Source organism: Podarcis bocagei (genome assembly GCF_964188305.1).
Source record: "Podarcis bocagei genome assembly, chromosome: 4".
Taxonomy (NCBI): Eukaryota; Metazoa; Chordata; class Lepidosauria; order Squamata; family Lacertidae; genus Podarcis; species Podarcis bocagei.
In genome coordinates, this window is record NC_138128.1 from 89,469,386 (window position 1) to 89,532,432 (window position 63,047).

Below are 63,047 nucleotides of genomic sequence, written 5' to 3' on the forward strand. Positions count from 1 at the left end.
AGAAATACATCTTGAGTCCTCTTTGATTTGATGGAAGACTGTATTCCAACACAATGGTAGAAGAAAAAATATAAAGAATAAATGAAAATGGCAAGGACAGATACATTTTCCTGCCTATTCTCTTCACCCCACCTCGACTAACCTTTTTAAAAACAAGAAACCTGTGTGATTCATTTTATTTTGTTCCATGAAAACATCAAGTTCTCCTTTAAACAAGCAATAACTTTTTGGTTGAATTGACACAGCTCTCAAATGTGCACACATCCTCCCAATGGCACCTCTCATTTTTTGATTCCCAGTACCCTGCACTTCTCTGCCAGCGCCTTCTTTCTGCCACTGCTACCAAGGTCTAATGCAGTTGTGTCAAATGATGAATTAATTGCAGGGGCTGCTGCTAAGAGAAGGGAGTGGTTTCTCTTGGGTGTTTTCTACTGCAGTGTGTCTGGCCAAGGAATTGCAATCATTTAATTAGCAGCAGGCTCTGCTTGCCTTCAGAAGTGAGACACGGCAAGGGGGGTGGGGCATGGATTTGTACAGAAATAACCTTGGCAAGTCCTCACGGACTGTATTTAGTATGGCTCACAAAGGAAGAAGGGGATTTCAGTACTGGGTTGATATACTCCTTTATCATGAACACAAGAGGAAGCTCTGGTTACAGGAAGCAAATAAAAAAATGGGATGGTTACGTACCTGTTCCCTACAGCTTGTTTGTCCTGTCAGCATTACCCAAATCTGTTCCACCCATTACCAGGCTGACTCAATAGTTGATGGGCAGGGAATCCTGTTCTAAGCCACATTTGCATGTTTATGCATTTTAAATATTGCCTGCCTTTAGCATAGGGAATGTAGCAAGGGTGGAGAATGTGTGGCCCTCCAGATGGTGTGGGACTACAACTCCCATCGACCCCAGTCAGCATAGCACAAATCCAGCCACATCTGGAGGGACACCCCTAGAATATACCATGGTGCAAACAGAAATCAGTCTTGCTCTGTTGCCAAGAAGGACCCAGATGTCATTGTCTGAACAGTGCCAGAGCCAGATATGAAGTGAACCAACCCAGACCCTGCAATCATCATCAGAGGTGCTTTTTCGCATGCCCCCTCCATGAGAGGAAGGTGGCAACATGAGAAGTGGCCTTTTTTGCAGTGGCTCCCTGCTTTCTGGAATGCTCTCCCCAGGGAGGCACACCTAGCACCCTCATTATATATGTGGCCTTTTACAAGTGGGTGTGATAATTTTTAATGCATTCCCCCCACTTGGCTTTAATGTATTTAGGGATGGGTGGGTGGGTGTGTTTGTGTGTGTCTGGTTTTAAGTCGCTTTGGATTGCCCCAAGCAGGATAAAGCAACTAACAAATTAAATAAATAAATAAAAACCCTCAGGGTTATCCCAAGTCAGTTGATTCTTATTTATTGTGCATATGGGGTACCATATTGGCTACACTTTTGAAAGCAAATAAATCTTGAATCAGAAAAAGCATGGCGGGGAGTGGGGGTGGGGAGGAGAGAGATGGGATATATACCGTAAGACACGGGTGTCAAACACAAGGCCCGTGGGCCGAATCCGGCCCGCCAGACCTCGTCATGTGGCCCGTGTAGCCGACGACGACCGCCAGCCTTCAGCTTTTATTCTCGCTCTTCTTTTTTTTTGACACAAGAAAGCCGCCTCTTCAGCGCATGCGCGGCAGCCTACAAGCCAGAGAACGTCTGCCCTCTAGCGGCGCTGGCCGTTCTACACAGGAAACCTCCACTTTAAAGAGTGGACACATAGTCCTACAGATACAACCGGCCCTTTGAGGGTGACCAAACTGCTGATGCGGCCCCCGATGAATTTGAGTTTGACACCCCTGCCGTAAGACATGAGAGAGCCCTGTCAACCAATTAATGGAAATTTTCTACTAGATCTGGCAGGGTTGTAGGAGAGTGGTGAAATTTTGCAAGATTTTGTAAACCAGATGTTATCTTTAGAAAAGTCTCAGACTGGACCTTCTTCAGTGTACAATCAGTGGTGAGATGTACAAGGGATCTGGTTTACATGGCTAAAAGACCTTTTGGCTGATTGTAGGAGTCACTTTTGAGACCAAGGAAGGTGTGCCATGGCTTAATAAACTGAAATAGTTTTATGAAACATGGGAAGTAGTTAACAGTAGCTAAGTTGATTGCCTTTCAGACACTGGCAGCTAAGTTTCAAAGTGTAACTCGGGTCGGGAAACCCAGAACAATGTATTCCTATTAAATCTGTATGTACTCCAGTTTTGTGTCTTTGTGCTTAATAGTGTTCCCCTGTTTGAACTTGGGTAGAACAATCCTAAGGTCTGTGGTGAAGGAATCACTTCCTTCTAAGCCCTGCCAATCATATGGGTGACTGTGGGAAGGTGTGGGAACAGCTTTTCCGAGTTTTTCTCCCATTTGTTGTTTTAATTTTTTTCCATCCCATTGACAGCTCCCGGGTTGGTATAGGATTGTTGTTGTTTTTGCCTCTTTTGGATGTGTGTCAGTAGAAGGAAGGGGCCTCCTCTGATCTGCTGCCAACATACCAGTCTCTGCAGCCATTTCATGTGCATCTGTTGGCAGACCTGTTTCTACACCCACAGAGAGAGGTCCTCAACATCCTACGGTCCTCAGTCACTCTCCCAGGGAGCAAAGTTCTGCTCCCTTAACCATTTACTGTCATGTATAGTTGACTATTACTATTATTGCATATATGATAAGGTTGTAAATTTTAAAATACAGTGGTGCCCCGCAAGACGAATGCCTCGCAAGACGGAAAACCCGCTAGACGAAAGGGTTTTCCGTTTTTGAGCTGCTTCGCAAGACAATTTTCCCTATGGGCTTGCTTTGCAAGACGAAAACGTCTTGCAAGTGTTCCGATTTTTTTTCTGCTTTCCCCCCCTTTTTCTAAGCCGCTAATAGCCTTTTAGCCGCTAATCCGCTAAGCCTTTAATAGCCGCTAATAGCCTTTTAGCCGCTAATCCGCTAAGCCTTTAATAGCCGCTAAGCCTTTAATAGCCGCTAAGCCTTTAATAGCCGCTAAGCGGGTTGCTTCGCAAGACGAAAAAACCGCTAGACGAAGAGGCTCGCGGAACGGATTAATTTCGTCTTGCGAGGCACCACTGTATTTTAAGGAGGGAGAGCCTCAAAATAAGGCCCAAATAATTTACAATGCAATATGCCCAACATGTGTTCCTCAAGAGCACAAAGACCAGTAATAAAAAGGACAAAAATAAGAATACTGAACGTTAAAATAACCTTACACATTCCACCAACCACATAAACAAATGATGTATATCAGGGATGTTGGACAGGTCCATCGTAATCTACTGGTAGATCCCCTGGAGGTTTTGGTAGATCGCTGGCTCCCTTTCCTCAGCATTGGTAAATTAGAACCCTGTCCCACCCCCTCGTCTCATTGTTGCACAATCTGCAAAACGGAAGACGTAGTTTACTCAGTGAGGCTGTTTGCTTTCCCAGATCTGTTGGTGAGTGGCTGTTCCTTTTCCTCCCCGTAATAGTCTCTTGGGAGTTGGCCACCCCTGGGGTATATCATCCACACTATTGAAAATAGGAAATATCCAGAAGAGAGAAGAATTCCAAATATAATCTAGTCTAAATTCTTTGGTTAAAATAAAAACGTTAAACAAAAGAATGCCTTAATAAAAAAAAATGTAACTGTTTATCAGAACGTAAGTCACTTGCAAGGTCAGATAACTGAATTTAGCATTCTGCAGATTTAGTTTCAAATAAAGGAAAGGTCTATGGAACATGACAAAGAACAAATGTAGCAGTTAGCAAAAACTGAAGTCGTATACTCACAAGTCTTTCATCACCACCGCCTAAAATGCAATTAGATTCTTTTTATCTAACTAAAAAAACCCCCACAATCTCTCAAAGTAATCTTTGTTGTTATTAGTCAGTGACCCTTCAGAAGGCAGCATGCTGAAAAGTGTTGGGCGCAATACAGCATAAAATTGTTTCACTTCAAGCATATTTTGAGGCTTTACCTTCCCTTCAGTCCCCAGCAAACACAGCACCCTTAAATGCAATACTTTTAGTAACCGAAGTTAAAAGTTTTATGAGAAAAAGTAGAGAAGTGTTAAATCAGGGAGCAGGGAGAGGTTTTTGCCCCTCACAAGTGAATGGAATCCAGGAACGGATTCTAAGAACTGCCAAATTCTATGGACCAAATGGAGAGAACTCGATCCATTCTCACTCCCCTTAAAGCACTCCTGCTTCTCAACTTTTTCCTATCCACCACTGAAAATCAGGGTCAGAGTTAGACTGGGAAGTTCCCATAAGGAAGTTCTCTAGTTGTGAGGCAGATGTTCTGGTGGTGGCACACAGATGGCACTATGAAAAAGACTCTGAGCTTTATCTTTGTGTGATCCTACAATAATTTAACACTCACAATACTTCCCACCACCACCACTCATGTCATACTGGGAACTCTTGGCTGCAAGGGTCACGCTTAAGGGATGCTGCTGTTTAGCAGTTTGGAGGCCAAAGTTCAAAAAGAAAGTTTGCTCTATAACAGCAGACAAGATTTCACAAAAGATTTTATTTCACTGACGACTCAAATTTGATGCTATTGAAGAACATTTCGAGCAAAAGTTCATCTGGTCAAATAACTGCTGTAGCTTCTCTTGGTATCCAAGGAAACTTTAGGTCTTCATCTTATCTCAACAGAAGTTTTATTCCAAAAAAACAGTATGAAATGCAGGAAAACATTTCCCATCCATTTCAAAGGGAATGACCAACAAGCGGTGAGTTTCTTCAAATTCCAGTCCTGGTGTTCACAGATACTTGGGGAAGCAATTCTCTTTAATAATTGTATGTGATATTTGGAAACCTTTTCAGTAATTTGTTGATTTGTTTTGAACCAAGTTTCCCCGACTGGCCCTGAGATTCTTGTCGAAGATTTTGCTTGCGTTCTGCCTGAAAAGAACAGAAACAATTTCCTATATTTATTAAACTGACGCACAAATCCCAGCAATATTCCCAATGTTGCAAGCATCAACCTCTGGACAATTAGAGAGAGCTGCATTCAGAAGCCAGTGGTAACTCAAGTTATTTGAAACAGTGAAATGATAAATATTACAGTCAAGGAAGAGGAGCTGGACTTTTACTATCAATTCCTAGGAATAGGAGGACAATATATCCTTAAGACGTTATTAGAATGTACTTGGTCACAATTTGCGTCTAGTCAGTTTCCTGTTGATATGAGTGGCTTGTGCAGCAACAAGGGAGGATCATATTTTTCTAAGAATAAGTGTAACTCACAAAACAGAAGTCTTGGCAAAGTAACTATAGAGTATGTGTATTATATCAAAACACTTGTGATTTGAAGCAATATAATTGAGTGTAGTCCTTGAACCCTAAGAAAAACACTGGCAGGTACACTTTCTATTTTGTGGTCCATGGTTCCCGGGCATCCTCTTCCTTCTTGAAGCTTGTTTCCATTGGCACATGCTCTCACGGTTACTTGCAATTTATGGTTTAATGACACAGTGGGGTGCACTCAAAAGTCACCCCTGCACAATGGGAATGATTATTACATGCAAGATGGAAACAGAACTTAATCTGTCTCATTACACGTTTTAACAAGGTTGGGATACAGGTCCACTATTATAAGCCTGCAGCCAAATATTCCACAAAGTAAAAAATGCCCTTGTGTAGGTGGTGGCCTACTTCTGAAAACTGCATCATTGCTTCATAGCAAAGGCAGGAATAAGAGTCCTTTACAGTGGTACCTCTGGTTAAGAATTTAATTAGTTCCAGAGGTCCGTTCTCAACCTGAAACTGTTCTTAGCCTGAGGTGCCACTTTAGCTAATGGGGCCTCCCACTGCACCACCATCATACAGTTTCTGTTCTCATCCTGAAGCAAAGTTCTTAACCTGAGGTACTACTTCTGGGTTAGCGGAGTCTGTAACCCGAAGCGTTTGTAACCCACAGTGTTTGTAACCCGAGGTATCACTGTACTCCCTGTTTAATTTAAGGGAAGGCAATTCTTGCCCTGATATACAGCTATAACCACATTTAAAAACAACTTGTCTTGAATATATATTTTTTTAAATGACTGTGACTCAGGTGTTGTAGAAAAAATCAAGAAGAACGGGTCAATTTCCTGAATATTGTTTACATGAATTTATATTGGTATAGCAGTGATAGCTTTAAGTCTCTCTCTCTCTCTCTTTTACAGTCATACAAAATGGCACAATCCCATGCTTATCAACTCAGGAATATACCCAAACAAATTGAAAAGTACTAACCCCAGGAACTGTGTACAGGATTCTAAATTTACATGCTTAGCCTTTATTTTACTGGTTGGATTGGTTGAGAAGTCAAATACTTGATCAATCTCATTTTCAGGCATGGAGTGCACAGCAGAAGCACCCCAGATATCATAAAGTTATAAACTGGGGAACACACTGATATTTGTTTATAAAAAGAACTCTCATGGGATTTTTAAATTTCTAAAGCTTACCTGAAACAAGCATTTCTTGCTGTTGTCCATTAACACACAAGGCCATATTCCTCTGCTATACAGTGGAGGTTTCTCTCCTTCCAAATTGGATTGTACATAGTATATCTTGTTTAACATATCTATACCCTGATTTTCCTCATTAAAAGCTAACAAAACCAGGCCATCACTTAAATTTAAAATATAAGTTATTACAAAAAAACACACCATTGAGAACAACAGTAAATGCACCAGCTATTTGCAATTTCTATAACCGATTTTTCCAGCAACCTGAAACTCAAAACTGTCCACGATAAGTCAAGAACCAAAGAAATATAAAACAGAAAAAGTTGCTAATAAAAACAGCTGCTCTTTTTCATGTATTTTTAATGTTTGGTTGTTTCTGTTTCAATTATATATTTTCTTATTGTTTTAGACATTTTTGCTATGAACTACTCTGAAATTTGTGTTTAAAAAGCCGGATGAGAACTTAAAAAATAGTAATAAACAAACAGATATGAAACCACGGATGTCATAGGAAATAGATGTTTCAACAATTGCAGAAGCAATTCCATCTGCCACACACCGGTATTTTAAAAATATGCAGCCACACAATAGCATATCACCTGATGTAACCAACGCCTTAACCTCATTAGTTTTGTAGCGATTTCATTAGTTTCAATGACACCTGGTATGTGATGGACCTATAATCTCCATGCATGGGTCCTAATGGCAAGTTCACATATTCAATCTACTCGCATCATTAACCAGCACACCATATCTTTTTAAAGCTGTATTATCTGGGTTGCACCTTCGCATTATACTGTCTTGGGCAAATATGCTTACCATTTGCTAAACCACCACTGTTGCCAGTTTCACACATTCAGGTTAACATTCAGCAGTAAGCCATTACAACGTAATGACCTGCCTCTCAGGATAATACAAACACAATGATGGAGATTTGTTGTAATAATAATAATAATAATAATAATAATAATAATAATAATAATAATAATAATTTATTATTTGTACCCCGCCCATCTGGCTGGGTTTCCCCAGCCACTCTGGGCAGCTTCCATAGAAACCAAAAATACACTAAAATATCACAGATTAAAAACTTCCCTGAACAGGGCTGCCTTAAGATGTCTTCTAAATGTCAGGTAGTTATTTATCGCTTTGACACCTGATGGGAGGGCGTTCCACAGGGCGGGTGCCACCACCGAGAAGGCCCTCTGCCTGGTTCCCTGTAGCTTTGCTTCTCGCAATGAGGGAACTGCCAGAAGGCCCTCGGTGGTATTACATGCTCAAATTATGTATGGAAACTAATTTCCTGCAGCTTGATTAGAGGATAAATTGGGACATAATTACTTCTGCCTTTGCAGCGCAGTTGAAGAATGTCTGGATCTCTTGGGCGCACGTTACATCACTGAACTCATTCTGCTTCCAACAGGCCATCATTAATGACATCTCTGTGATGCATGTTGCCTCTGGAAAAGAAAGGAAACTCCCATTACTCAGGAGCATTTTATAACAGTGACAACTCTATTGCATGAATACCATATGAAACACTGAAGACGGTAAAAGTAAGCAGATTCTTCACACTGTTTTCTATTGTGTCCTTAATCCAAGAAAACACACGCCTCCATTGGAATTGGGAATTTCACTTCTAGTTACTAATTGAATACAGTCAAACCTCAGATACTGAATGCCTCTGTTTTGGAACATTTTGGCTCCCCAAAGCCAAAAACCCAGAAGTAAACTTTTCAAAAGTTTTTCGGAAGCTGAGCATCCAACGCAGCTTCCGCTGAGTGCAGGAAGCTCCTAAAACCAACTAGAAGTTGCTCCTCGGTTGTCGAACATTTCAGAAGCCAAATGGGCTTCCAGAACGGATTATATTCAACAACCGAGGTTTGACTGTACTTTTCATATGTAAGGAAGCCACAAGGATGAGGGCAATGGTTTTATCAGTCTGCCTGCCTCTTCTCAAAGCTTCATATGCTGTCAGCGGCTCAATTCAGACATCATGCTAGATCACGGGTAAGGAAGTTTGAGGAAAGTTTGGTGTGATATTTTGACTGGACAAAAATATGGTTAGCTAATGAGCCAGCAACCAGAATTTAAAAACATTGTTCACAAATCTAATATTTGTGCTAACTATGGTTTGGCATAACCTCTGAATTAATAAACCATAGTTATGACTGTTGTTCCACCAAAGACACTGCAACTAAAATAAGATGGGTGACCAAAGAGAGAAAATAGACAAGCATCTAAACCTCAATTTACCTATCATTTGCTTGGAAGCCCATACTATGATTTGGGTTTTAGTGTATGGTTAGTGGAAACCATGGTCTGGCATAACAACTGAACTAAGCCACCATAGTAGCACTGTTCTTTTCTGCACAGGAAACCACAAAGGAAAGGCAAATTCTGAGTTCAAAATGAATTAAATTTTAATGTAAGCATGCTTAGGTTTCATAATGTAACTCAATTAATGTATTCTGTTTAGATAAGGACTCGGTGTTTGCACTTCTCATGAATTTTGAATTTCTTTTTCCAGAAGGAACTGTGTGAAGGAAAATGCACGTATAAATGGTGAACAGCAAGGGAGGGAATACAACACAAGGACATTTGAAATGAACAAGTTACAAACTCTAGAACACTTAACAGCAGAAGTTTTGGCAAACACTGTATTTTAAACCAAGGCCATATGAAATCTTTGAAAGGCTAACAAAATGTAATATAACGTAAGTTTTTAAGGATTAGGTTTCACTTTTTGTAATTAAAAGGCAAGGTTCTTAGAAGCCTGTACCAGTTCTTGGATTGCCTATGAATTTTTATGCAGACTGAATTGAAGAAAATACAGTCCTGATCACAAAGTAACAACCCCTTTTTCCCCTGCCAACTAGAAAGAATATTTCCTACATACAACACATGGTTTTCTCCCTTACTTTACTTTTATAAATACTGAGGGAACAATTAGCATGTTTTACAGTGTTCCAGTTGTGGAATTTATTCCCTCTGGCCATTTGCCACAGACAAAGTCTGGTAGCCTTCAGGGCACTATGAAGCAAAATGATTCAACCAAACGTTCATATTCAGCTGAATGTGGGCAAACACACACACACACCCCACCCCATAAATTTGCATGCATGTGTGACAATGACCAAGGAGGCGATAAAAGTATTCCTGCAAATTAGCAGCCAGTTTCAGTTAACGACATATGAGCATCAAACATGTTTTCTGTGTGAATGAAGAACTTTAAGCTGCAGTCTTATGAAACTTACTTGGGAATAACTCCCGTAGAATTCAGTAGAGCTTGATTATACATACATAGATACATAGGATAGCAAAGGCTCTGTTCATAAAAGAAACAGATCACTAAGCAATTTGCGTCAGGTTGCATATGTAGAACTTAACACACCAAGAGTTCTGTTTTCAAAAGCGCAGCAATGATAACGCCAATCCAAATAAAGCATGCACACAGCATAGAAGCATGTTAGAAAAACATTAATCACGATGATCACTTCCTCCTTGCCTGTGAAACACCCCCTCCCAAATAGCTGATTTGTACAATTCCTGCATTTCTATCAGTTTAGGGATGTTAACAAGAACATCCCTCACCTGTGGACAAGGTTGCATCTGACAGCTGCCCTCACATGTGCTCTGCACATACTATTCTTTCTGTGGGGATCCTGGACCAATCAGCACTCCTCCAAAAAACCCCCACGGTGTTCATTTGAAACTCCCTTTTTACATGCATCAATCCAACAGCAGGTATGAGGAATGGTTTATATATGAAAAAATGTATTTATGCATGTGGTTCCTCACCCAGCTAGGGACAGACCTTAGCTGATTCATGACGAGTGTCTTTGTTTAAATATTGGTGTGTATATCTGTGTGCAAGCTGCAGTGTGGTTCTGCTGTGGAAACTATCAAAAACATGTCCTTGCAACACTGATTGTTCCACGTCAGGTCCACATTAGCGTTCTGGTTAACAGCCAGGCACACTGACCCATTGCACCACAGACTTGCATAGCAAAAGTATTCACAAACAACAAATAAAACTTCAAAAAGTACACAACCAAACCAAACAATTTCCACATAATCATAAGACCAAAAATAAAGATACCAGAAATTAATATCAATAACAGCAACAACTTCACAGCCCACCCCCCAAAAAGCCCTAACCAATACCCCAGCGCAAGTGTCACCTTCAGGGACGTTATCATTTCATTTATTATGTTATACAGTTCATGGGGTTTTTTAATATTGCAAAACGACCCTGTGATTCTCAGGTAAAGGGAAATTTTATAAATAATATAAAACAAGTGTTTCATTTGAGAGAGAGGGAGGCTTTTCCTCTGTCTGCTTTCTCCATGGCCCGAGCAGTTTTATAAACTTTCCTCATGTTGCCCTTCTGTTGCTTGCTTTTTCTCTAAGCTGAGAAGCCCCAGAAGCTGCAACCCTTTCCTTCACATAGTGTGGGTGTGGTTCGCAGTGCTTTGAGATTCACTTTAGCTAAAAGTGTCACAGAAATACAGTGACTCAAATCAAATCAGTGTATGGGTGCTGCTGTGAAGTTTAGCACCAGTCACATTGCTACTCCTAGCGGCACAACAATAAAACTGTTAGCACATTTGCAAAGCTAAGCAGGGTCTGGTATGGTTTCAAATTGGACTGGGAATCGCATGCAGCGCCAGATTTATGTAGGCAGTTTCCCCTCACAGGATGTCAAGCTAGATGACCCTCAGGGTCCCTACTGCTCTACAAATAAAGGATATAATTCTATGAAATATTATCCCTCCCTCCTAGGGGAAAAGGGGCTTCACAATCCTAATACCAGCTCATTTGGCACTGCAGAGAGTGAGCCTCTTCAATCTCAGGTTTGTATATTTGAGTCTTACTTTGGGCAAAAGATTTCTGCATTGCAAGGGGGTTGAACTAGATGACCCATGATGTCCCTCCCAACTCTACAATTACACGATATGATTCTATGAAATAGTCTCCTTCCCTCCTTCCCAGAGCAGCAAGGGCTTCACAAACCTAACAACCCCTAGCTCTGTCTTTAGAACATACGTTTGTGCGATACATCCGAGAACAGTGGGATTGAAATGCAGCCCCCAAAAAATTGATATGACAAAGAAATAAACGTCAGTACTGCAAAGTCGGTAGAGCCTAAGGCTCTTAATCTCAAGGGTTGTGGGTTCAAGCCCCAGGTTGGGGCAAAAGTTCTAGATGACCTATGGGAACCCTTCCAACTCCCTACGACTCTAGGCTTCATATCCAGAGCAGCAGATACCTTGGAATTAACGGACATTGCTGAACCAGGTTGGTGTAGCCACAGCGGTCCGCTGCGCATGGAGTGGAGCGGGGTGCAGTCTGAGTTGGGAGTCTATGGTTGCCACCTATGTTCTGGCAAAATACAGGGCAGGGCTGGGTGAGAAGTGACTTCAGAGCAATCCATTACAATCTGTTGCAGCCTAATAGGATGGCCCCTTTGACATTTGTCTCTCTCTCACACACACACACACTCATGAATTTGCAAATCTGTCTGCACTTGGCTACCCAGAGCTCAAATACGTGACCTTTCTTTTTCTTTTTCTTAAATTTTATTTATGCTTTTCAGGTTTATACATTTCACTAATTTTTCAATCATCTTAACATTTCAAAACTTGACTCCTTAAATTTATTTTTAATATCTCCTGCATATCCAAATTAACTTAATTTGCTCATTTATTCATCTACTTTAAATATACAGTGGTATTTCGGGTTACATACGCTTCAGGTTACAGACTCTGCTAATCCAGAAATAGTGCTTCAGGTTAAGCACTTTGCTTCAGGATGAGAACAGAAATCGTGCTCCAGCGGCGCAGCAGCAGCAGGAGGCCCCATTAGCTAAAGTGGTGCTTCAGGCTAAGAACAGTTTCAGGTTAAGTATGGACCTCCGGAACGAATTCAGTACTTAACCTGAGGTATACTGTATACTCTTATACAACTGCAGGTTATTACAATAATCCTCTTTACAATTTATCTGGTAAATATTCAATGAAATACATGACCTTTCACACACCCTTTCAAACACGTGTTTGTAAACCGTGTCCAGGGGTCCTTTACCTTTTTTTACCTATTCGGAGAGGGTCCCTAACTTAGCAGAAAGAGAGAGAAGACCTGAAATACAGGACAAAACTGTAGTATCAATACAGGACGTAGGATTTTACATTGGAATAGGAGACAGAAGAGGGGACAACCCTAGCTGGGACTGTGGAGGAAACCCACCTCCGAGGCCCAGGCGCCGGTTGGAGACCTGGTTGGCCAGCACCAGGGGCTGGTAAGGCCTCACCCGGGGCTGCTTGCCCCGCAGCTTCTTCAGCTCGGCTAGCCGAGCCACCCAAGCCGCGTAACCCGACGAAGGAGTCGCCGCCGCCATCTTTGCGCTTTTGCGACAGCCAAGGGCCGGCCGGAAAGCAGGCCTCGCCGCGTGACTGTCTCGCGAGGCTGTAGAGATAGGAAAAGTAGAATCGTGATCTCTCTTACGGGGGTGGGGGAAACGGGGGACTCTCGGGTTACTTACCGCTTTCGCTCTCTCTCTCTGAGATTGAACATGAGAACTCGCGCTAGAAATACAGAAAGACAGCGGGGTAAGGTAACTTACCTCGGGACTTAAGTCTTGTGGGGGAAATGCGATCCGTTATACACACACACACACACACACACACATGTATATATTATACACACACACACACACACACATACATATACATATATAATATTTTAATATTATATATATTAATTATATATAAAATTAAAAATACTGTGGTTGTGGTGGGAATAACTTTAATTTTAAATATTAAATAAAATATTTAAAATAAAATTAAAAACAGTATATATACAATTAATATATATACTATTTTTAATTTTATTTTTAATATTTTAATATTAAAATATTGTTTTTTATTTTATATCTCTGTATATGTTTGCATGTGTATGTATCATTTGAAAACATTTTTAATAGATGAAATCCCAGTATGTCAGTATGGTCACCCATCATTCCGTCTCTTTTCCCTCACTGTTCAAGTTGTGAGTGTCGTTAGCTCGGCCAGGAAGAGCTTGAGACTCTTCATCTCAGGGGTGCGGGTTCCAGCCCAACGTTGGGTCAAAAGATTCTTGTATTGCAGAGGGTTGGACTAGATGACCGTCGTCATATTCCACTCCGATAGCCTCCCAAGCTCTCAATGACAATGCAATGCATTGGACATCCAATTTGGACTCCAATTATCTGCAAGCATACAGGTAGCTCAAGGACAAAAGGAGAGGCTGCGGGATCAGGCCAGTGGCCACTATGCAAGTGCAAATCCTATGTAAGTGCAAATCAAAAGCGCACTAATTCCTGTTCCCCATCAGACCAGTCCCAACATTTTCCCTTTGTTATTCTCCCTTAGCCTGCTTGCAGATTAACCTGTCATTTTTAGGTAAGAAAGCAACTTCTGGCATGGTGCAGGATAGGGATCGATGGTATGTGCAGCTCTGAAATGCCCATTTCTCCTAAGCTATGCCTATAGTGCTTGGAACTACAAAAGCAAGAATAGTGACATGCTTAGCATGCCTGCTGTAGTCAGAATAAATATCTGCAGACCCACCCTTTTCTCTGCAGTGTCCTTGTGCCTCATGGTGCAAGATATGAGATAGTGTCTGGGTCAAGCCGTAAGTATGGTCTATCTTGGCTCAGCAATTGCATCACTAAAAGGATTTCCTGTCTGATGAATTCCGTCTGATCAGTGGAGGTCTTTGCACAGCTTCAGGAAACGCGCCCCCCCCCCCATTTGATTAATCTACTTCCGCAAGCGGTGCCTGGGGTCCAATTAGACTCAGTTATTCCCGCCAAAGGAACTTGCTGAAATTAAAAGGATAGCCAGTCATTTAAAGGAGTGGCTGTTGAGAGGGAACAGCAAGGGAGTTCTCAAATACAGTGTGGGAGGGGACTGGCTAATACATAAGCTGTGAGACTGAAAGGGATGCCCATTGGAATCAGGTAGCTAACAGGGACCTAGAAAGCAGTGGGTCATTTGTTCAGTAGTTGTCACTTCTAAGTCCGCTTACAGCTGCTATTTGTCATAGAAAAACACTGGGCATGTAATTTGCAACGAGAAAACGTAATTCGAAAATGAAATCAAGGACATTAAAGCCATGCAATTTCAATAAGCATGTCGCCACTTACAATACACATCAGTCAGCGATGCTACTCATAATGCACGCACTCTGCGCACTGGCTTCACCGGTGAGACTGTCCTTCAGGCCGCAAGAGGAGAAATGAAAAATGCATTGTCTGGCTCCCTGTGACTTGCTTGGAGCAGAGAGGCTGGAAGTGGAGAATGAACGGCTACTTCACTGTCCGGTAAAGAACAAGGTATAGAAAGCAACCTGCTCTTTTATGCTGGAAGACCAAGCACAACTACTCACTTGCCTGGGGTGGCAGATTGCCTTACTCATCTAAAAGATTTCCCAGTACAGTGGTACCTCAGGTTACATATGCTTCAGGTTACATACACTTCAGGTTACAGACTCCGCTAACCCAGAAATAGTGCCGGCGGCGTGGCAGCAGCAGGAGGTCCCATTAGCTAAAGTGGTGCTTCAGGTTAAGAACAGTTTCAGGTTAAGTATGGACCTCCGGAACGAATTAAGTACTTAACCTGAGGTACCACTGTAACTGCTAGAGAATAGGAAGAGAATTTTAGGAGAATTCAACTACTGCTGGCGCTGATAAAATCTAAACACATCCCGTCACCCACTGTTCAAAATCGAATTCATTCTCACAAATAGTTCTCACTCACATGTTTCTTAACAGCCTTTCTACATCAGAACCGAACCGTTCAAGGTGGCTCACAAAGCAAATTAGTGTTTGGGTAATCCTCATGGGGAAAAGGTGTATAGATTGAGCCTTCACAGGGAGAAATATCGCACCCTGTGTTTAAAACACAACATTACAACATTACAACTTTTAGAAACTCATATATGTACATTACGTACACCCAGTTCTCTTGGGAAAAGTATAATTGAGCCAAAATTGAGGTGAGGTGCCCCAAAATAATCACAATGCAATACTTTCCCTTTCCTTAGTACCCTTCCACTCTGTTGTCACCACATCAACTGGACCAACCCAGAACAGACCTATTGAAATGAATGGACCTAACTTAGTAATATTCATTTATTTCAATGGGCTGAGTAAAACTTAATCGAATACCAGCCACGGCCTGCAAGCATACCAACAAATGCTTTTTTTGTTCTTTGTTTCCATAGTGCATCATAACAATTGTTTTCATAACAAAAATGCATTTTTACAACTTCTTTTATTTTGTAGGCAAAGCAAGTGAATGTAAAATGTTTTTTTCTTCTACACCTTTTACTATAATTCCAGGCAGCCTGGGGTCACAATAGCAGAGAGTGAGAAGTATTATTCCAATCCTGAGGGTGAAACCCACTGTTCTAAGATTATGTTAGCCAGGATTTCTTCCTGAACAAGAGATCGATGCAACTTCAAATACATTTTTAGGCCAGCTATACTGATAGCTTAACAAGGTGGTATCTGTCATTCTCCGGGAACAAATGAGTAGCCGTTCTCATAAGCGTAATGCTGGCAAAATAAAGTTTATAAATTCACATTAAGCTACAGATACTTATTATTTAAACCCAACACAATATCTCCCTTTATTACAGTGGCCTGCTTCCAGGTTAGAAACATAAAGGACCTTTTTGAAAGCTAAAATCTGTGCAAATACCAGTCCTGTGCCAGAGCTAAGTCTTCTGAAGCAACAATGGTTTTATTAGAGCAGTTCCCATTGCTTCAATCCCTTTATAAACCATTCTCTCCTCACCTCAATCTGCCACCCTCATTTGTTGATTCTTGAGCTTTTTCATGCCCCTCCATTCATTATTACCGTCTAAATAGTAATGGTAAAGGGACCCCTGACCATTAGGTCCAGTTGTGACCGACTCTGGGGTTGCGGCACTCATCTTGCTTTATTGGCCGAGGGAGCCGGCGTACAGCTTCCGGGTCGTGGCCAGCATGACTAAGCGACTTCTGGCGAACCAGAGCAGCGCACGGAAACACCGTTTACTTTCCCGCCAGAGCGGTACCTATTTATCTACTTGCACTTTGAAGTGCTTTCGAACTGCTAGGTTGGCAGTAGCAGGGACCAAGCAACGGGAGCTCACCCCGTCGCGGGGATTCGAACCGCCGACCTTCTGATCGGCAAGGCTCTGTGGTTTAACCCACAGCGCCACCCGCATCCCACCATCTAAATACAGAAGACCAAAATATTTGCCTCTAAAGAGAAGCATAAATAGCTTGTAGAATTGTATGTGTGCAACATTTTTGCATGCTACCTGCTACAAACTTTAGATTCGTAGATCTCGGCTTAAAACAGGCCAACTGTTTCTATGGCACGTTCGAGGGTTATGGAAACTGAGCTTATGTTCCGTGCATAGCTACCCAACCTTTATAACTATCCTGAGACTCTGCAGATGTGGTTGCATACCCATCTCTCATCAACATTGAGCATGGCCAATAGTCTGGGATTGTGGCAACAGAAGTCCAACAGACGGAGAATAAAATGTTAGCCAACTCTGCTTTATGGCTTCCACACAAGTTTCCACCCTGTCGTCTCTTTTTAGCCATGCATCTTCTCTTGAACTTCCTGGGGACAGGGAGAAGCAAGCGAACCGTACTGGATCTCAAGTAACACGATAAAAGAATAAAGATTACAGACCCTCCCCTATTTTCCAGGGACAGTCCCAGATTTACAGAAGCCGTGCCAGTTTCTGATTCGATCCCGGAATGTCCCACTTTTCCTATTTCCATTGGAGAAATGTTGGAGGTCATGGAGTTATCCGACTCCCAAACCATCAGCCCTGTATAGGGAAGATTTTTAATGTTTTATTATGTTTCTTTCATATCCGATCTGAAGAGAAACCAGAGTATTTAAAAAATAATAATGTTGGAAGCTGCCCAGATAAAATTATTATTGTGGAATAGGCAGTGGCGTAGCGTGGGTTGTCAGCACCCGGGGTAAGGCAAGTAATTTGCGCCCCCTAACCCGTGGATTTGCGCCCCCTAACCCTAACCCCCCAGATGTTGCGCCCGGTGCGGCCGGCCCCCCCTGCAACCCCACGCTACGCCACTGGGAATAGGACATCTTTGTTTTCATCAGAGAAACGTTGGAGGGTATGAGATTATGGCTTGTATCCAATGCATCCCATCAGTGTAAATTAGGGGTCAGCAAACTTTTTCAACAGGGGGCCAGTCCACTGTCCCTCAGGCCTTGGGGGGGCAGACTATATTTTTTTTTGGGGGGGGGGGAAATAAATGAACAAATTCCTATGCCCCACAAATAACCCAGAGATGCATTTTAAATAAAAGCACATTCTATTCATGTAAAAACACGCTGATTCCCGGACCATTCACGGGCTGGATTTAGAAGGTGATTGGGCCTTAGTTTGCCTACCCATGGTGTAAATATTCCTGTTTGTGCATGTTGACTCCCTTCCTTTCTTCCCTTGCATGAACTCTGTGCCCTCCCCAAATCTGTTCCGGAGGGTTGCGTGAGGCCCCCCAAGAACAGATCAGGGGGAGAGAAGTCCTGTTGTGTAGACTTAAATCCTTACACGGGCAGATGCCTACTTAGTGCTGCATTTAATACAAGCAACAGTTTGCATGCCTCTTATTGAATGGTTGACTTTGTACACAGAATGAGTTTGTTGGTAAAGAACAGACCTTATCAGAACTAGTGTTGTGACAGCTCTTGACACACATAAAACTGGACTTGCGAATTGTGCAAAAAGAAATGCACCTTTGTGAACAGGAATAAAATGTTTCCCAGGAGGAAAATACACTTTAGAAATAAATTATTTACAGTTATCATTGTTCCTAACTCCATTCAATTTCCCATAGCAAGGAAATGCGTCATTGTCAGCCTAATGAAACAATCACTGTAGGAATTGTAGTCCCTACAAAGTATGGGAAGTGTAGTCCCTACAAATTATGGGAAGATGCAGTATCATAAAGTGCACTGTTCAAAACATTAAACTGTATTTTAGTCCACAGAGATGTAGTTATTTGTGTACTGTTCAACTGATAGGCGATGTGAATTCATGTTATAATGTCAACTATTTGTTGTATAAAATGAAATACATAAAAATAACAAAAAGACTCTACAAATTAATGTTCAATATTTATGAGTGCAACCATTCATGACTCTTAATGTTAAGCCCTGCTGACCACGTTCAAAGTAATTTAAGAAACACACGTTTTCTGAAATGACTTTACAGCAGCAGAAATGCTACTTTTCTTTGCTCGAGAGCTGAGGTTTGCTCCATATAAAGCAGTAGCAAATGAAACAGTGCCAAAATCTTATCTGAATTGGTCTTTCCTTGATGCCATTAAAAAATGTAGTCTCCAGAGTGAGAATACTATATGAATATTATTTTCAACTTGTCCCAGAACAACAGCTCTGGCACTGGTAAATCTTTGCATACTCTACTTGCTATTCATAACACTAAAAGAGCCTTGAATTTGTGTATTTAATCCCAAAATCTCCCCTGGTGTGGTTCATTCATTACTGACTGGGAAGGCTTCATCCTGATCAAAGCTCTGCCAGTAATCCTACAGCCACACTTACCTTTCCCTGTTAATATTGAGAAGCATCCAGTTTGGTTTAACTCTCTGCTGCCACCAGCTGTTCAGAATTTCATCAGGTCTATGTGCCTCTTTTTAAAAACAAAACAAAATTGAATATCCATGCCCGCAAATTTTTTAAAAAGGAAGTAAGCAATCTGTTCGGTATATCTGATTTGGCAGGGGGTTGACAGTAGAGGGGAAAATATTTAAAAAGATAAACAGATATTACAACACATAAAAAGTTAAGACATAATAAACTCCAGGATGTCTTTTGGCGTTTTATAGCTAGAGATGTGGTTTTGTAGTTAGGGTTTGCATGAACAACTTGTGGTTTCAAGCATTATTTCTTTAAGTGTAAAGCTTTAATCGTTTCTGCAGTGGTCCTGGGTTGCTTACTGTTGGAAATAGGACAATTAATTCAGCCAACATCTCACTAGTTTAACAAATTACTTTTGTTGTGCCTGCAAGTTATTTTTCTGCAGTCATGGAAACCTGCTTGAAAACAAGTTATGTATTCAGCCAGGCATTTTTCTAAGAAGCAAGATCCCATGCTACAAACACTAAACAGTGGTACCTCGTGTTACATACGCTTCAGGTTACAGACGCTTCAGGTTACAGACTCCGCTAACCCAGAAATAGTACCTCAGGTTAAGAACTTTGCTTCAGGATGAGAACAGAAATTGTGTGGTGGCGGCGCGGCGGCAGCAGGAGGCCCCATTAGCTAAAGTGGTGCTTCAGGTTAAGAATGGACCTCCAGAACGAATTAAGTACTTAACCTGAGGTACCACTGTATTGACAAACAGGAACTTGGTTTCTTTACAAGCAAAATGGCAAGGAATTGAAAGGCCTCAACAGGTAGAAACATCAGAGCATCTTAAAAGTGTTTTGGGCATTTGTCTATGGGCTATTATTTGTAATAACCAAGGGGGGGCGTCATGCATGTGTGACATCACATGTGCAACACACAACATTGTATGACCGTCACAAATGCTGTGTGACCCAGGGCAACATCCAGACAGGCCACATGGCATCTTCAAAGGCTGTAGAGATAGGAGGGAGGGAAGGAGTGGGCAGGTGAGGAAGGGCTCCGCCTCTTCTGCCCCCTGGAGATTGGGGGGACTCGGCCACATCCCAACAGACTTTTTTTGGGGGGGCTGAAGATGCCTCATCCCTATAGAGGAGGCACCTATGCCTTATATCCCCGTCACTGAAGGCTGAGATGACTTCTGTGGCAAGTAGCATGTACTATCAGCCAGTATTGGCTGCTAAGAAGCCAAACGACCCATTTCCAAGGTCTTCTTGTTAAGCCTTCTAATAAAAATTTCAGAAGCAGATTTCCTGAAAGACCAACTGCCCATGTATATGCCTTTAACATCACTTAAATAAGGGGGAACTACTCATGGGACGGCACCATACATAAAATCACAGGACAGTGATATGGATTTCTCCCTGCCATATAAGAATCATGGAAGAAACCACCAGCTGTTTCAGATGTCTTCTGACAATTTATATTTTTGTCAGGCTGACACCTGCAAGACTGGACTGCGCTGTACGTGCCTGACAATTCTGAATTCCTATTTTAACTACTTTTACGTGTTTTTATATTGCTGTTTTACAGGTTTGAGGGAAGAAAATTTGCACCAAACTACCCAGATCCTCAAATAATGAGGTTGCAATTCTAACCCCACATATCTGGGACTCTGCAAATAAGCCTCATTTAATTCAACGGGGTATATGGTTAGGCTTGCATTGTAAATTGCTGTGAATGAGCAGTTTTAAAAATATGGTTGGCGGGCGGAGGAAGGAATTGGTGAAATGAGGGAGGTGGAGGTGGTTGTTGCTTTTCAACCACGGAAAGTTCTCTTCAAATACATTGCTAGCTTGCACAATCAGAGTCTGCCCTTCTTGGCAAAGCAGGAGATCTGCTCCTTGACACCCACCAACACACAGGCAGGCAGGAACAAGGATGATGACAACCTCCACTCACACAAAAATGTCTAGCAACTTTAGTTTAATAGCCAGAGGCAGGCAAGCAACACAAAAAATTCAAGGTCCCCCCCATCCCTTATTTTTTATGTATGCATGAGACCATAAAGGTAAAAGGTAAAGGGACCCCTGACCATTAGGTCCAGTCGTGACTGACTCTGGGGTTTCGGCGCTCATCTCGCTTTATTGGCCGAGGGAGCCGGCGTACAGCTTCCGGGTCATGTGGCCAGCATGACTAAACCACTTCTGGCAAAACCAGAGCAGCGAACGGAAACACCGTTTACTTTCCCGCCAGAGCGGTACCTATTTATCTACTTGCACTTTGTGCTTTCGAACTGCTAGGTTGGCAGGAGCAGGGACCGAGCAACGGGAGCTCACCCCATTGCGGGGATTTGAACCGCCGACCTTCAGATCAGCAAGGCCTAGGCTCTGTGGTTTAACCTACAGCGCCACCCATGTCCCATAGCATGAGACCATACCCAGTATTTATTTCCTAAGCAGCTTTGTGAATGAGCAGGAATTTGAAGCTAGGTCTCCCCAGCTGTAGTCCTATACTAACCCTTATACTGCAGTCTTACTCACTGTTTGAGGGCGTAGGTGGGAGTGAATCAATGGGAATATTAGTGCCGTAAATGAAATACTGCTTCTCAACATAAAATGTTGTAGCAACCTGCTACCTTTTAAGCCATACCTTCCTTCCTTGCTATGTTGCATCCTTGGGAGCGAGTTCCATTGGATCCAGAATGTCCTTATTCTGAGCAGACCTACACAGGATCATATGCAACTTCTTCCTCTTACTCTCAAACACAGGCAGCTCCCCCAATGCAACTAACCTTGAGGCTGAAGCAGGCCTGCTGAGATGATGCTTGAAGACTTAACTTTTAAGGCACACCAGCAGCAGAACTAAATAGTGAAGAAAAGCAAGTAGCAAAAAAGGCAACAGGATAATGATCGCGGTTGTGGACAGAAAACCAGGATGAATTGCTAACTCTCCAAACAAACAAATCAGGAATGGATTCCACTGTAGAAGTATTTTGATGCTCCTGTGATTGCTTCTGGACTTGGAAACAATGGCAGCAACAGCCAATATGCAACAATTATTAACAGTAGCGGCAGCAATATCAGTGATTTAAGAGAAATAAACCTCATTTCTATTTGAGCAACTACATAAGAATTATGCAATAGCACACTGACCAAAATGGGCTACGAAGAAAGTGCATGAAATAGGAAGCTATGGGGGAACATCTTTTCAAGATGGTGTTTTCATTTTATGAGAAGGCCATGTATGCTAATATGTTTCACTGCATTCCTAGCAGGAAGTGAAGGTCATAGTATTGAAAGCTGAAATGTGTTTAATCCAGAAAGCAAAACATTATAAGCACCTTACGGAATTCTTTCAGATATCGTTGCAAATAACAGTTTTATTTGCCATGACGGAACTTGATTGAGTCACCTGCACACCAGCTCTCTCTCCCATCCCCAAAATACAGGGCTTGGAAAAAAATAATCAGTATTTATTTACTAACAATGACATAAAATACATCTTCATATATTTTTATTTCTTTACAAATTAAAAGATGCATTGAAAAAAGTGAAGAAAGATTTATGATCGTATATTTTCTTTTATATTAATTCTAGAAATTAGTATTCTGGAAGTCCGGTTGCGGAGTCTTGGGGAGCAAATCTCTTCACTGGTTTAAAAGATTTCTAATTTTTTTGGTTGGAGACAGTATGTATGTTTGGCAGGAGGAGGGGGGTAGGGTTAGCCACACTTGCAAATGTGTTTAAGACTGCTGAGAAACTCACTGAGGTGTGGCCAGTTAACAGTTTTTGGGATACTCCCCTTCACTGTGTGATGAAAGGGAAGACAAACTAGCTGCAGTAGAAGGAAAAATATTTACAAACACACACGCATACACACACTATAGTTCAAGGGACTAGAAACCACACTCCTGGATTATTTAATCTGTCATGTATATAAGGTTTCAACTTCAATTTTCAATGGCAGATGGAATAAATGCTTTACTTATATTCAGTCTTAATCCATCATTTGTCTAAGCGATCTACCTCCCTGCTTTTCCTTTTTTCACGTTTCGGTGCTGCCGGTTCCCCAAGTACATTCTGGGCACTGCAAGAATTCCTAAGTGTAGCATTAGAAACAAAAGGTTAGTGTCTTTTTAAAAACGAATGAGCCCTTTGACTCCTAGAGTCTCAAACTCATCATCTTTCTGTCTAATACAAAGCAGAATACTTTCTGCTCAGCCTTGGAGGGGTCAACCATAAGTCTGCTTGATTTGTTGTAACAAGACCACAAGCAGGCATGCCACAGATATCCTACACCGATGGACTAGTAAGAACTGCCCAGATGTAGCCATTTAAGTACTGCATGACCAAAATTATTCAGAGCTACTAAAGGTTTGAATTTCAGAATACATTAGTGGCATGATTTGAACCTTACGTTATGAATATGAGCAACTCCTTCTGAATTGGTGATACAGGACCTCTCAGTGCTTCTTGGATACAATTCAAACATAGACTGTCTCTCCAAGCAAACTCATGTTGTGTATAAACACAACTTTTTCAAAGCGATAAGAAAGGGAAAGCACGGCCATCTCCTTTGAAAAGGATATTCCAGACAAAACCCTACCGCGTGAATGGAAAGAGGCAACAGACCACCAAAGCAAGAGGACACTGGCAGAAAAAGAAAGAAAGAAAGAAAGAAAGAAAGAAAGAAAGAAAGAAAGAAAGAAAGAAAGAAAGAAAGAAAGAAAGAAAGAAAGATGCTGTTTTTCTCAAGGGGTGGTGGAGGCGACACCTGTTTATACCAACCCCGAATAATTTCACTTTCCCCAAAACAGCACCTGCTCATTATCACTCACTTATTCCAAGGCATATCCACACAGCAAAGCAACTACAGTGAAGGCATGCCTACCCTGCTATTTTCCCTAACAGCTCAGGTGTTTCCTAGAAGATGGCACTGCATAACTTGCTTACAGTATATTGCTCTCTCCACTTATAAGCGAAGGTGTAAAAACCCCTAGCTTGGCTGCTTTATCAATCTCCTACTCTTTGGTTGAACAGGGCCTGCCACCTTCCACTCCCCCCCCAAGCCCGCCCGCCCCCCCCCAAAAAAAACTGGCTCCTTTTCATACAGTGTATCACATGCACAAACTTAACACCCACTGTGTGGTTCTGAAGAGCAATCACCTTTTCACCTGATGCTTAATCTTGTATAGTGAAACTCAAATAACATTTGTTATAACAGAACTGGGGGGCTGGGAGGCAGGAGGTACAGATACCTGCCAAGCACAAGAAGAGGGGCACAGGTCCAAGGCCTGGAATCAAATCACATTCCCACACCCACCCCTATAGCTGATGTTTCGTCTGTCCATGCCTCACTTCTTCAAAGGGTTTTGGGAGATGCTGAAACTGTTTATGCACAGTGTATTAAAAATTATGGAATTGTACAGCTTTCTGTATTGTCCTTCTCGAAGGAGCTGGGCCCATTCATCAGGCGGTTAGTGAACATAGAAGTGTCAGTGCTGGAATCCAGCGCATCTCCAGCTCTAGCTCAGCAACTGGCGGATCTCCTTGTGCATGTGACAGAGGAAGTCCACATATGAAGCGCCCCCATTCATGCTCTTATCTTCCACCAAAAAGTGTTTGAACAGCATATCCAGTTTGTCTTCCTGCTTGACAACCATGAGCTACAAAGCAAAAGGAAAATGTTAGTAAGATGTTATCTGACATCAAGAATCACAAAACAGAGAAACCAGTAGGGGAGCACTTCAATCTCCCAGGACATTCTATACAAGATCTCAAAGTAGCTGTTTTACTACAAAGGAATTTCAGAAATAGACTGGAAAGAGAAGCTGCTGAATTGCAACTCATTACCAAACTTAAAACCATGGAGAGACCTGGTCTGAACAAAGACATTGGATTCTTATCTCATTATACATGACTAAGCCATTTCTCACCTTCTCACCCCTTGCCTTTTCCTGTAAGACCTATTACAGTCGTTAAGAGTCGTCAACAGGCTCATCTCAGCTATCTGCCAATCTCCCATTCCCACCACCCTTCTGAGTAATACCCCTCCCCACCTTCTCACTATATAGAAGGATCTGGCAACTTCTGTTTCAGTGTATCTGAAGAAGTGTGCATGCACATGAAAGCTCATACCAAGAACTAACTTAGTTGGTCTTTAAGGTGCTACTGGAAGGAATTTTTTTAGTAAGATGTTAGAGAGTGGTGCCTTTGGTGCAAAGTACTGATGGAACCTTGGAAGTTCTAGCATTGGCTAGCTATGGTTTGTACAACCAAATACGTTTCCAACACAATATAATAAAGCCCCGTTCTAATCTGCATAGGGAAAACACTGTTAGAACCCACTGTGAGGTTCTAGAAACTGCAAGTACTATGGTATTGTGTTATTTACGCCCCCCCCCTTTATTCAAACATAAGTTTCATATACATTATTTGATGTGCAGAGATTACAGACGGCAACGATTAAAAATACCCCAATCACAAGCAAGCATCAATTACCTTCATATAGCGTGATCTTTGAGACTGGAACATATCAATGACGGACCGTACTCTCTTCGAAAAGGGATTGTCCAAAACTGGCAGCACGCACTGCAACACAGAGTTAAAATATATCACAGATGATCTAGAACCACTTCAAAACATCCATTCGCACATGGGCCAGCGGAGTTATTTACTAGTCACAAATATGTCATAATCAATAGAGGTACTAAACAGCTAGCTTGGATCTCCTCAAAACTAGCAAGAAGGAACATTCCCAGTTCAGCACATACACACACACACAAAATGATGAATGCATCACAAAAACCACCTTGACCCACATGTAGAAGAGCTACCCAATCTTGCCGAAACTCCTTTCACAGCACTGCTCACTCTTACCCATGATTTGGGAAATGCCACAGCTCAGTGGCAAAGCACCTGCACTACACGTAGAAGCTCCCAAATTCAACCCCTGGCATCTCAAGGTAGGGCTGGGAATGCTCCCAGTCTGAATCCTGGAGAACTACAGCTGGTCAGTGTCAACAATACTGAGCTACATGGACCAATGGTTTAGGTGTGGAATTGTAAGTAACTGATCTGTTCCATCTACTGTGTTAAGGAGTCAGAAGACAAATCAGAGAGTTGGGACCCTTACACAGGGCTGGTCCCATTATTCAGAATCTTGCCAGATCTTTTTGGGGGGAATCCTGCAAGCAGAAAGTTAGGCAGCACCCTAAGAATGAGGAGAAATATTCTTGTTTTCCAGCATGACCCCACTTACCATATTGCTGCTGATTTGGCCAAAAGATGCCACTCCAAAGAGGTTCTGGATCAGCCCTTGCTGAACATTTGCTCCTACCCACAAAAAGATGTTCAGCCCATTTTCTAGCAGATATATGTCACCCTTGGAAAGCCGCTCTTCAGAGTTTCTGATTGCTGGTGGTAAGGAGTCACTGTTGGGATCTATCTTGGTCTGTAGATATAGAACTGGAGTCACTGCGCTGCAGGACATTTGCAAGTTCACAACAGTACGGACAGTTTTGCAAATGACCACTGAATCACACAGACTGGGAGACAATGTGGCAATCATTGCAAAACTCTCAGAATCCCATCCTTTGTTTAAAAAGACATGTTCAGGAGGAGGGCTGTAATTCAGCAGTACAGTACATGCTTTGAAAGCAAATGGGAACAGATTCAACCCCCAACCTCTCCAAGTTGGGCTAGAAAAGACTTCTGTCTGAAATCTTGGGCAGCTGCTGTCCGTGACTGGACCAAGCCGATTTGCTTCATGTGTTAGGTTTATATCCCACCCCATTACATGGGACCTTGGGGGCAAGTCACAACCATTTCAAACACAGTAACAACAAAACTGACCACACTTCACAAAATATAGCAGGTAGAATGGCAATGTAACTCAGTGCACAAAGAGCTCCCAGGCGCATAATGGCCCACTCAGAAAGCGTGGTGGAAGAGGTGAACCACACGCATCTACAACAGAATGAGGAGGAAATAAAGATCTACACTGGGAACAAGGGAATCAAACCAACCTTACCCACCGGTTGAATCAAAAGTTGTCACAGGAGGAAAAGGGGCCTGATTTGAATCATGCTAAGCAGTTGCAGAGCTCAGGAGACTCAGCATACGCCATTTCCTCTCTAGGGGTAGGAGGAGACCAGCAGTGCCTAGGGAAATCCCTAGAGTGGCTGGGGAAATCTAGAGTGGCTGGGGAAATTCTTACGAACACCCTGTAAAAAGTTCTTTTGTGAATACAACGACCTGGGCCAGGGGGTGGACAGAGAGAGATTATTATACGCACCCTTCCTAGAGTCTTGCTGGTTCAAGCCTCTGTGTGTATTCTTATTAATCAGAGTTCAATCCTTCCTTTACTTTGGGAACGCCTCAATGGGTGGGAAAGAATATTCCATAGCTGGGGTGCTATTGCTGAGAAGTTCTCTGGTGAGCCTCAGATCTCCTAATCTCATGCAACAATGGCACTGCCAGAACAGCCTTCCCAGCTAACTTCAAACCTGGCCAAAATGATATGGGGAAGAGGTGCTGCCCCTTCAGACACCTGCCCTAAGATGTTAGTAACCTTTACATTGGCAGACCTGGTTGAGAATACGACCCAATTTCCCTGTATCAAGGGGATGCAAACAGGGCTCGACAATTCTTGGCTGGTGTTGGTACACAACCAAAAGTTGTGATCTCCAGGATGCTGACCTTCCCCTTATCAGTGGACTTGCACTGCCTTCCTTACATCCCACGGCAGTTCCAGGTTTACAGCTGGAAAGTGTGGCAGAGGGATATCGCACAGGAATCACGGCTCCTTGTTCAGACACTTGTGCCCAATTTCCCAAGGCTACTAACAGGCTGAGCTCAAGGGTAGCACTGTGCATGGAGTCTCCTGATACTCTTGCAGTACCAGGGAGAACAATACTTTTTATTTCCTTATATTGCAGGCAGCATGTCTTGACATAAACACAACTGTATGTGTCAGAGCTCCAACAGAAGAAATGTTACAATTTTCTAAGTTACAAGTACTCTCAACTTAGACAAAGCAGCCTCACCCAAACATCTTAATTCCCCCTTATTCCATGAGTTGTATGTTTAAGCAATTACAAGTTTTCTATGTGCAGAAATGCTTACCAGTGGCAGGAGTCTGGGGTAAAAGAAAACATTTGTATCTGCCACATCCATGGAGGTGATTAGCTGGCGGATGTAGGATCGGTCATCAGTGGTGACTTCTGCCCCAGGCTGAAGGACGTCACTTTTCAAAACACAGTTCAGATACACAGGGAGCAGCTTCATGCATTCAGGAAGAATCAGCTGAAAGTGGTAAGAGACGAAATTTGAGAAAATCACTCGTTAGGGAAAGGGGTGGCAGAGAGAAAGAGAACTTACGAGCATTTTAACTTTGTAAAAATTGAAGAGAATCATTGCTAACATTGGCATAGATGCAAAACAGGTATGTCCAGGGGTAAAATCCTAAAATAAGGGATCCTCAACAACTTCAATCCTATAAAAAAACTCAACTAATATGGTTGACCCTTATGGCCCTTCACTTCATCAAATTTGGCCCTCTTTGAAAAAAGTTTGGACACCACTGATGTAAAAGAAACAAAACCGTCAGTCTTTAACAAAGATCAGGGTAACTACTTCAGGAGATTCTTTAATTTCTACTGCTGTATTTCAGACTAAAACTGCAACCTATCGTAAATATCAGAAGAGACCTGAAAACAACTTCCTTGAACACTGCTTAGTACATACTGCATATTCTGTAGCATGTGGCTTGCTTATAGGCAGGGGCCTTTGAAGTAAACTGCCGTAAAAGCAATTGCTTCTACAACCACTTGCAGCTCAAGGCATATTATGGTCTGGATTGCGTATGTTGATCGGAGATAGTGAATGGATTTGCCCCTGTGTTGGGGTTTACATGGCCTTTCAGGTTCTTTTCACCTGCAATACTATGGTGAAGTATCTTCACTATCACTGTGCTATAGTAAGATTAAAGTTATTGCAAGAAAATAACTCAGGTTCATTTCTCAGTTTCATAAAGTTCATGAAATGCAGGAAGGCTGGAGCCACTACCCTATTTCACAAAGCAGCTATCTGGAACACAGTTCTAAGGAGTGAGCTAGAAGGTTCATTTCCATGTTAGCATCGTTATTAGACAGACCACTTCTGGCTGCTCTCCCAGCCTCCCAATTCAGGATTAGTACCCCACAACCAAGAAGTTACCTGTCCGGCAGAAGAAGGGCTAGCACAGTTTTTCCGGTAGCATGCCAGTATCTGCGCACACTGATTGATCAGCGTATCTCTCACTGTCTTGACTGGGTTGTTCAGAACTCCACGATATGCTTTAGGAAAAGAACAACATCTTGCTTAGAAAGTCCTATGCAAACTGATGTAAAAAAGATTTAAATAAGTCGCCTGGAAAACCACCAACAAGGTATCTTGCTCTGCTGTGGTAATATGAGGCTGCTTTGGACTGAGTCAGTCCATGGCTCCACCTAGTTAAGTGCTGTCCACTGGCTGGAAGTGTCTCCCCAAAGCCTAAGACAGACCCCTTCCCAGCTCTGCTATCAAGAGAGCTTTTAACTGGGGGTGTCAGGGACTGGACCTGCATGCAAATTACATGCTTCCCCACTATAGATCCTCGTGTTAGAGAAATGGGGGGGGGGGAGAGAGTAATTTTAATTGCTTTGTCTTGATAAAGAGAGATCAGTTGTTACTAAACACACTTTCACCATGGACATCAGTGATTTTAGCACTTATTGCTTAGCAGTTCTATTATTATTTTATTTATTTAGAAGAAGAAGAAGAAGAAGAGTTTGGATTTGATATCCCGCTTTATCACTACCCGAAGGAGTCTCAAAGCGGCTAACATTCTCCTTTCCCTTCCTCCCCCACAACGAACACTCTGTGAGGTGAGTGGGGCTGAGAGACTTCAGAGAAGTGTGACTAGCCCAAGGTCACCCAGCAGCTGCATGTGGAGGAGCGGAGACGCGAACCCGGTTCCCCAGATTACGAGACTACCGCTCTTAACCACTACACCACACTGGCTCTCACCCCACCTTTCCCCCTGACAGGACTTAAGGTGGCTTACGGATAAAAAAATTAGCCTCTCCTGAGAACATAAAGAAGGCCCTGCTGGATCAGACCAGTGGCCCAGCATCTTGTTCTATGGGAAGTCCACAAGCAGGACCCAAGTAAAAGAACATTTTCTCCTCTTGTGCTTTCCAGCAACTGGAATTCAGAAGCATACTTCTGGGCACACGTATATTAAGTTCTATACCCCAGAATCTGTTTATTTGTATAGTAATGCAGCCAACCTGCACATTCTAAATGGATCATTCTTAAACAGGAAAATTAACTTTATAGATATGATGACATTTTAAAAGATGAAGGTCTTCCTGCAAAGGATGTTTCTCCCTGTCCAAATATGAAAGATATGGATGATAGTGGGAGCCATGCATGCTGTGTTTCTCGGATCAGGCTTTTTTACTTGATATCTGATTACTTCATTAAGCCCTCTTGCTTTCAATAAAAATTATGGCCGATACATTCCATGTGTTTATTTTGGCAGCCTCTCTTAAAGGTGAGTCCATGGTTTCAGGCCACACAATGATGTAACGTAGTGCTAAATCACACGCATGCTGGCAAACCGAGGGGATAAATTTGTCATAGGCTGAAATAGCTGGGAGAAAACATAAGCAAGGTTTTTTTTTATCATTAGCCATGGTCTTAAGACACTGTGAGAACAAGCTTAGTCAAAGCAGGTTAGTCTATTGCCAAGTCCTGGTTAGGATACTCTTATATGTAGATCTACCACCCACTGTGCAAACTGTCTTTCACTACATAAAAAATTGTCCAGTAGCACCTTAGAGACCAACTAAGTTTGTTCTTGGTATAAGCTTTCATGTGCATGCATACTTCTTCAGATACACTGAAACAGAAGTCAGCAGACCCTTATATATAGTTGGAGGGTGGGGTGGGGTTTTTCTCAGGAGGGTAGTAGGAGATGGGTGATTGACTCAATGAGTATGGTAAACCTGCTGATGACTGTTAACGACGGCAATTAGTCCTACAGGAAAAAGCAAGGGATAGTATGCAGATTAGCAGCATATGTAATAAGACAGGGATCCAATATCTCTATTAAGACCAGGCCTGTCCATAGTTTTCATATCTGGTCTTAATAGAAATATTGGATTCCTTGCTTTTTCCAGTGTATCTGAAGAAGAATATTTTGACTTTGTCTTTAACTACATTCGCTTGGAAGGCAGCACACGCCCATTTACATTAAACTATATTCACAGTACAAGAAGAATGTTCCCTCCCAAAGCTTCTTGTGAATAGCTGTCTTCTCCAGGAAACTGTTACAGGTCAACCCCTTACCAAATTTGGCCAAGAAGTTGATAAGTGTGTCCGTCTCACAGTTCCTATAAAGATCAGCCAGCTGAGTGCAGCAGTTCAAGGAGAGGTTGTGAATACGCAGTCGCCTCTGTCCTGCACAGCTTGTATACAATATAGCACACTACATGAGAGAGAAATTACAAGCAGAACCGTTAGCATGTGAAAGAAAGTTCGGCACCACTACGTGGGCTTCCAACAAATCTGACACAACTGCCGTGCTTAAATGGCTGAAGGCCTAAACAGCACTGAATATTTTGGGGCTAAACAAGAATTGGAATAAGGGAGGGAAAACACGACCCATTATCGCCCATCTTGCATGCATCACCTGAAGAAGTGCTCCACTTTCTTCACTAAGTTTATCATCATGTTTGAACTCCACGGTGATTGTTTTGTCACAGTCTAGGCCGGCTAATTCCACATCTGTGGTGTTGCTCATGTAAAAAGCTCCAAAGAAATCTGTTGCACGAATACCTGGGAGGCAAGAGAACACGTGGTAAGAAATCCTTTAGAGTCCATCATTCCAGAAAGCTACCACTGAGCAAAAGGGATTGATACTGGCAGTATAGGGCATCCTAACTTTCTCAGGTTCGAGCGCTAGACCCCTGCACACTCCTAAAATCCAGACAGCATCTTCATAAGTACGTACCAGTGCTTGTGCGGACCCTCATCACAGCATCGAAGCCCACTTCTTTCTGAACATCTCTGCGCAAATCGTTCAAGAAGCGTTCCTGATCCGTTTCCACCTAGCATGCAGAGACAGACAGCAGGTGTCACACAAGAAGTATAGAAGTGCCCCAGGGATATTAAAAGTGCTACTAGCCTTCAGTCCTAGGATCATCTTGCTAGACTCTCTCCAGGAACAAACCCTATCCCATTAAATTAACACACAAAATATGCAAGCACACCTCCAGTTTTAAAGAAACCCATTATCTGTAAGCTATACAACGATCCATTGGCTCCCCAGTTCATTTCTGGGCTCAATTTAAAGTGCTGGTTTTAACTTTAAAAGCCCTTAGGACCTTGGGACCAGGTTACATGAAAAATGGTCTTCTGTCATGCATATATACCTAAACCTGAAGCTTCTCTTAAGAGGTGCTGTTTTGTGTCCGTTGCTGCCCTCCCCACAAAAATGAGGCAAGGTGGGTGGCTACTACAGAGAGAGAACTGGTGTCAGAAATCCAGTCATGGGAGAGGCCTTCCGGAGCGGCTCACCTGGTGCCATCTTTATGGCATTTTGGCACAACGGGAAGGCTGCTTGTTTCAAACAAACTAAAAATTCTGGGCCGTCATTCTGTAAGCTATGCTTTCTTTTGTACTATTAAGGTGGAAATTAAACCCATCTTTAGTGTATGCTGATTGGAGGAATTCACCTGAAAGCCAAGACACTCTTCTGAAAGAGAATCACTGCAAGAAACCATTGCTCTTTCTGTACGTTTTTCATCTATCCGTGACAAAATGTCAACTGTACATTTCATCATGTACAAATGATAAGTCAAATTGGACTACGGAGCCAACAGGTTTCAGAGAAATCATGAAGCAGGGCAGCGTCGCTAGTAAGTAACAACAAGAGAACTGATCTTCATGTAACTGGAAATGGCTTGCAGACTCCTAAAAAACCCAAACTGGTCCAATAAAAAAGTTAATCCAGCTTTTTATCTTCTCTCCTCTGAGATCAGCAGGGCAACTACTGTCTACTTAAATCATCTATATGGAGCAGGCATCAAATCAAAAATAGATCATACCTGGAAAAATGTGTACTTATAAAGGGAGCCACCTGTTTGATGAGGAACAACCCCCAAGGTAGCCACATCCAAATACTGATTTGGGAAAAGGAAGAGATCCACACAGCAGCCTTGTGCTACACATTCCTTGGCTAAGTTGTTATAGAAGTTTGTCTGAGGCTGAAAGAGAGTCTAGGGAGGCAAAGGGGGGGGGGAAGAGGAGCAGAGAGACAAGAAATAAGATTAATAATTGACAATTTCTGATGCAGCAGGTTTACGGTCTGCTCTCTATTCCTGATCATGTGACAAAAAAGAAGCAAAAAAACCAACCACAGGGCACAATACGTGATGTCTTGCAGTACATCGGGGACATTAAAACCTTCTACCTTCAGTGATGACAATGTTGGAACACTCCACACAAGGCCAGCTTTGCAAGACTCCTGATGAATTTTCAACCAGTTTTTAGCAAAGTTTCTTAATGTAAAATATTTTTACAGCATGCTTTAAGCCAAAGATTTACCAAGTGATTTACAACTTAGCAAATATAATAAATCACAATTTTGAAACCTAAAAAAACCTACTACCCACAATTTAAGAGCACAAAATATCACTAAAATCAGAACTAGATAAACAAGTAACTCAAGTAACCTGCAAAAGGAAGTAAGGTCCTCTACAGAGTTTTTTGATCCAGCGTCTCAGGTTTTCCAAGGCTTACACTACAGCGATACCTCGGTTTTCGAATGTAATCCGTTCCGGAAGACCATTCGAGTTCCGAAACATTCGAAAACTGAAAACGAAAGCCTCAACACGGAAGTCGCGTGGCATGTTCGACTTCCAAGGCGCGTTTGAAAACCGAAGCATTTACCTCCAGGTTTACGGCATTCAAAAACCAAAGTGTTTGTCAACGGAGACGTTCAAAAACCAAGATACCACTGTACTGCTATATATATATATATATATAGAGTAACTTTTTATTCAAAATTAAAACAAAACATATTATCCAGAAACATATCATCCTTATCCCCCCCCCCCATTTTTCCTCCCTCCCCCCACAGCACCAGACTGCTATATTCTAATACAGGGGTCAGCACTAATTTACTGCACCTCAGGTCGGTGTCTCCAGCGCCGATCATGCGGTGGGCGGGAGGAGTGCGTGCCTATATGCATGCGCACATGCTATTTTCGGCCCACTTCCGGGTTGGAGGAGCACCGGAAATAGCTTGTGCGCATGTGCACAGGCCTCCTCCAACCCGGATGTGCACAGGAAATAACACTTGCGCATGCGCACAACCTATTTCCAGTGCTCCTCCAATCCGGAAGTGGGCCGCTGCACAGCAAAGCGCCGGTAAGAGCGGGCAGCAGCAGTGGGGGTTGCTGTAGGCCAGATAAACGAGTCCCTTGGGCCTTACTCAGCCCACGGGCCTTAGTTTGGGAACCCCTGTTCTAATAACTGCAGGTTATTCTTTGTTGTATGACTAATTACTGTCATTTCTAGGATGCTACAAGAGTAGAAAAGAGGAAAGTTTAGGTGGGGAACTACTGGAAGGAGCTTTAAAAAAAATTAATCCTGACTGGCACGTCCTTTAAGAAACGAGCTACAGAAACCATTTTAGAATAAAACAACACACTTTGCAAATAGCTTTGTTCTGAACTAGCAAGCTCAGCTCCTCTGCTCAGAATGGGAGCTAGCACATCTTCCTGTTTAAAAAAAGGAAGGCTCTTTCAACAACTCTCTTTCCAAGTGCTGTTCAGAGTACCTCAAGAGGCAGAGTGAATATTCATAGTTAAATGTTAAATTTGGTTCTAAGAATTCTGCTAAAATGCTGTACATATATAGGATTCTTTTTTCTTCTTGTCTGACAGCTGAAAAAAGTGACAACACATGCTTTCATACTAACTACTGCCTCTCTTAGGAATCACCACATTTAAAAACGATCATTTCATTTTTTTGCTGCAAGTTACAGCAGGGGGGTTACAACTAATGAAGAGATCTATGCAGCTTTCTGAACCGGCATGTCCCTCAACGACCACGTTGCTGAGAATTTCAGGTGATTTCCAGGAGAGAAAATAAGGCATGGTGTGCTTGTGTGAAATGTGCATCCTGTAAACGGGAAAGTATAATGGAAGAAAAGCAGGCAGAGGAGTTAACAAGGAAATATTTTTCCTTAAATGAACCCACTGGTGAAGAAAAGCCAAATGCAACCCACAGAACACAAGTCCCGCTACCTTTTCTTTATCAGTGTTTATCAGTTTCTTGTCATCTCTGTTCTTCAGCTTCCCTGGGGCCTCGGCAATAGGCAGTGATGTATGAAATATAAAGAGCTTGCCAGCACACTCTGCTGCCTGCAAGTAAGTATACAAAAGCCATTAAGTAAGACACAAATATAACTGAGGGACTCTGGGTTCAGCGACCCTGGGTCTGCCTTCAGCAACCATGTTCTCCAAACATACGTTGTTGTAAGATACTGAGTGCTGTCTGCTATAAAAAGCAATTTGGTTCCCCTACAAGTAGAACTAAGGCCTAAAATACTTGACATGGCCTGTCATCCAAGATAGTGCTCTGTGCAGTCTCCTTACTCTCAATATGCTGCTATATGTATTCACATAAAGACTACTATGATTTCATCTTGGAGCCCCAGATGTTTGGCAAGGGAACAAAGAAACTAGAGCAAATGCTAGTAGCCACAAGCTCATTACTGAAGCCCACCATATCTGCCCAGAAGCCTGACTGCTACCCCTGAAAGCAGAAGACCAAAGTTTTTCAATTACAAAATTTGGAAGGGAATAGTGGCCGTATGAATGGGGCAGGGGGCCACACTTGGCAGCCCTCAGCTTAAAAACCAGCTATACATATACGGCTTATACGCTTGTCAGATTAACTTAGCAGGTTTGCCAAAACTTCAGCATACCATTCAAACAGTCTGAGACTGCAAGAACAAACTTTCAAAAGGGAAAACATAGCACCAGGTTTCTGACTGCCCATCTACAGTTCCTATAAATGCGCTCTCAGATCATTTAACTCCTTGAAAAAGAAAAGCACCCACCAAGAACCCCGTGGAAGCTCAAATACAAACAGATGTATTATGTTAAAGGTTTTTGTGGACTAGAGCTCACTTACAGGTAGGTAGCCGTGTTGGTCTGCCATAGTCAAAATAAAAAAAATTCTTCCAGTAGCACCTTAAAGACCAACTAAGTTAGTTCTTGGTATGAGCTTTCGTGTGCATGCACACGAAGAAGTGTGCATGCACACGAAAGCTCATACCAAGAACTAACTTAGTTGGTCTTTAAGGTGCTACTGGAAGAAATTTTTTTATATAGAGCTCACTTGTGATGTATGAAGCGTTGGCAGATTTTTATATGTGCTTGCAAAATGGGTATGGGGGATGTAGGCATCAGGACCAAAAGGCCATGAAGATGTACAGAGCTGTGATACTTCTATGTCAGGCTCAAAAATCGTTCTTATCTTTGGAGACATACAATCCACAAAAGCTTACTGAGAAGTCTCATGGCTGTGTTTGCTACCACTGGTAATGAACAATTTTTAAACAGTTCACTAGCAATGTATGGTAAGTGTGCAGTGATAGATCAAATTCTTGCTTTCAACGCGCTCCTGAAACCCAACTCCGTCTCCACTTTGCAAGATCCTCTGTGCTCACGGAACAGAATACCTCTTTGCTTTTCCCCGTTTTTACCAGTTAGACTATCCTATAAGTTGCAAGGCAAGCTGTAGTTAAAAAGCCACTTTTAATTGTAAATTAGTTACATTTCCATAAATGCTTCATACATTTATGACCTCTCAACGCTTCAGCAACTTTACGAGGTGCTGGGAAAGAGGTTCCAATACAAAATGAAGAGATGTTAGAAGTCAGTTTAGAATGCTGAACAAACCTTCAGAGCCTCCATGCCAGCCTGAATTACTGGGGCAAACACAGTTTCTGTTTCTCTTGTATCAGCAAACATTTCTGGTATCTGATCCAGCAAGCTGCAAATCAAGGAAGTGCAAGTCAAGAGACATGTAAAATTCACTAGGTCAATTCCAGTCAGTGGAAACTGATACTTTGCAGATTAAAGATATGGCGTGTTTGTTTGGCCATTTTAACAGCTTCTGGGAAAAGGTGCTTGCTTCCTTTCCCTGCATATGGAACAGCAGGTTTTGGGTCATGTACTCGCCTTCTTTTTCCAATTGCCTGACCTTTTTTCAGGGGAGGCTCCTTTTACAGGCAAAGTGGGACATATTGTTGTCTGGCAGCCCAGGACTTCCAAACACACTCCTCAGGCTTGTGCTCTGGAGAGGTCACTTTTGGTGAAGCAAACACAGCAAACTGCTGAGATGTTCACTATTTATTTGCAAGGCAGAGGAGGAGGACCTCACAGGGAGTCACTGCCAAGGCTCTGCCCTTGTGACCTCCTGGACTCCACCCAGGAGCCCCACCTAGGTGCCACCAACATCCACTGTACTTTTTCTATATCTGTAAAGGAACGCAGTGCAAGCTCTCACAACAGAGGGTAAACCAGCCCACCACAAGAGATGCTCCCTTTCTCTACCTCATCCTCAAAAACCACAATTATTTTTATGGGTTTTGGTACTTAATACATCATTTTCTTTAAGCTTATGTGCGGGCAAAAGAACCTTAGAAATATGTGTTCCACGATAGCTACTGTATGTAACAGGACATACAAACCATTGATTGATCTGTACCAGCTCCTACTTACCTAGTGAAAACTGTGCGGGATTCGTTAACATTCACCAGGAAACCATCGAGCAGAGGGACAAACATATCTGCTACATCTGACACCACCATCATTTGTGGCTGCCCCAGGGAGCTCTTCACATTATAGAAGTGCAGAACTTTGTTGTAGGTGACAAAGCCCACACGGATGGCTGATTCTTCCATGTTTCCTTCTCTGTTTTTTCCCCAAAAAGGAAAATAAGGGGGAGAATAAATTAAATACGCCATGAAAACACACATGCAAAGTAAAGCAGTGTAAGCTCAAATAATAGTGGCACCATGTAATTCTGCTCCAGATTCTACAAGCAGCATTCAACTGAAAATTCCTAGCAGATAAAGAAAATATACAAATAAATAAAACAAACCATACAATTGTCAAATGCTTCCACATTGTGAGTATTTTATTGAGAGGCAAATCACTAAACATTTTCTAAATAAATAAATGGGCAACGCAGTAATGGTTCCACACAATGAGAATGTCTTGGGAAGCTTGCATGGTTACCTGGGCAGGTAGTCCAGGAGCGTCTTCAACTCTTCACAGATCAGCCTTACCAAGCCACTTCTTACTGCATTGTATGATACATCAATCATGAAAATATAAGCAGGGGGGTTGGGATACTTGTTATTCTGACAAGAGAAGAAGAAAACACCACCACTAAGCATTTGTTATTAACATGTATTTCGCACACTGAACACAAAAACTGTTCTATCTGCAACTTCCATTTTCCACTGTTGCCTTGATAACTATGCTTCTTATGCCAGTGATTGGGGGGGGGGATATCACATCATGATCCTTAGCATCACCGCACTAGAACGAAGTGGGTAATTATAAAGAACCTGGTAGGATGTATGTCCTGAGTGAGAATTCCCAAATGCATATTACACATCCAGAGAGCAAAGTCGCTCTCTACAGATTTAAACCCTCTTCCCTTGAGAACTCAAAGGAAGAGAATGACCAATGCACCAGTAAAAGAAAAACATATGTGAGCATTCCTCAGCCTAGAGTCCAGCTCTTAGGTAAGCAGACAACTACTTTGTGTACTTTGCCTTCTAGTTTCAAAAATCTGACAGTGGTAACCTGGTGCAGTGCTGGTTTGTATTATGTTATTTGGGTCATCATCAAGAAAATACTTTTTTCTCCCTTGGCAGACTTAAGGACTTCAAGAACAAACTCATGAAAGTCTATTGTTCCTACCTTGAGCAATGGGGCAAAAGTGACGTTTACTTAAGACAACACTGTGCTTACAAGTCATCGTACCTTGCAGTAGTCAACAGTTGCCAAGAACTCATAGGACCCCAATGATAACTCAGGTCTGTCATAGTAGTCCACCCGCCTGCCCGTATGATCCAAGTGCTGGAAGTACTGAGATGGCACTAAGGAAAGGGGAAGGGGAGAAGAAAAGAGAAAGAGAGAGAAGCTCAAATACATCCACTTTCCTAGATGGGTAAATGAAGTTTACCATGGTAAGGAAGGGCACTTCAGGTACCAAACCAGGAAGATTTTGACGGACAGTTGGGAAAACACCACCAGTAAGAAAGAAACCGCAACTATCAAAGGCCTCCTGGGTCCAGTTTATTGCGATTTGGCCAGCTATGGACCAATTTCATGCATGACATTTCCTATTTTTGTCATTTACCCGGACCGCTTTAAATAATGGAGCAGTTCCATGTTAATGAATATTGCAGTCAGCCAATTACACAGGGATTCTCATGAAGCTGAAGCTGGCATTTCCTGATTCTTACACTTTTTATGTGTATACTCACAAACCAAGTCTTAGTATAGGCACAGCATGGAAAGAACAGTGTGCTACAACCAGTGTTACCTAATCAGGTCTGCAGGTATACTAAAACTGAAGAATGTCGTACATATACACAGGTTTGATGCACAGACTTGCTCCTAAGTTTAGGAATATTCAAAGCAAGAAAAATTGCTCAAGAATCTAGTGGCATGCCTCTTCAGCAAGAGCGTTTTAATTGATTTCCCAGAATTTTACAATTACCATTAAAATAGGGATTTGTTATACCATTAGATAACCGTCTTTGCACTTTTTTCCGGCCGAAATAGAACCATCTCCCTCCCCACCCTCTAGAACTGCTTCTTAATCAAAAACTCTTACCCTCAGTGACACAACTACAGAAGCAGCATTGAAATCTTCTTCCACCTTCAATGAATTGCATAAAAGGGCACATGTAGGCTTTACACCTATTGCATCGGATAGGGCCTGATTCTCCATGGTCTACCAAATAAGGAGGAGCCTGGAAAAAAAGGGGGGGAAAGACATTGGTGCTATTTAAAGTAGCTTCCCTTTTCCTCAACAGGTGATATCTGGGAGCATGCCTTCTGCCACTTTGCTCTAGCATTCATGTCAGCAAAGCAACTTGCCTTTTCCTACATCTGTCCTGTAATATAAGATCAGCTGTGTAAGACTATACCAAGCAGCAAATCCCTTATCTTTTCTTATCATGCTCTCCATCCCAAGAAAAGAAAACCCATTCTTCAGTATAACTTTTAGCTACAAGCTTACAAGCTCCTTGCTTGAAACAACTTATGTTTGATTAAGAGCATCTTACTCTTAAGAGGTAAGAAATGTGGACCCATTTTTATTCATATTAGAGAACCAGAATCCATACTTGTGTTTATAAAAATATGTAGTGTGCTGCCACTGCAGAGGCTATAAATGAAGTCCTTAAGGCAGCAAGTACCCCTTTTCAAGGCCTCCATACGCCTCCTTGCACTAAGGAGCAAACATCTCTAAAGGACAGGTGCAACATTTCAACCATTCTGAAAGTTGGGTTTTGCTAGTCTCACTTTAACACCCCTTCTCCTGGATACTTCTGAACATTAACTAATTCAGTGTCTTATTTCCCCTAACAGGTGGGGGACACAGCTGCCAGACAAGTCCCTGGACACTGGAAGCAACACCTGCCAATTTTAAAAAAAGTATTGCATAGCTAGGCTCTGCATGAAGCTATCAAAAGGCTTTTGGGTGGCCACTGCAAAACTTTCCCCCTCCCTCAATAAGCACCGGCTTCTAAAAACCAGTTTATCAGCCTGAGATAGGAGACTACTGAATTAGATTAATACCTCTTTTTGAAAGTGAAGCATCTGTCCAGCTTTCATTTCTCTACAGATAGGTTTTTTTTTGCTTAAAGGGTTTGAATGGCTGAAACAGGTTGTCGAAAAAAATGGGTTTCATTGTGCTGTCATGCTCTAATGCGACCTAAGGCAGGGAATGCAGCGAACAGTCTTGTTCAGTTTTTCATTCACTCCTATGGGATAAAGTAAAGCACTGCACTTCGGTAACAAAATCTGCAGCATTCCCCTATGACTTGGAGAGAGTGGGAAGTAAATATGGTGTTAGGTGTGGGGACACAGCTTCAGTGACTCCACCAGGAGCCTTAAAATTATTCCTTGAAAAGCAGGACTTACATTCCGTGCCATTTAAATTTTGCACCAAATCCAAACCCTGCTGGGATTGGTTTTACTTGGAGCTCTTTACTTAGAAGTGGAGCCAATCCCTGCCAAAAAGGGTGCATGAGATCAGTGCCAAGGCTCAGTGGCTTCAAGTTTGGATGCTAAGGATCTGGCCCACCGGGCTGAAAAGCTTCCCCACTCCGATCTAGATGTTAAAGAGGATGGGCAACACATTGGAACCTTGTGGAGCATGGCACAAATGTTTGAATTAAAGATTGCTAGTGCTTAGGTAATAAACACAAGCACAGAAAACTGCACGGCAAGTAATTTTGAACATCTACTTGAGCACTTTTATTTGGATAGATTCATTAACTAGCAGTGCTAAAAGTATGAGTGGTGACAAAACAAACAGGTGCTACTGACAAACTTGCTATTTTATCTGAAGGGTCAGGGATATCAGTCTCACCTCTTCTGCAGGAAGTGCAGCCAACGGCTTTATGACTGCAGCAAGAGGAACTTGTGACTGCTTGGCCATATCTGAGGTGCATGGGATATTATAGGATGTACATCTTATGTAACGGGGACTGGCATTACCTGAAAAACAGAGAAGAAAATCAAAACTCTATCCATACATCAACACCAACAAATCACTTTATTTCAATGACTTATATCCCAACTCTTCAGTTTTTACACTCAAGGGGGACTAACAGTCACATATTGCTAGTCACCATCCACCTAACCTTGGGGCACAGGGGAACCTGGAGAAGGACCTCTGAAGAATATACTGGCATGCAGGCAATTTCAAGTGGAAGAAGGGACTCCTGTGTGTATGGACATTAGGGTTCACAGCCAGGATGGTAGTGACTAGCACTGATATATCTAGTTACAGTGGTACCCCGCAAGACGAATGCCTCGCAAGACGAATGCCTCGCAAGACGAAAGAGTTTTTCGTTTTTTGAGTTGCTTCACAAGACGAATTTCCCTATGGGCTTGCTTCGCAAGACGAAAACGTCTTGCAAGTTTGTTTCCTTTTTCTTAAAACCGTTAATACCCAGGGTGCATTGCTTGAAGAGGTGCAGTTGCGACTTGACTTCGAGGAGCAACTCATAGCACGCGGTGTGGTAGCCTTTTTTGAGGTTTTTGAAGACTTTGGTGATTTTTGAAGCTTTTCCAAAACTTCTTTTGCAGCCATTTGGTAAGTTAAACTTTTAAAACTTTTTTGGGGGGTTTTGGATTTTGGGTTGGGGTGTTTGGAATTCAAGGACTTGGTGTTGGGGAGGGGTTTGCAAGAATCTGGAAGCTTGTGTGTTTTTTTCTGCATTTTTATGATTTTTTGTGACCATTGGGGCACTCTGCTGTTGTTAAAAAAAAAAGATTTCTGGGTTTGGATTTCTGTGTGGTGCGTGGCTGGGGGGGGGGGTCAGGGAATTGTTGAGAAGGGGTTTGCAAGAATCTGGAAGCTTGTGTGTTTTCTGGGAGGTTTGGTGCTTTTGAATTTTTTGGATGTGAAGCACTGATTTTTTAATTTTTTTTTTGCGAAGGTAGGAGCTGTGCTGCCATGGGGCCCAAGAAGACTGCTGCTGCAGAGGCCGGCGAGAGGAAGAAGGAGAAGGTTACGCTGGAAATGAAGAAGGAGATCATCCGGAAGCACGACGGTGGAATGCGTGTGACAGACCTCGCCAGGGAGTACAGGAGGAATCCATCGACCATCGGGACCATCCTGAAGATGAGGGAGAAGATCCTTGCGACTGATGTAGCCAAGGGAGTCACCAGGATCGTGAAGAACCGCCCAGCTGTTCTGGAGGAGGTGGAGAAGTTGCTGCTCATCTGGTTAGAAGAGAAGCAGCGTGCAGGGGACACAGTGACTGAGGCCGTCATTTGTGAGAAGGCCAAGGCCTTGCACGCAGACCTCGTCCGGCAACAGCCAGGAACCTCAGGCGAGCCAGAAGTCGTTAGCGAGCTGGTGGAGGAGCACGACCACGGGCTGACCACCCAGGAGCTGGTCGAACTGCAGGCAGAGGCTGCGCAGGAGCAGGCCTCGCTGGAAGAGGAGGAAGCAACTGAGGAACGGCTGTCCTCCAAAGAACTGAGGGACATTTGCCAGAAGTGGAAAGATGTGTAGGATTCTGCACAGCGGCACCACCCTGACAAGGACCTGACACGTGACCTTGCGAACACTTTTGATACGAGGGTCATGTCGTCTTTCAGGGAGGTGCTGAAAAGGCGGATGAAGCAGCAGACCATGGACAGGTTCTTCAGCAAGAAGCAAAGAGTGGAAGAGGAGCCTTCTTCGAGTTGTCCCCCAGAGTCTTAGAAAATGTATGTACAGTACACTTTGGTGATTTTTAAATGCTTTTCTGTCATGTTTAGAAACTTAAATTATTGTTCCTTCAATTTTTGAAATGCTCTTTGCAGTATGTGTGACTTTAAAGAGCACTTAATAAACTCTTTTTGTACCAAATTTGCCTTTGTTTGGACTTTTTTTGACCATAAGAACGCATTAATTGATTTTCAATGCATTCCTATGGGAAACCGTGCTTCGCAAGACGAAAAATCCGCAAGACGAAAAAATTCGCAGAACGAATTAATTTCGTCTTGCGAGGCACCACTGTATATGAAACAGTAAAAGAAATACTCAGATTAATCTATGATTAGGACTTAACCCTATGAAATTGATTATTTCAATGAAATCTCATGTCTTAATAAGCTAATCAATTTTAGAAAAGCACCCATGTGCGACTAACACCAAAAGGTATTATGCAACTTCAGAAATTAAAACTTTCCTTGCAAGTCAAGCCCCCACTCCAACATGCTGTTTTTAATTCTGTGGTTCTCAGAAACCTCTAGCTTAGTCTTATTTTTTAAGCTTAATATATTAATCACCTTTTATTTCATAATGGAACACACACCAGGTTCCCAGGCAGTCTCCCATCCTGGTACTGATAAAATCCAAGCCTACTTAGCTTTATGCATAGTTCCTGCATCAGGGGCCTGTTGTCTCTTTACAGCTCTGACACATTTTTTTTAATAAAAAAACCCATTTACTGTGTTCATGTTCAGGTTGAGTTAGTCGTTCTGAACACAAACGGTATGAGCACCTTCAAGTTTCACTTGAATGTATGTGATCACAGTCTCTATGACAAAAGGCCATGTTGTTTTCCTTCTTTTTTCCGGCAATGACTGATACTTATCTTTGACTCATGAGAGACTTTGTTGTCATGAGAGACTTTGTTGTCTTTACTGCAAAAGACTAGAATGGCTAGACCTATAGAAAATCTTTGGCTAGGTGAACATTTTACCTTGATCTTTGACCAAAAAATTGGTAGTGACAAGGGGTGGGACTTGCCCACGGACTCCAGTGATGAATGGCTCTGACCCACGATTATTCCTGTCATCTTCAATTACCTGGATCTAAAATGGTAAGCAGAAAGTTAGTGGTACAGTGGACGCTGCGCAAAAACTGGTGATAATGCAACTTTCAAGTTTAGTGGTAGCCAAAGATTTGCAATCGATCACTAAATAACAACTACGTATGGTTTAGGAGTCTATCATTTTGCTTTTGCTTTAGCATGTTAAACTCTACATTTCCAGATATTAAGTCCACTAATTTAAAAATTCTGGGCCCAAGGAAGTTCCTGCTCATTGCTCATCAGCAACTTTTGTTGCAAACTGCCTACGCAGCAGGGTCTGAGAATTTATCGTGCAAGAATTTTGGAAGCATTTTGGCAGCACTGTAGTTTGCCATGTCCCAGTATGCTTGTTTTCAAAAGGTGATTCAAGTTAAGATGATAAACAACAAGGCAAAACCAATACAGTGGCAAATTTAAGAACTCGTGAGAGTTAAGTTTTAGCTTTCACCGAGATAACTTGCGTATGGGCTGTGCCACATCTGAATGCAGGTGCGAGTGATATAATGAATTGATTCTCAAAACAAGACAAAATCCACCTAAAAGCTTCACATCAGGAAGAAGGCTAAGTTGGGTGCTAATTTACACCCAGCCACACTAATTCTTCCCTCCCACTTCTCATCTTTCTATGGCCATTCTGGGCAATCTGGACATACTAATCCCAATGTCTGGAAAGGAATTCCCACATCTGTCAAGCCACCACAGTCTTTGGCAAGCTGCTTCTCCAAAAATGCACTTCTGCAAAGCCCTTTCAAGTCCACTTATCAGGGCACTTGTCCTCACCTTTGCCCAGATTGCAATCTCAGGTTACCATTCATACTACCCTGAGTTCAGTTCGAATCTAAGAACAATCGTGCCATTAAGCAATAGTTGGTTAACCACAGTAGTTGCTGGTCTGTAACCCAAGGAGTGGCCACAAGTTTTTAAAATCTGGATAATCCTGCTTTCAGCCCTTCAACATAAAACAATAAGGCAAGTTAAATGGTAATGTAATATTATTTGAAACTACTTTCCACCTATTGGATTACAAATACGTACTTGTTCCTCCCAAAAAAGTTATAGAAAAGATGATGTTCTCTGGCAATCCACCGCTGCATGGCTTTTAAGTACCAGCATGGAAATCTACTTCACCTTGCGAATGAGGGCATTCAACCCTCCCTTTCCCTTCATGTCTTTATTCCTTTGCTAGTATGCCTCTTATGACAAGAGCACTAATAAATACCCCTTACACTTGGATCTGAAACACACCAATGAAGAGGCTGCGTACAAAAGGTGAGTGACCATGCTGGGAAGATACTACAAACTAACTGAAGTTGTTAACACCACTGAGGAGATTCAAGTGTTGTGAACCAACTTCAGCCTGTTCAAGACACAACAACGCAGGGGCAATAGACAAGCCACACTGAAAAGTTTAATTGCAAACCAATTTGCAATTTGTGATTTTGTCTGTTACTGAAATAGTATTGTGATGGACTATCTTTCATTAATAAACCATATTCAATAAACTGCTGCTTAAGCGAGACATTACAGTAGAAAATTCAATGTATTTATCATCTCCATTTCCCCTCAAATATACACGCATGAACTTCTTGTATTAGGAGGGAAATGTTAAAATAATGACTTCTGAATCCCACTAAAAATTAAAACTTGAATCCTTTTTTAAATGTAAAAGAAAGACCTAAATAAAATGAGTTTTAAGATTTCTGTCCAGGAAAATTATACAGGTTATGCACAAATCCACTGGAAACTCCCTCTTAGTTCAGTGGGCCTTGTGAAAAAACACACCATTCATTTCAGAAGCGCAGGACTGAAAAAGAGTTCCAAGTGGATTATGCCAAATTCAATGCTGAATTCATAATTATTCATAGTGAAAAACTGACAAATGTAATATTCAGAAGTATTTTGCTTATAAATGACTTAATTTCAAGAAGGAAATACCACTTCATTACCTTATAATGCCAAACTTCTATTGCCCCTTGATTTGTGGTGTGAAGAGGATTTCAAAGGTCATGATATTTTATTCTACTTATTGTAATGTTGTGAGCAGAAAGAGAGGGGTGGGATAAAGATGAAAGACTAACACCAGGGGGTAGTTAGCAAGAGTAAGATTATTTTGCGGACACAAACAAGCAGCCACCAACATGCAGACAATAGCAGACAGAGACACCGCACTTACTGGGCTAGGAATTGCATCTGGATCTATTCTGTGTCTGGGTTTCTGCTGAGGTGGCAGCTCATTGAGTTGCTTTTTTTTTTTGTTTTAAAAAAGAAAAAAGAAGTAAAATTGCCACAAAAAGGGAAAGAGAGAGAATAGTAAAACAAAACTAACAAGCAATGTTACTCCTGTTTCCATCACTGTTAGATATATGTATAATGGACAACAGTTCATGCAACAAGAGGTGAAACAACATTACCATCTTCAGTTCTACTTGTTATTTCCACATCTTGCTCCCTCACTAGAAATGTACTTAAAATGAGCACTATTCTTGACCAAGCTGGCAGCTCACATGCTTGCTCAGTTCAACTTTGGAGAACGACGGGCTCAAGAACATGCAACTCCTTTTGAGATGTCAGTTAAAGGAAGAGCACAGAAGGGAGCAAAGCTACTAACATATCTCAAAGTTTTCAAGCTGCAGGTTCAGGGTTACAGCAAAGGAGGCTGTAGCTTCATCCTTCACAAGTATAAGTTAGCACGATAGCATAAAGCTGGACATACAAAGAGCTACTCTGGAGAAATAGCTGTCACTGCTTTAATCACCTGTAATTGTGGCCTTCGGAACAATGGCTTCACAAAACCCCACTGGAATTGAGAGGATAAAAGACCAGCACACCAGAATTTAAAGCAAGCAGACGCTCTGTACAACTGGATATACGGCTGTGGTGTTCTCCAGAACTCTCATATGTGAGTTGCAATACATAAAACTTAAGAACAAATCCTCATGTTTTCACACCAGGGTTCATGCAAGTCCTACATTCACTGGCTGGCAAGAAACTGCATGCCCAAGGGCATGGGCACGTCAAGCTTACTTTCCCAACCTGATCTTGGTACCTGGTAACAAACTGTTTTCGAAACTCCCCTTAATTTCAAAGAGGCGTGTCTTCAGGCCGTGCAGCACTGAAGTATGGAGAGTGGTGTTCAAGGCACCCAAACCCAAAGCTCCCTTAAGAATTCTGTAATTCTTCCTTAAGATTCTATGTAGTGCAGTTCTTTGGATCCAGACTGCGCTGTGCAGCTGTTTTACACAACATGGCCTTAACCTAGCAAGGGTCATTATATGCTAGAAAACTGACCAAATGCCATTCTGTTACAACTCGAGAAGCGGCATAATAGCCCGCCATAAGCAAAGTTAAGTTGCTTAGCCCTATTTCGCAAGTTCAAAGAAGCCATTCAAAATACTGTTTTACTGACATGAACATACTCCAACCGAGGCCAATCACGTGGACAAAGATATGAACTAGATAGAACTACAACCATTCACAGTAATTCCTGTGATCCTTTCCCAGGTAGTGTAATTCCAGGGCTTGCTGCAGATGATTATTATCTTGTGATAATCCAGCTGATATGCTACATTTTTTTATATAAGTATACAGAGATGGTCAGGATTGCCAATAACAGTAGTGCATAGGCATGCCTTGTTCTGTTTAAAGCGAGCAAGAATGAAACAAATTGACAGAAGCTACAAAGAGGCAGGTTTTTAATCTTCAGAATCGCTTTCTAGGATAGGATATTTATTTCTAAAATGGATACAACTTACTGGACTAGGAATGGAGTCTGGATCTAGACGTTTTGGTGGAGGTGGCTGTGGAGGTCCAGGCTGACTCCCATAATTTGCTGGCCCAGGGTAAGGCGGTCCATAGTTTGGCTGGGTACCTCTATTCTGTCCAAAGGACCCTGAAAAATATATATGCTAGATTTAAGTATGCAATAGAATTAAAATAAATTCAACTTTGATCATGAACACATCACCACAAAAGCACCTATAACCACTTTTCAATACATATTATTCCAAGATTCTGATGATACAAATTTCAAATTATGATTGATGCTTAAAATCCCCATAGAAAAGAAAACAGAGGCGTATTTACTAGGTTTATTACGTAAGTACATCCACAGGAAAAGAAAACAATTTTTCTATACGCCATGGCAGAATAGTTCTCGCCAGTAAATGGAAAGGTGGGACAATACCCTTAAAAGAAAATTGGATATGTATATTAAGTGAATTTATAGAATTGGCAAAGTTAACAGCAGCCATAAGGCTCCGGACAAATCAAATATTAAGATTAGAATGGCAATGTTTCGAGGAGTATATGGAAAAACACTGCTCTAAAAAGAATACGTTGATATGCATGGATTAAGTATGTAAAGTATAAGCGAGAATATAAATCAGAAATGGATATAAGATGTATTACAGTGGTGCCCCGCAAGACGAATGCCTCGCAAGACGGAAAACCCGCTAGACGAAAGGGTTTTCCATTTTTGAGCTGCTTCGCAAGACAATTTTCCCTATGGGCGAGTGTTCCGATTTTTTTTTGCTCCCCCCCCTTTCTAAGCCGCTAAACCGCTAATCCGCTAAGCCTTTAATAGCCGCTAAACCGCTAATAGCGCTAATCTGCTAATAGGGTTGCTTCGCAAGACGAAAAAACCGCTAGACGAAGAGACTTGCGGAACGGATTAATTTCGTCTTGCGAGGCACCACTGTACCTAAAGAATGCAATGACAATATTCAAATTTGAACCAAAAGAAGTCGAGTCGTGGTGGAGGGAAGTCATGGGGGGGTGTAGGGTTTATGTTTGTAGTGTAGGACATATATATGTTTTGTTTTGTTTTGGTCGATTTTATATCAGTATTTGTTTATTTTACTTTTATTTTCTGTATCATTTATCAAGAAATAATTTTTTTAAAAAATTCAAAAATTCAAATTATGATTTAGTTATATGACTAAGAATGAAACCAATTTTAAGATGACTGATAAAACATACCTGCAGACAGATTTTCAAAACTGTAATGTTCAGTAAGGAAAACCAGCTTGAAAAGGCACCCCTTTCCTCAGTAGTTTCTGTTCCAGTGCCTTACACTGCTCTATCCTAATGCATTCCAAATAACTCCATGGTGAAACAACTATGCAAGTAGAATGAAAAGGGTTGGAATCCAGAGAAACTTAGTCCCACTTTAGCCTCTCTGAAACTAAAGGAATAAGTTAGCCGTGGCTAACTTAAGTCTCAGTGATTTCAACAGGAGCAATGCTATGGCAGTTTCTCTAGCTCCAACCTATTGCGCATATTGCATCTCTGCTGGCAGATTCTGCATTCCTTCTTCAGAAGTTTCATACACAGAACTAGGTGTGTTTGGTAGCCACAAGACTTAACAATCCAGTTCTGTACACTAAGTAATCCAAAAACAGCATGATTCTGAGTATAGAGAAAAAAGGACCTGCCAAAAGATAAAAAGACCTCCCCAAAGAGAAGCAAAGGAAACTCAATTTTGGAAGTCTCCATCAGAGGATTGTAGGAAAAAACAGTAGCTGATTAACAAGCCAATCCCCACCTTTATATTTAGGTTTTAAAATCCACAGGAAAAATGTATTTGTTTAAACAACTACAGAAAAAAAACTTGATGCAATAACAGCCATCAGAACCACCCTGTACATCAAGGGTAGAGAATGTGATGTCCATTAGATCAACTCCAACTCCCATCAGCCCCAACCAGCATGGCTGGTTGTAGTCCAATATCTGGAGGACAGCCTGTTGGCTACAACTGCTTTACATCCTAATAGGAATGACTTCCCGAGGAAACACAGCTACCAAGGTTCAGTTATCTGCAAGTTGCTAATTTCCATTGAATTCAATGTATTTTAAAGACCTCACTACAATTTAGCACAGACAAGTGTTATAACAAGTGTTAAAACTCAATTGACTTTTATTCCTTAGCAGTGTACTGAACATACCATTCTGCTGCGGTGCATATCCTGGTTGGGAAGGATGGCTGGGAGGTGGTCCTTGCATGCCTGCCATTGGTGGTCCAAGGGGTGGCCCAGTCATAGCTGGCTGAGGTGGTGGTGAGGTCACATGGTTTGGCTGGGACGTGAGTGGCCCAGTAGCTGCTTGTCCCGGTAATGATGCCCCCTGCATCGGGGGAGGCCTTGAAACTCCTGCAGCAGGAGGGTAATTGGAAGCACCGACCCCAGAAGATGAAGGCGGCGGGGCAAACCCAGGAGCTTGATGTGAGAGGTTCAGGGCTGATGGAGGACCAGACATAGCAGGCTGTGCCATAGGAAGACCCTGAGACATGGTGGTAGGAGGCAATCCATGGGGCACAGCAGGAGGTGGCGGTCCTTGGTTTGAATAGGGCACATACTGCCCAGATCCACTCGAAGTAAAACTTCCTGAGGCAGGAGGAACTGATGTTGGCGGACCTGAGGAGAAGAAGTTAATTATGGTCACATCTTGCTTTATAAAAATGTTGTTCTTCTCCCAGTGTACATAAGGTGTTTTAGTAAACTAGCCCCTCACCCTGGATACAAAGTTATTTGAAGGTGGAGAGAGAGAGAGAGAGAGAAAACAGAAATGGAGGTGCGTATTAACAAGCAGGTTTTACCATTCACTTTCATGATTACCATACCAATACTTGGTATTCGTCACCGGACCTTATGATATCCTATGGTAAGAAAACCATTGTAAAGAGCTACTTATCAAAACATTCAGTTTTAAGAATGGAATGGAAGTGAGAGCATGATGAAGCTGAACTTCCCACTTGAATTTTGCCCTGCGTTCTTTGGATGAATGACGGTATCCTTTTTTTTTTTTAACTACTGCTACTACTACTACTACTACAATTGTTGTTGTTGTTATCTTTAGTGGAGCTGAAATAAAGGCCAAACATAACAAACTCTATGTGCATTTAAATTGGCTGTCTCTGCAGTTCTCAGAGATTCTTTTAATATGAATACCCCAGATTACTTTGGCTGGTATCTCAATACTCTGAGTAGCCCCACTTAAATCAATAGTTTTAGTGGATCTACTGCGAGTATGACCTACGCTGGATTATCAACCTTAGTTAATTTAGTTGGTCCTTTTTCCTTGCTTAATATCTCGGAACCATTTTACATATTATACTACTTGAGTTCCAATTAAGAGTTGTTGTGACAGCATGCAATCGCTGCAACACAGGGACCTGCTTTATTGCATTTTATAGAACTTGCAAAAGAGAGAAGTAATTGTACCCATAGCAGTCTGGAGGATCCTTCTCAAGGGAACTCCAAATTAGTCTATGCGAGCAAGCAGCATTCAAACGTTCTGGTTACTCACCATAGCCCAGTACACCTGGAGAGGGAACAGAGGTCGATGCACCACCTATATGCATTCCTGCCATATGATTGGTCAGCTGCTGTGTGCTCGTTGGAGGTGGCCCATATGACTGGAAAGCAGCTGACTGGGTAGCAGATGTGGGCGTTGTTCCAGGCATGAACTGTTGAGAAGCAGGAGGTCTAAGAAAAGGAAGCAGAATAAAGACAGTCCTTTGTTACATGAGCCACTCATGTATTATTTTTATTATTATTATTATTATTAATGATGATGAGACAGTGGTGATGAAGAAGATCTTCCCAGTGGCTCTGCAGTTTTCAGAATGGGAAGGTTCTAAAACCCCTTTGCAGCACACCAATCAATCAAAGCAACAGACATTCAGGCACTTCAACTTTCCTAATCTAAGATGAAAAGCAAAGGAGAAACTGTCCAGTTCATCATCTGTTGGCTTCACAACCCTCTGTTGCATTTATTGCCTGGGATGATAGGTTGCAATCTCTGTTCTTAGGAAACCAGACAAGGGTGGGTAAGTGGCTTGCAGAGGCAGCTCTGGGGTTCTGCACTAGTGCCAATGCTGCCGCTCCCCTACTCCTAAAGCCTGTGACCACTCAAAATGTGGTTGCTTTGTTTCAAAGTAAAATATGAACTTGCAACCTGTGGTTAATGGGTTCACGGTCTTCCCACTTAATTTTTGATCTATTTTTCCTTCTAGTTTTTCATGATTTTCACTGTGATGGTGTATTTTGGTTACGTGTGTGTATAAATATTAAATAAAATAATAAATTAAATATTACATTAAATAAGAAAGTTATGTGCAAGCTTATGCCTACACAGTAGCTATCAAAGACGTACTATTTTGCAAAAGCAGTGGAAGCAGAGCTCCTGCTCTGCAGAAGGGAGAAAGGCACAGCCCAATTGCGCAAGCAGCAGCCTGATTACCCAGATGATGAGTAACTTGCTCACTCAACATGGATGAATTAGGTGTGGTGGTGAACTATGTATTGTCCCTGTTGCCTAACCACAAATTCAGCTGTGGGTAGACTGCTTGACTGAGACACGACGTACTGCTCACCTTTGTTCTAAAGCTTTACTATAATACTAATTGCTAACTGTCTTGAGAAGAGCATTCTGGTGCATTACAAATAAATGAAGTATATCCAATTAAGTGTGCTTATAGAAAATTACCACCACATTTAGTAGCTGTAAGAAGTCAGCCCAACAACTTCTCTACGTAACAAACCAAAAACACACCATTTTGCCCTACAGGGAGTGGCTCTGTCCCCCAAAATTTGATACAAACGGAAACCATTCTGCATGGGGGTTCCATTCCTGAAACCCACATGCGTTGGTGGAATGCGCATAAGCCCTCCCACGCCCCATTTTCGGGCCACTTCCAGGTTGGCAGCGACAAGTGTGTGTGTGATCAAGCATCTGACTGCAAAATGGTTGCTGCCTGTACTGACAGGCTTAGAGTCTGACGACTGTTGTCCTAATTACCTTTGCAATGGAGCTGTAGATGCAGGAATCCCATTGCGTACATCTCCTTGTCCAAACTGACTATAGGCCGGCTGCCCAGGAGGAACTAATGTGCCAGATGCTGAAGCAGGTGCTCCAGAAGTAGTGGGAGCTCTCAGGGAACCTAGAAATATTGAACTGCATGTCAGTCATGTACAAGTAAATAAGCGGGGACCCACTTATGAAGATACTTAAAATATACTAGGCATGATCTCTCGTGAGATAAACAGGAAGCAAATGCATACAAGGAAGAACAGAAAGCTATCAAGATTTTCAACAGCAAAGACAGAAAAGTAATAGAAGCATGTAAATATGCTATTAAAAATAAGGCTTGCTGTTCCTAGCTTTTTTTTTTTTTTTTTTTTTGCTTTAAAGAGCATCTCAGATCCCAAGAAAAGTCACTATTGTGGACGATAGGAACAGACAAGGATTTGTCAAATTACTTATAACATTTTTCTTTTTCGACAAGCCATGTACAATCTTTATTTGCATGAGAATCTTCTCTAACAAGTCTTACTGGAAATATTAGAACTATTACCAAAATATGGGAGCTGATTTAGAGTTAAGGTGTACAGCTTTTCCAGCTTTTTATCATTAAAAGGCCTGAAAAATAATACTATAAAACAAAGACAATTTGTTGCACAAATTAGGAATTTTGCCACAGATAATGTATTATCTGGCCAAAGTTCAGGAAAATTCTGACATAAGAATGGCAGGATTATATCATCAATTGAAATATTTTTAGCTGAAAGGCAGGTGTCTTGTAAGTGCAACTACTTTGTTCTTATATCTCTGGGCAAATAAAATGTTGTTTTTTTAAAGAAAGACTGCCTTTTACTGGTTCATTTGAGTATTCACCATGTTTTGCTAAATATGTGAGATTTTAATTAGCCAGTCACTCCTCTAAGACAAATATTGTTAACACACATCTTTCAGGATTCTCTGGTGGCATCTGCCTCTCAGAAGAAAAAATGGTTGTCACTGGAGTTGACAGACCAAAGGATTAGAAGGCAGTAGATATGGGGAGGGGAGGGGATGCATCACTGTGTGCACATGCATGCGATTTGGAACTGATGCTCTGCTTGCTTGTATACAAGAGAAAGAGGTACCAAAACTTCATTTGATTTGCATTCTATTTTCTCACTTCCCCTAGTAACATTCTAAGCATCTATTGAGGTTCTGCCAAGTCCACTCAAATTTGCAGTTTACAGTAACAAGAGTTATCACTCGTCACTTTCTCTGTTTCAGCTTCCTCTCCTTTGGGCAATATGGGTTTACCAATGGACTACTACAACATATGCCTAGTATCCTTTCTGAATTGTTAGGGAAACCATTCGGGTAACAACAGAAGTAGGCCCACTCATAAAAGTTAACTGCCTTGTCAAATTACTTCAACAATGTAAAGTACAGGAGAAAGGCACTTTAATATAAAGATTTATACAGCCATGGGGAAGTTAAGCTTTGCTGCTCTCTTCTCACCAGCAGTCATATAATCTAATGCACTTCCTTCTCAAAAGGAGAAAGAATTTCTATTGGAGAAGCACAACCATCAAAAGTTAAGCCATTTGGCTGAGCGACTATGACATGAAAGCGGTAAACCAGTTTTTCAGCCTAAGGGGCTCATTTCCTCACGCAAAATCTTCTGACAGTTACATGCTAGTGATGGGCAGGGGCAGAGGCAAATTGGTCAGAGCAATGGATGCAACCCTTACCTTTGAATAGTAGTCTAGATTACAGCTACATAAAAGTCAGAGGGTTTCATCCAACACCAGTCCTGCTCAGAGTATGTATGATCCTCCTTACTTTAGAAATAATCAATCTGCTAAAGTGACAGCACTTCCATGTAAGAAAGATGCATAAACATGTACTCTGCTGCAGCATACGCACACCGAGAAGTAAGGAGTACATGCTGTTTTTAAACTTTACCCTGAGTACAAAAAGACTTGAAGCCACACTCAAGAGCAAACCCACTGAAATCAATGGATTTAGGTCTCCTCTGAGTACAATTTAGTTGGATCTCACCGCTGTGTCCCAGAGACCTGCACATTCCTTGTAATAAGGCATCACAGCTCCACACATTCTAATAATTACATGGCTTAGCTTTCAGATGAAACAAGAGTAATGTTTCAGAAGGAAATGCATCTGAAACAGTCTTTTCTCATAAGAGACAGTGCATGGAAAGGAAAGCATTTACCTATGAAGTTGGGAGTAAAAGAAGCATCAGAATCAAGAGAGACAGGAGAGCCCTTAGAAGGAAACCCCATTGAAGGAAAGTAACCTAGAAAGACAATATATGCATCAGTAAGAATAGACTTGGAAAACTTCAAATAAAATGCATTGTGCTAGTCCTACAAATGCTGGAGTTTGCTCCTGCTTAGCAATCATTGCTTATTTTCAATATAGTTTATTGCTACCTGTCATGAGACGTCAGGGATGAGTAGTTCCAAAGTAAAAAAAAATGAGAAGATTCACCTCAAACAGAAGAACCTTCTGCTTGATGAGTGAACTACTTGGTGAGCAAATTGAGCAGCTCACCCAGTAAGCTACCCTAAAACAAGAAGCTCCCCCACAAATATCTGCCAATTTTACACATGCCTTCAAACTGAGAATGCAACATCAACATTACCTTTCTGTTTAACATGATTCTATGATTCTATGAACTATTAAATGTAGCCCGTGTACCTTTCCCGCCCCGACCTGGCCACAGTGATCCATGCGATGGTCACCTCCAGGCTTGACTACTGTAATTCACTCTACTCGGGGCTGCCCTTGAAGCTGTCCTAGAAACTCCAGCAGGTGCAGAATGCTGCAGCGAGGCTCCTCATGGGGTCTCTGCCATGGGAGCATATTCACCCAGTGCTTTTCCAGCTGCACTGGCTCCCGGTGGAGTACAGGGTCAGATTTAAGGTGCTGGTTTTGACCTTTAAAGCCCTTCACGGCCTAGGACCCTCGTACCTACGGGACTGCCTCGCCTGGTATGCCCCACGGAGGACCTTAAGGTCCAGATATAGCAACACCCTAGAGGTCCCGGGCCCTAAGGAAGTTAGATTAGCCTCAACCAGAGCCAGGGCCTTCTCAACACTGGCTCCGGCCTGGTGGAACGCTCTGTCTCATGAGACCAGGGCCCTGTGGGATCTGATTTTTTTCCGCAGGGCCTGTAAGACAGAGTTGTTCCACCTGGCCTTTGGCTTGGAATCAGTTTGATTCCCTCCCCCTCTTTCTTTTTCCTTTCTCCTCCTATGAAGAGATTGCACCCTAATGTTTTAATGTTGTATCTTAATCTTTTTAAATTGTATTTTAATCAACTTGTTTTTATTATTGGTTGTTAGCCGCCCTGAGCCCTGTCTTGGCTGGGGAGGGCAGGGTTTAAATAAATTATTATTAATTATTATTATTATTATTACCTTTGCAGCAGCTTCCTTCATTAAAGCCTAGTATAAACACAACTCTCTATGGTCTCCACTATGATTCCCATGTGCAAAGGTAAGAGAACTAATATTCATTCCCATACCAAGACTGTAAGTCATGATAAAGCAGCTAGTTTTCCTGAGGTTAACACCACAAACTTTACTCCTTCAAGTGGCCTTTCAGCTAGTTCTGCTGCCATTAATGCCCACTTCTTTACACCAGCTGACTAACAACTAAGCATCCAGCACAACTTCCTAGGCAGCGAAATTTGTGCTAGGGGCTTCCAGTTGCTTTAATGCTTGTGGACCACCAAAGCATGGAGCCCTCCCAAACCCCATGCATAACCATGAAACTGCGTTGCCGCCTGAACCATCTCCCATTGCTTTATGAAATATAACTGTATGCACAAGTTCTTAAATCATGAAGAACAAAGGACATTTATCTGCATCCAGAGAATTGTAGAGCTGGAAGGTACTCTGAAGGTCATCTAGTCCAAAGCAGGAATCTCAACTAAATCATACATGACAATTGGTCATCAAACCTCTGCTTAAAAACCTCTATGGAGAGTCCACCATCTCTCGTGGGAGTCTATTCTTCTGTCAAACAGCTCTGATTCTCAGAAAGTTCTTCCTGATGTTTAGTCAGAATCTCCTTTCTTATAACTTGAATCCATTGGTTTGAGTCCTACCCTCTGCAGAGGGAGAAAATAAGCTTGCACCATCTTCCATGAGACAGCCCTTTAGATATCTGAAAACGGCAATCATCTCTCCTCTCAGTCTCCTCTTTACTAGGCTAAGCATACCCAATTCCGTCAAGCGTTCCTCATACAGCTGAGTTTCCAGACGCTTTATCAACATGGTTGCCCTCCTCTGCACACATTCCAGCTTGTTAATATCCTTCTTAAACTACAGTGCCCAGAACAGGACACAGTACTCTAGGTGTGGTCTAACCGGGAAGAATAGAGTGCTACCATAAATCCTTAGACTGACTGTTTTAAATGCACTTTTGAATTTTTTTCTTGCTACGACCTCAGGGGCACATACAGAACGTTAAAAAGTAGGGTAAACTTTTTTAAAAAAATAATCTAAAAACAAAGGTTATTTCCCCCTTTATACCAATGAAGGATACCTTGTGGGGGGGCTGTCTGCGGATATCCTGTCATTGGACCATTGTAAGCACCATACTGTGAGGTGGGAACGGTCGGGATTGGCTGCCCTCCGTAACCAGGCGGCAGGTATCCTCCATATCCAGGCTGTGGCTGCCCATAAGGTGGCCCTGTGTGAGTTGGCTGGTTTACGCTCATTGTGCTCACATCCCCAAACTAGCCTTCACCTGTGAGAAAGGAAAGAGAAACATTAGGAGCCATCATTCAAAACAAGATTTTGTGCAAAAGAGCTGAAATGAAGAACCAGACCTTGCAGTGCTAGCAAATGTGTGCTGTTTTCTAAACTAATTTTACACACACATTACACTACAGCTGAGTAACTTGTGAGCTCCAAGCTTGTTTTAGGTGTATTTCCCCAATATCTCTTAAAGCTGCCCAACCTTTTCATCCCATCAAAATTTCTTCCTTCTAGTTGGTTTGCTCCTTGCTTTTCCTGACCTTTAGAGGCAGGAATTTTGTTTTTTAACTCTTTCTGTGTAGTTTCAGAGCAATCAGACAAAAAATATTTTATTTAATAAAAAAAAATTATGATTTGTTTTTCATTTCTTCCTTGGTTTGTATGGCTTGGGGATAAGTCCCCCCCCCCAAATCTGGGTAGAAAATAGTAGGCTTCTGCCACTTATATACGTTTGTAATATAAAACAGGATAGAGCATACAGGACTAATAAAAGGTAAAGGGACCCCTGACCATTAGGTGCAGTGGTGGACGACTCTGGGGTTGCGGCACTCATCTCGCTTTATTGGCCGAGGAAGCTGGCGTACAGCTTCCGGGTTATGTGGCCAGCATGACTAAGCTGCTTCTGGCAAACCAGAGCAGCACATGGAAACGCCGTTTACCTTCCCGCCGGAGCGGTACCTATTTATCTACTTGCACTTCGTGCTTTCGAACTTCTAGGTTAGCAGGAGCAGGGACTGTGCAACGGGATTTCACCCCGTCACAGGGATTTGAACCGCCGACTTTCTGATTGGCAAGCCCCAGGCTCTGTGGTTTAACCCACAGCGTCACCCGCGTCCCTTACAGGACTAATAGGAATGACTAATTCAGAAAATACTTTCAGTTGCTTTCTAGACAATGAACTTTATTGGTTCACTGTACAAAAAAAAAAAATCCTTACATACTTATTTGAGTATAGCACTGGGGCTTACTTCTCAGACCTCCTTAGAATAGGGAATTCTAATCTTAAATTCTGGATTAGCTAATCCAGAACACTTTTATCTCTGGCCCCATTCATCACCAGTTTGTGGTCCCTGCCAAGTACCCCCAGAAGAAACTGGACCATCAATGAGAAATAATGCTGCTGTTATGAAGCACTTATTTTAGAAATAAAAAAACATCTCTTACATGAAAAAATTAAAATAACACAAATTCAACAAGAATTAAGGTCTAAAAGCTATGACCAAATAAGGCATTCATATAACCCTCATGAGGCCCAGCCAGCATATCCTTACATCTTGGCTGACTACCTTGTGGTCCTACAGTTCCCACGGACTACTGAATATGCTGGACCTGAATGGAATTTCCTTTACTACCAGGTACTATTTGGGGACATGGTTCTGAACATAAGGTTTAAAGAACAGATCAGTCCTTATGTCAGTCTCCTGCAATAATCTGTATTCAGTAGCTGATACTCTTCAGAACACTATCTACTATAGCAAAAAGGTTCATTTATAGCAGGATAATCAAGCATTTCCAGCAGTATGTCAGATTGTATCAGTGCAAGGGATGTTCTGCAGGTGTGATCTTCTGAATCAGCACACACATAATCCAGAAGAAATAAAATACATTGCCTTCATAACACACTGAAATTTTAGTTTAAAGCAAGGCTACAACCATTAACAGCAAAACACAGCCCTATTTGCAACAGCATAAAATATGTCATTGTGCTATTGTAGTGTTAACAAATAGACGTAACAAATTTTAAAAGCATAGAACACTTCCAAGACTACAGTTTTCTATGATGGCCAAACTAAATTCATGCTTCACCTATCAAGCAAGAAACAGTACAAACCATGATTTGCGAATCTAATGTTATGGCCATCACTATGAAGCTGATTGTCTAGTTTTGCTTTCTACCTTCTCAACAAGTGGCTCTAAGCTACAGTTTCCCTAGCATGTGTTTAGAAATTCAAACCATGGTTTGGTCCTAAACTATAGTGTGGAGACTATGGCTTGGTATAATGACAGTCCTGACCAAAAATGCACAAGCATAAAAGTGAATTCATTTTTTAGAAACGTTACAAGGAATCATACTGAGAGGACAATGCTTATTCCATAATGCATGTTTTAATTTTTGCATCCCGGTTAGCAAGTGAAGCTACAGCAGGGGAATGGCATTTGCTATGTCCCTTTTTTTGTTCTGCAAGCTTCCTGCTCATTTCCCTTTCTCCATCTTTTTTATTTTTGCCATCTGCAAATATCTAAGTGCCAGCACAATGGGTTCTACGACAATGTCTAAGCATGCTAGTATGCTGCACAGCTGGTATGCAGCCCAGTATTGTGAGGTATACACTCAAACGCCTTTAAGACCTTTAAGCTTTGGACTTTGGCACACCTCACTCTGAATTAATGCTCTTGTTTTGTGATCACCACAGTGCAGTAGGATGGCACGTGTGCAAATCTATCAGCAGATCTCAATCTGCCTTCAGCCCACCTGTGCTTTAAAAGGATGCAATAACATCACCTAGAATTGCTACACTAGTCCAACATTGCATATCATACTGTTACATTAGTACCACAGCTGGGGTGCTTGCAACACCCTCACTCACTGCTCCCTTCCTCACCCCTTGAAAAGGACATCACTTATTTCAGTTCTATGTGCTTTTCAAGGCTCTTATTGCCGTATTGGCACTTGAACAGAAGAGACAGAGTAGGAGGTAAACGGAAGAGAAGTAGGAGAGAATAATGGAGCAGCTGGTGGGACAGAAGTCAGGAATGCACACTCAAATATGCACACCATATCCAATACAACAGATCCTCTTTAAACTCTATTTTCTCACAGGCTCCTTCCCCATTGGCAATCAAATAAATGTCACACCTATCTACTGAATGAACTGCAAAACCAAAAAACTGATGCTTTCTAGCACTACCCTTGTGAAAAAATATAGACTCAAGGTATAGAAACTTATGGATCATCATAATTTTTACAAGGGATCCCCTCCAATCACAGGTCAACTCTGTATCCATAGATGTGCTCTGTGATTTTTACTGCGCAGTCTACCACCAAGGTAAGCTTTAATTTGGCAGTGGCTATTTAGGGATACTATGTAAAATTGTGTAGACTGAAAAGGAAACATTTTAATCCTGCTAGATATTCAACCTTTACCCAGATCCCTTGGAAGTACAATGACTCTCTTTATGCCTGTGCGCTTTCTCTATTGGGGAAGAGAAGTAACAAGAAGGGTTGCTGCCCACAACACACTCCCAAAATTCCAAATGTCTCTGTATTAGCATAATCACCCTGTTATATACACATCTAGCCTTGCACAGACTAGTAAGTGGACCACTTGTCCATAAAACTGATCCATTCTTCTGGCAAGAGCGAGACCGTTTTCTAACAAAACTTAGAAAATGAGCAATATGTAAATGTGCTGTTGCATGAGGTAGCGGGATAGGACAAAATTAGGGAATTTAAAGCCTGGCCCCATATATAATCCACAAATGAAGAAGCTACTCTTCTGAGTTCTATGCATAACTAATGCTGCAGTCCAAAGTACAATTTAGCACGAATGCAAGTTAATGTGCACTGCTTGGGAAAAGGAAAGCACCATGGTGTGCTTTGACATCTTCAAGGTGAACATAATTTTCAAAACAAAGTTATTCCATTAGTTGCAGGTTCAATCCCCATAAGAGACAGCTGCGTTTTCCTGCATTGCAGGGTGTCGGGCTATATGATCCTAAGGGTATCTTCCAACTCTGCTTCTAATACCAAGCATTTCAAAAGAAGTTTCTAATAGTAAGCACTGCTACTACTTCTGAAAAGGAAAAAAAGGCTCCTAGTAACACTTTTGTTGAAATGCAGCCTGACTCCTACATAAACACAATATTGCTTCATCTCAGTTTCACCTTGTCAAGCCCTGTTCACACGTTCGGCAGGATCGACTGGTAAAGCTTTTCTCGGGTTGTTTCCCTTTTTGGCTGCAGATCAGAGTGTGGGGTTACTCCCTATGAGCTAAATCTCCCACATATAGAAAACACCAGCAGGCCAGTGAAAACATTTCCTCCCTGCTCTCTATTTGGAAGTTGTCCGAATAATTTCCCCCAACTCCTGTTACCGACAAGCCTCGGGGACGCACTCACCCGCACCTATCAACCTGCACTTGTGAATGCAGCACACGTCAAGCGGAACACACTTTGCGTGGTGGCTGTGTGAAGCAAAGCGGGGAGGAAGGAAAAGCGCCGCTTATTTCCTGCCTGGGGGAGGGTGGGGTTGGAAAGATTCATTTATTTCAATTTCATTCGTTAAATGTGTATATCGCCCTTCGAGCGAAGAGCACTGAGCGGTTCAATACATAAAAGTGCAAAAAATGAGATCACACAAAATACATAATAAAAAGAACAGAGAATATCCTCTCACAAACACGTTTAAAATGGCATTTAATCAGCCAAAGGCCTGGTAATGAGAACTCGCTAAGGGAGAAGCTAAGCCGGGCGGCTCAGCACAGGGCCTCCCCGGGAGGCCGGAGGCGTAAGCCTGCCAGGATCAGGCCAGGCGCGCTCCGGAGTCGGGCGGCGCTTTATTCCTCAGCCCCGGCCTCGTCGCGGAGCCGCCTCTCCCCCCCCTCCCGACCCCGGTCCCGAACAACCTCGCGCTTCAAGAGAGATCGGCCCGGCCGCG

General features: G+C 42.1%; 4 protein-coding genes across 6 annotated transcripts in view; 1 reads left to right on the forward strand and 3 right to left on the reverse strand.

The window, feature by feature from the left end:
- LOC308585684 (neurotrypsin-like) overlaps positions 1–3,394 on the reverse strand; it is a 37,887-nt gene extending 34,493 nt beyond the window's left edge. Inside the window, exon 1 of the mRNA XM_081191618.1 lies at positions 3,256–3,394. The gene's annotated coding sequence lies outside the window, so the exon portion shown is untranslated. The remainder of the gene's footprint in view (positions 1–3,255) is intronic.
- A 1,145-nt stretch (positions 3,395–4,539) lies between these two features.
- Positions 4,540–12,918, reverse strand: CHCHD1 (coiled-coil-helix-coiled-coil-helix domain containing 1). Its single transcript, XM_081191947.1, has 3 exons — positions 12,736–12,918; positions 7,828–7,946; positions 4,540–4,933 (listed from the first exon to the last, which is right to left on the reverse strand). Exons 1-3 carry the CDS (start codon positions 12,884–12,886, stop codon positions 4,820–4,822), a joined length of 384 nt encoding a protein of 127 aa, XP_081048073.1. The 5' UTR covers positions 12,887–12,918; the 3' UTR covers positions 4,540–4,819.
- Positions 12,919–22,446: 9,528 nt separating this feature from the next.
- Positions 22,447–58,407, reverse strand: SEC24C (SEC24 homolog C, COPII coat complex component). Of its 3 annotated transcripts, XM_081191568.1 has the most exons (24): positions 58,176–58,407; positions 55,834–55,917; positions 53,622–53,763; positions 52,128–52,306; positions 50,768–51,235; positions 48,578–48,714; positions 46,999–47,067; positions 44,715–44,826; positions 41,882–42,009; positions 40,118–40,256; positions 39,259–39,374; positions 38,503–38,627; positions 37,984–38,175; positions 37,159–37,252; positions 35,497–35,613; positions 33,292–33,462; positions 32,196–32,292; positions 31,875–32,020; positions 31,532–31,670; positions 29,375–29,493; positions 28,283–28,462; positions 26,418–26,609; positions 25,658–25,747; positions 22,447–24,822 (listed from the first exon to the last, which is right to left on the reverse strand). In XM_081191568.1, exons 1-24 carry the CDS (start codon positions 58,348–58,350, stop codon positions 24,682–24,684), a joined length of 3,552 nt encoding a protein of 1,183 aa, XP_081047694.1. In that variant the 5' UTR covers positions 58,351–58,407; the 3' UTR covers positions 22,447–24,681. The 3 variants fall into 3 exon arrangements, with proteins under 3 accessions (XP_081047694.1, XP_081047696.1, XP_081047695.1); XM_081191570.1 differs by lacking the exon at positions 55,834–55,917; XM_081191569.1 differs by lacking the exon at positions 46,999–47,067.
- LOC308585805 (putative CENPB DNA-binding domain-containing protein 1) lies at positions 42,300–43,876 on the forward strand. Its single transcript, XM_081191943.1, has 2 exons — positions 42,300–42,610; positions 42,957–43,876. The coding sequence occupies exon 2, from the start codon at positions 42,974–42,976 to the stop codon at positions 43,535–43,537; it is 564 nt and encodes a 187-aa protein (XP_081048069.1). The 5' UTR covers positions 42,300–42,610; positions 42,957–42,973; the 3' UTR covers positions 43,538–43,876.
- Positions 58,408–63,047: the final 4,640 nt, after the last annotated feature.

What these genes read in the sequence shown, in the direction of transcription:
- CHCHD1 (XM_081191947.1), bottom strand. Translation starts at nt 12,886, where the DNA reads ATGGCGGCGGCGACTCCTTCGTCGGGTTACGCGGCTTGGGTGGCTCGG. An exon ending in CCGGCGCCTGGGCCTCGGAG is followed by an intron (nt 7,947 to 12,735) that starts GTGGGTTTCCTC and finishes TTTCTTTTCCAG; the next exon opens with AGGCAACATGCATCACAGAG. An exon ending in ACTGCGCTGCAAAGGCAGAA is followed by an intron (nt 4,934 to 7,827) that starts GTAATTATGTCC and finishes TGTTCTTTTCAG; the next exon opens with GCAGAACGCAAGCAAAATCT.
- LOC308585805 (XM_081191943.1), top strand. Translation starts at nt 42,974, where the DNA reads ATGGGGCCCAAGAAGACTGCTGCTGCAGAGGCCGGCGAGAGGAAGAAG.
- SEC24C (XM_081191568.1), bottom strand. Translation starts at nt 58,350, where the DNA reads ATGAGCGTAAACCAGCCAACTCACACAGGGCCACCTTATGGGCAGCCA. An exon ending in GCAGACAGCCCCCCCACAAG is followed by an intron (nt 55,918 to 58,175) that starts GTATCCTTCATT and finishes TTGTCTTTCTAG; the next exon opens with GTTACTTTCCTTCAATGGGG. An exon ending in TCCCGCACAGTTTTCACTAG is followed by an intron (nt 37,253 to 37,983) that starts GTAAGTAGGAGC and finishes CTTGATTTGCAG; the next exon opens with CTTGCTGGATCAGATACCAG.